The 72,089-nt window shown below is 47.2% G+C and overlaps 1 protein-coding gene across 1 annotated transcript; it reads right to left on the reverse strand.

Annotated features, from left to right (window-relative positions):
* Positions 1–9,577: 9,577 nt before the first annotated feature.
* Positions 9,578–30,311, reverse strand: LOC141027235 (uncharacterized; the record flags this gene model as incomplete). Its single annotated transcript, XM_073504217.1, has 2 exons — positions 9,578–9,746; positions 29,749–30,311. Coding segments are annotated over 2 exons (732 nt in total), but the record flags the coding sequence as incomplete, so codon positions are not given.
* Positions 30,312–72,089: the final 41,778 nt, after the last annotated feature.

The raw sequence follows: 72,089 nt of genomic DNA on the forward strand, positions 1-72,089 counted from the left end.
TCCGCCAGATATAGCCCACCTCCCCATCTGGGATTACATAGCGATGTTGAGTGAGGACGCCCGGAATGCAGTCGACCGTGGAGAGGATTGGGTCGAATCCGCGGCAGATAATTCATGGATTAAGCCTGGGTAAGCATTGTGTCCTCTCGAATTGACGTTCTAAGTCGTATTGTAGGCCGTATTTGACTTCTGTTTGCTTGAATCGTTCGAATTTGTGCTCGATTTTACCCGGCTAACTGAAGCCTTTGTTTCCTTCAACAAAATAGGATTGATCCCCGCTGGCTTTCCGGCTGGCGATTAGAATGGAAACTAGTGTGCTGCGTGGTACTAAACCGCATTTGATTTCATCATTTTTCTATCCCAAAGTGGTAGAAACCAGCATATCTTTCAAAGATTTGTGAGCTGAGCTCTGAAACACCTATCCCTGGAGTGATGCCGATGCTGTTGAACTGAATTACTTCAGCAGTGACGAGCAAAGATTTCTCCCACTAACTTGCGACGATCATATGCCGTTGCTTTTTGCTGGGATTGCTGGCTGCCGATTCGGTAAACTCCAAATCGATGTGCTTCAGCCACGCGCAGAACGGGCGAAGGGGAAGGGAGTTCAGACATCAGCTGTCTGTGCTAATAGCCAGCACCCCGGCACTCCTTGTAGGTCTACACCAAGTAAAGCAAGTGGTTCATGGAGCCACAACATGCCTGCTGCCAATTCTGGTTCCGATTCAGCTGCTGCTTCTCGTGTACCTTCTGCAGTTGGTGTAGAAGAAGATGCAGAACCTGACGAGGCTGTGCCTACAAATGATGATGAAGACGAGATGATGTTTCCTGAACTGGTCGATGTAGCAGTCAGCAAGCAGTGGATGACGAATATATGGAGGATCCCATCAGCCAAGCTAGGTTTGATGACACTGACGATGAAGAGAAGGTGGAGAACATGGACAGCTTAATCGAGGATGAATACGATGGTGATGACATGCCAACAATTGAGTGGAACAGGGAAAAACCTGAGCTTAGTGTAGGTACCATTTTCCAATCAATGGTGGACTGTCGGAATGCAGTGACAACATGGTGCATTATATCTAAAAAACCTATAAGATTAAAAGGAGTGAGCCAGCAAGGTTCACAGTTTTTTGTCCATATCCTAGGTGTAGGTGGAAGTTGCATGCATCTCGTATGAGAAAGAGCAAATATATTCAGTTAATCCAAGTTCAGTTAGTAATTTAGTTTCAGATTGTTGAGTAAGGTTTCTTAACTGTTTTTTACCCTTTTATTTTGTTTCAGATAAAGAAAAACCCACACAAGCACACTTGTCCACCTGGAGGGGGAGGGGGGAAGGCCAAAACCAAGCTAGCAAAAACTAGGTGGGTGGCAGATGCTATATAGGATTGGCTGAGAGAAGAACCTGGACTTGGTCCAACAGCACTCCATGGGAATCTTTTTGAGAAGTACAAGATAGAAATTCCTTACATGAGAATTTTCAATGCTAGGGAAAAGGCTCTTGACAGAATTAATGGTCAATGGAATGACAGTTTTCAGCTGCTTTACACTTTCAAAGCTGAAGTGGAGATGGCAAGTCCAGGGAGTGTTGTAGAGATTGACAAGCATAGAGTTCCATTCAAAATAAAAGGGAATTCATTTCAGAAGGAGTGCTTCAAAAGGGCTTTTGTTTGTTTCAAGGCTTGCTGGCAGGGGTTTCTAGATGGTTGCAGGCCCTATTTGGTTGTAGATGCTACACATTTGACTGGAAGATGGAGAGGGCAGCTAGTAGCAGCTTCTGCAGTTGATGGACACAACTGGCTATTCCCAGTTGCATTTGGTGTGGTGGAGGCAGAGTCTGAGGAAAGTTGGGTCTGGTTTCTGCAGCAGTTGCGCAACATTATAGGCACACCCCCAGGTTTAGCTATACACACAGATGCTTGCAAAGGTTTAGAGAGTGCAGTGGAATTGTATTCCCTGGAGTGGAGCATAGGGAATGTATGCGACACCTAGCGCATAATTTCAAAATGAAGTTCGAAGGTAAAGTTTATGATGAGAACTTATGGCCAGCATCATACACATGCAGCAAAAGGAAGCATGAACACCATTTGAGAGTGTTGTATGCTCAAAATCCTCTTGTGAAGGAGTACATGGATGCACATCATGGTAAGGTGTGGTCAAGAAGCAAATTCAATGAAATCTGCAAAGTAGATTATGTGACCAGTAACCTTGCAGAATGCTTCAATTCAAAGTTCAAGTCGGTGAAAGGGCTCTTGTTGTGGCAAGCATTTGACAAGATGAGGCAAATGATCATGATAAAGATGGCTCTTCGCAAAAGAATTGTAGAAACACAATATGTTGGTCATCAAATGCTCCCATCACTGATTAAGGCATTGCACTTGAAGGCATGAAGACTGAAGATGAAATGTATTCGATCTGGTACATATGAGGGAGAGGTTACCTATACTGACACTAAAAATAGGGTATGGAGGTATCCTGTGAACCTAAGTACTATGGGAAGCCATGCATACATGCCCTACATCTGATGACCGTTATTGGGGGTGGAGATGGTGAAGTTGATCAATATTGCTCTGAGTATTTCTCTGTTGCCAAATTTATGGCTGCTTATGCTGACAATGTGCCTGCACTATTGGGGAAAGATCAATGGAACATAGTAGATCCAGGGTTCAAACTCCACGCTCCTGTCATTACTAGACCACCAGGAAGACCAAGGAACCATAGGATTAGAGCAGGTGAGGAGGGTCGTCTACCAAAGAAGCGTGCTTGCAGAAAATGTGGAGTTCTGGGGCATATTGCTAGGCTTTGTACCAATGCAGTGGATGCATCATTTGGAGAGGAGGAAAGATGGACTGCAGCCAATGCTGAGGAGAATGCAGTAGCAATGGAGACTGATGATGCAGTGGAGAATGCAGCAGCAAATGAAGCAGTGGAGAATGCAGCAGCAAATGAAGCATCTTGGTATGTGTTTGCACCCTTTGTAGAATGCAGCTACCCTTTTGTTTGCATTTGTTCGCTTTTTTGCCTATGGCTTATAATTTTATTTACCAGCTCTAGGGAGAAAAGGCCAAGAGATGAAGAAGCAGAAGATTTTGAAACCATGGCCTTTGATGGTTTTGAAGCTATAAGAGAGGAAGAGGAGGGGGTAATTTTTCCAATTGTGCCTTTAAAGATTACTGAACCCATAGATGACCGTTAAATGGTCGTGAAGTGCTCGGCGAGTGGAACTACTCCATCAGCACCTCCATGGGGAAAACCCCAAGTAAAGCCCAAGATCAAAAGGAACAAGAGTCTGAAAGAAAAGAGCATCTCAACTAGGGAAACCAGGAGTAAGACGGTGAAGCCAGCTGCAAACACAAGGAGCAAGTCGAAAATTTGAATTAAGTTGTTGGGAAATGTTTGTGTTGTCAATCTGAGGGCGAGTCGATCGCTTAAAACTTGGTAGATTTATATTAAGATGTTGGCATCTTAAAACTTGGTAGATTTGAGCTACTATGAAAACTTATGAGTTGTAATAATGTTGCTTCTACTTTGGTTTCTTATTTGAGTCAGAATTCAAATTTCGATCAAAATTTGAATTTAAATCAATATTTGAATTTGGGCCAAAATTTGGATTCGAGCCAAAGTTGAAGTTGAACATTGGAGGTTCATTGCTCTGTGCGGTGTATTTGATCGAGCATTTGAAGTCCAATATTCGTAGGTGAACAGTCCGAATGAGAAATGTGCTAGAAACGAGCTCGAAAGCTAGGGTAAAAAGCCCTATTTGAAATCAAGTTTTTTTGACCTTGCCTAAATGAGGCTTATATATTTTTTTAACACTTGTTCCATATATATAGGGTAAAAACGAAGTCTCGCTATTTATTGATTAATATTCATATTACTACTTTTTTTTTGAAAAAATATGCTTTTAATTCAAAACCGTCAAATAACACGTTTTAGATATGAAAATGAAAAAGTAAGTTCAGATCCTTCTTATTCACTCCAAAATGAAGCTATGGAGATTTTTCTGATTTTTTTGAATTATTTGATTTTTTTTCAAACCCTAAACCCTCTCTCCCTATTCTACGAACTCTGAACATGTTCATAGGTGATAGCTCATTTGTGTGAAGCCTTTTTTCATGAAAATGACCTACACCAAGTTTATATATTTTTCTCATAACCTTGTCACATATGACGGCTATGTGCGCAAGAATTACAACATTTTGATTTTTTTTTGAATTTTTTAAAAACATTTGAACTAGATTTCGACAGATCACTTCAAAAAATGATTTTTCAAAAAAACGCCCCTATACCGAGTTTATTTTTTATGGTAACTAGGTCTCATAAACAGACGAACTACGTTTGTTTTATATTTTTGCGATTTTTTTCTAATTTAGTTAGGGCCATTTGAAATCTGGTCAAACCCTAATAACCCCGTTGACTCGCTCATAACCCCGCAGAAATGCTCCAAACCCTAGCGTCGAACGTCCGCCGTCGGATCCTACCAAGCGCCAAGCACCACCCGTCAGATGTGGGGCAGGCATGCGCGATCCGCGTGATGCATCCTGATTGGCTACTGCACTGTCCTTCTCGGGTTTTTACGATCTGCCCCACTTTACATATGAAATTGTATTTTTCGCACATGACCGCCACATGTCAGTGTTAAGAGTTGGTTCAAATATTCAAACTGCGAAATACAATGTGGCAAATCGTCAATATAGCTTCCCCTTCTCCTCTTCTCCATCTGACAGACAAAGGCATCGAGCAGATCGAGCAATTCCTCTGTTTCTTTCCCCATCTTCTCGTTCTTCTTCCTCTCGAGCAATTCCTCTGTTTCTTCCTCTCGGGCGATATGTCGACCTCCTCATCAGCCCCCCGTTCCACGTGGCCGGTGTATGGTCCAGTGCCGATGACTCGATGCACTGACTACCCACGGACTGCGCCACTGAATCGGTTGACTTCGAAGGAGGAGAAGAATGGGAACTTTGGGCGCGAGTTCGTCAAATGTGAGAGCAAGCCGGAGGGGCAGGTTAGATCTAAGTTTTCCTCGCATCCTTTATCTCTAATTTCTCAAAAAATCTGTCAGATTTGGATTTAGGTTACATGATTTCATTTTCAGATCATGAAGAAATGCCACCATTTCGAGTGGATGGATGATTACATCCAGAGGCTTCAAGGGTTGGACTTGCTGGATTCGAGGGGGAATGCAATCCGCGAGTTCAATCTGCCCCATGACAGTGCCGCTCCGGCAGCAGCAGCGCGTCTGGAATACCCGACGGTGGTAGATGTCGAACTGAAGACGGAATTGAAGAAGATGAACAAGAACTTCAAGCAGATAATTGAGTTGAAGAAGCAATCCAAGAGAAGTGGGAGGCGCAGATGGATCTGTAGAAGAAGAGGCAATGAAGGGCAGTTTAACTAGCCGGGGGAGACGAAGTGGGTACACGCGCAAACGGCATAGATCGTGACTCAGTGCGTGCGTGAACCGATGCGATCGTCAATGTGTGAACGTGAATCGATGTGAGCGTGCTTTGCGTGCTCTGCGTTGGCGGCTGCCTGCCTCCCCCTTCTACGTGCTCTGCGTTGGCGGCTGCCTGCCTCCCACAACTGAATCGAGCGGCAGCCGTGCGGCGTGAACCGATGCCTTGACATATGGACGCGAGCGTGCGTGCAGCCTGCCCCTTCTGCCACCGGCACGTATGCCTGCGATGCGTTAAACGACGCTATGGAGCGACTGAATCCACCGGCAACCGTGCGGCACGGATCGATGTGTGCGTGTCAGCGTGCATGCATGCGTTTAGGTCTAGGTCACTAGATGCATGCATGGCGGTGTTCGCATGCATAGCAGGCTACATCGATGCCAAAGCCGGACATGCATAGCAGGCTGCATCCATCGATAGCAGGCTTTTTTAATTTATTACCAACAAACTAACGGGCCCGTCCTATGAACACGAACACGGCCCAACCAACAAAGCCACATCCATAGTCAACAGAGTCCAACGTGCCCCCACAAGTCAGTTAACGGCCAAGACGGCAAACGTCTGTTATGAACATTTGTGAGAGTTTCAGCTAAGGGAGTGGGGAAAAGTGAGCAAAAGTTTGAAGCGTGGGGAAAACTGAGCACAACTAAGGAATTGGGGGAACAGATGGAATAAGCCCATAAAAGTAAGACCGACAAGTGTATGTATTTATCCATAGGGATATTTCGGTGGTAGGGAATTGCAAAAGCAATGGGCACAAAGTCTCAAAAGAGTATCGGAGAGTAACTTTGAAATCTTCTGGTGCAGCCGGCGATCATCTGGACTGAAGGGGCTCTCCGGGAGAAAGTGTTTTGCGAATAGAAGAGAGATTAGAATCCCAGAGTATAGACGAGGAATAAAGGATCCTAATAACACCCAATGGCGACGTGGGCCCATGGGCCGCACAGCCATGTTAGTAAAAGTTTTGTAAAGTCTAGACTCGACTTCGGCCAAGGAGTGTGGAAGGGGGATTCCTACAGGCAGTCGGCTCTGATACCAACTTGTGACGCCCCCGATTCAATCGTACACTAATCACGCACGCAAACGTGTACGATCAAGATCAGGGACTCACGAGAAGATATCACAACACAACTCTAAAACATAAATAAGTCATACAAGCATCATAATACAAGCCAGGGGCCTCGAGGGCTCGAATACAAGTGCTCGATCATAGACGAGTCAGCGGAAGCAACAATATCTGAGTACAGACATAAGTTAAACAAGTTTGCCTTAATAAGGCTAGCACAAACTGGGATACAGATTGAAAGAGGCGCAAGCCTCCTGCCTGGGATCCTCCTAAACTACTCCTGGTTGTTGTCAGCGGCCTGCACATAGTAGTAGGCACCTCCAGTGTAGTAGGAGTCGTCGTCGACGGTGGCGTCTGGCTCCTGGGCTCCGGCATCTGGTTGCGACAACCAGGTAGAAGGGAAAGGGGGAAAAGAGGGAGAAAAGCAACCGTGAGTACTCATCCAAAGTACTCGCAAGGAAGGAGCTACACTACATATGCATGGGTATATGTGTAAAGGGCCATATCGGTGGAATGAACTGTAGAATGCCAGAATAAGAGGGATAGCTAATCCTGGCGAAGACTACGCTTCAGGCCACCTTCATCTTGCAGCATGTAGAAGAGAGTAGATGGTAAGTTCACCAAGTAGCATCGCATAGCATAAACCTACCCGGCGATCCCCTCCTCCTTGCCCTGTTAGAGAGCGATCACCGGGATATATCTGGCACTTGGAAGGGTGTGGTTTATTAAGTATCCGATTCTAGTTGTCATAAGGTCAAGGTACAACTCCAAGTCGTCCTGTTACCGAAGATCACGGCTATTCGAATAGGTAAACTTCCCTGCAGGGGTGCACCACATAACCCAACACGCTCGATCCCATTTGGCCGGACACACTTTCCTGGGTCATGCCCGACCTCGGAAGATCAACACGTCGCAGCCCCACCTAGGCACAACAAAGAGGTCAACACGCCGGTCTAAATCCTATGGCACAGGGGTCTGGGCCCATCGCCCATTGCACACCTGCACGTTGCGAGGGCGGCCAGAAGCAGACCCAGCCTAGCAGGCGTTCCAGTCCAATCCGGTGCGCGCCGCTCAGTCCCTGACGTCATGAAGGCTTCGGCTGATACCACGACGCCGAGTGCCCATAACTGTTCCCGCGTAGTTGGTTAGTGCGTATAGGCTAGTGGCCAGACTCAGATCAAATACCAAGAACTCGTTAAACGTGTTATTTTAAAGTAACCGCGAACGCCGACCAGGTCCAGGCCCACCTCTCTCCTAGGTGGTCTCAACCTGCCCTGTCGCTCCGCCACAAAGTAACAGTCGGGGGCCGTCGGGAACCCAGGCCCACCTCTACCGGGATGGAGCCACCTGCCCCTTCAGCCCCCATCTCCGAACAATATCATAAGTAATGTAACAGTATAAAGTATATAGCATATGCCCGTGATCACCTCCCGAAGTGATCGGCCCAGTAGTATAGCATGACAGACGGCAGGAGTGTAGGGCCACTGATGGAACACTAGCTCCTATACTAAGCATTAGGATAGCAGGTAGGGGTAACAATTGTAGCAACAATGACAGGCTATGCAGCAGAATAAGATTAAACGAAAGCAGTAACATGCTACACTACTATAATGCAAGCAGAAGAGAGAAGGAATAGGCGATATCTGGTGATCAAGGGGGGGCTTGCCTGGTTGCTCTGGCAAGGAGGGGTCGTCAACACAGTAGTCGATCTGGGTAGCAGCAGCGGCGGTCTCGAGGTCTACCGAAGAAGAAGACGGGGGAAGAAACAGTAAATACGGAGCACACAAGGCATCACAACCGGGAAAGTATCCCCGGTGTTTCGCGTTTTCGCACAGATGAACCCGAGGCGGAAAGTTGCATGTTCGCTATGCTAGGGATGTGTGGCGGACGAACGGGCTACGTATTCGGATTCGTCTCGTCGTTTTGAGCAACTTTCATGTACAAAGTTTTTTTATCCGAGTTACAGTTTATTTTACATGATTTTCTAAAGTTTAATGTTTTCTTGGATTTATTATTAATTCGAATAAAAAACAGAATATACTTTTCTTTACACCTAGCAGCAGCTAGCCACAGAGGATGACATGTGGGGTCATGCTCAAAGTCAACAATTCAGTCAGCAGTTCACTGGGTCAAGGTTGACTTGTCAAACTGGCTTGTGGGACCCAGCTGTCATGGACACATGTAAATTAACAGTTTAATTAATTTACAGATTAGGTGGGGCCACAAATCATTGAGGTTTACTGGGGGTTTAGTGTTATTTAATTAGACCGGGGGGGTTAGTGTAAAGTGGTGTTTTAACCCCCCCCCCCACTAATTAGTAGGGCCGGCCAGGCAGAGAGCCTATGGCCTCGCCGGCTGGGTACGGGACAGGGAGGAGCTAGCGTCCTGGCCGGAGGCAGGCTCCGGCGGGCCGGTCGGCAGCGGGCGGTGCAGCGCAGCGGCGGCGGCCGGAGGCGGACGCGAGGCCAGGCGGGGCGTGGGTGAAAGGAGCGCTCGCGCTGCGGGCAGAGGCAACAGAGGGGAGGCTCTGTCTGGTGCGGGGAGGAAGGTAATGACGGGGGGGGAGGACGCGACCAGCGAGCGAGGACGAGGCTCGGCGGGCGGTGGCGGGCGCGGGTGGGCGATGCAAGCGGCGCGTGACGGCCACGGGTCGGAGCCGGCGAGCGAGCTGTGGTCAGCGGGCAGCGCGGGAGGGACGACCATGCACGGGCGGGCGGTACGCGGCACGCACGCAGGTCGCCAGGTCCGGCGGGGGAGCGCGGCGGAGCGACTAGGGGGTAACTGGAGCTTGCGGGCGCGCGCGGGGGAGCTCGGGTGAGCGGGCGGAGCGTGGCAGTGACCGAGCTCGACCGAGCTAGGGGTCATGGCCGTAGGGCATGGAGCAGAGGTTCGAGGAAACGAATGGCATCACCGCGAGATCCTAGGCACGCCCACGTGCTTGGCCAGCCAGGAGGAGGCGACGACAGCAAGTGCATCGGCGGCGACGAACAACGGTGGCGATGGTAGCGATAGTAGGAGACGGAGGACGAGTTCAGGGGAGGGGGAAACGAGTGGAAGCTCACTGCGGAGGCACACGGTGGCCCGATGAAAGCTTAGTAGCAGCAGAACGACGACAATCGTCGATGGCGTGACGGTGGCCGAAGGTAGAAGACGTCGTCGATCCCTGCATTGAGGCGATCTCCTGCTCGAGCTGCTCCTCGGAGTCGTTGTAGACGGAGCGCAAGCAGCTACTGGAGAGGTCTCAGCCGATGAGGTGGACGATGGACACGAGGACGACGATGGACATGGCGGGCGGAGCTCGGGCGTGTGCGGGAGAGGAAGAAAACGACGCTGGGGAAAGGGGGTGGACGATTAGGGTTCGTCGAGGGCGTCGGGATGGTCTTATAGACGGCGGGGAGGTAGCCGATGGACGGCGCGTGCACCCTGCCGGCTATGGAGCCGGTGGATGGCCGCCACGCCCTCTGTCTGTACAGGGGAAGGGGATGAGTGGGGAAAGGTGGGTTGGGCCTTTCCCAGCCCACATGGGCCTAGTGTACTGTATATTAGGTCATTTACTTTTCCTCTACTATTTTTCTTATTTCTGCTACTATTTTGTATTATTTTGGGATACTAAAAGAGTTTTGTTTATTATAATACTTGCCACCTAAAACATGCACAATAGTGTGTTGTTGCACAAAAAGTTCCAGAGCATTTGGTAGTGTTTAAATATTATTAGAAATTTAAAAGGTTATTTAAATTACTGCGGTTCCACTGTTTTGGTTGCTAGGGTAAATTTTGGGAAATCACTAATGTTGGTTTTATTTTTATAATAGCTTTGGGAATTTTTGCAATATTCTAGACACTTTTGTTTTGCTGTTTGGACAATTAATGTTTTGAATTTATATAAAAAATGAAATTGGGGTTGAAATATTTCTTAATTGTTTTTCTTAGGGCATAATGATGGTGACCTGGCATCATTAGTAGAGGGTTATTGTAGTTTAATTATCTGGGCGTCACAGACGACAACCTTCCGATCTATGCCGGGAGGACCGGCGGTGTACTGGTGGTCGATGCCGACTACCTTGTCCTTGTCTCGTGCAAGCAACTGCTCAACGATGTTGATGTAGTCGTCCACCACGGCCGGGTCGATGGTGTACACCACCGAGAGATCCGTCTCCCTCGCGTGAGTCTCCACTCTATGCTCGCCGAACTCCATTGGAGCGCCGCTGGACATCCCCTCTCTATGTGTCATCGTGGGTGTGCTTGTTGTGTTATGGGGCACGATCGAAAGGTTGAAGAGACTAAGGTTATAATGCCGTAGGAATTAAAGGGGAAGCCGGACGGCCAGGAATATCGGCAGGTCCTGATGGCAGTTCAAATTTGCAGCGCGTAACTCCGTCGTGCCGCATGTAACTGCATCGCGTGGCAACGTGTGCGGCACAACCGCATGCATATGGGGCCCCGGACCTGATTGTGCGCAAGCCCAACCGCTGGCAGAGCGTGCACGGAGGGACGCGAGAAGAGCGCTCCGCGGTCGCCTCAACGGCGAGCAACCATATATATATATATAGCAGTTGAACGCGCAAGGAAAAGCTGTCCACAAGCCGAGCGCGCGGACGGACGCGAGCAGAGCACGCCGCGGCGCCTAACGGCGAGCACAGCGCGCTACGGCGCCTAACGGCAAGCAGAGCTTGCCGAGGGACGCGACCAAAGGCCGGCACAGTGATACGTGGCAAATAAGACGAACTGTGCGAGCGATGTCAGAGACATCAAGCACGAATCAGATTAGAGTTGCGGGTGCGATATGTGGCATACAGTTGATCCATCCGAGCTGTTTGTGATGGAATAAGCCGTGTGTGTTGCGGGCAAACGCTTGTTGGTATATCACCTTAAATTTAACCAAAAAAGTGTTAATGCATGTTACAAAAATTGTATAGCTGGAAACTATGTTCAAACACGACTCCAACGATATAATCTTTGGCGACATGCATTCATATTTTATTAGTTAAATCCTACTTATAAACCAGGACGGGGGTATAGTAGGTAATCAAATCACTAACAGTTTTTTTTGTATTAACCGTATATGTACGTGTCCTTTCTTCCTCCTCTCGCACGTCTTGTCACCCCCTTGCCGCAGACGGCTTACAACGCAAGCTTGCGCAGCACGCGGTGGCGTTCTTTTGGCCAAACGGTGGCTCGTAGTGGCGCCAATGAATCGTCGGTCAGCCCGTTCCCGCGCAACCTTGCAGGTTCCCGCACAAGCTTCCCGCCCGACTCGGTGAAATCCCCCAAAATCCCAATGCTTACCGGCCTGCTATAAAAACCCTCACGGCCGGCGAGTCCTGCATCGCATTTTCCCCTCCCTCCCTGTAGCTTATCTCGTCTGCTTCTCCCACAATTGCCAATGGCACTGGTCAGTCGTCGTCGCTCAGCCACTCCGCCGTCATCAGAGGACAGCTCCAGTTGGGAGGCTACACCTTGGCGGTGGCGCAGCCCCCGGCGTAGTGTAGTGCGCGTGGCGTCCCTTTTGGGTGTGCGCGGAACACCCACCACACGCTCCGCCGCTGTTGCCCGTCGGCAGCTGGTGCCGGCCGCCATTGCCGCCGCACCACCGTCGTAAGCCAGGGCCATCTCCCACTCCGCCGCCGCGGCCCGAAGGTGGGAGGTGGCCGTTGTGGCCGCCACCCCACTGCCGGCCACCGTGGCCATCACCCGCTCCGCCGCCGCGGCCTGAAGGCGGGAGGTGGCCGTCGTGGCCGCCACTCCACTGCTGGCCATCGTGGCCATCACCCGCTCCGCCACCTCTGTGCGAAGGAGGGAGGTGGTGGTCGTGGCCTCCACCCCATCGTCGGCCGCCGTGGCCGCCAGCCCACCGTCGACCGCCGGGATCATCACCCGCTCCGCCACCACCGCCCAAAGGAGGGAGGCGGAGCTGGAGGCCCACACATGCGTCAGCGACCTTGCACGCTACATCGAGTTCCTGTGGGAGGAGGAGGAGCGCCTCGTCGAGCACGCAAAGAGCCTTGCCGCAGCCGTGGCTGCAGCACACACCGACGCAGAGGCAAGGATTCAGGAGATCTACGAGCAGTTCGGCCGCTTCGAGAGGGATCGTCTGGAGCGGCAGTGGGCGTTCGAGCTGGTGAGCGTCGTTGAACGTGCAGCAGCGGCAGGTACCATATTGCATTTCTCCAGCTCGTCGGTAGGCTCCTCCTCCTCTGCTGCCTCTTACTGAGCACACTCGGCAGAGGAGAGGCTGCCGGAAGTAGCACAAAGCCCCTCCGTGGTAGTAGTAGCATTTAGGGGCTATTTTGTTCAGTTCGTCTGACTATAGATGTGTGGTCGAACTGTACAACGTACTTAAAATTGGCTAGTATATATAGTTGAACTAGCTATTTCAGTACGTGGTTGGCAACAATTGGGGAAAAGTTTGGTCGGTTCAGCTATCGAGTTGAACAGTTTGTATAAATTAAGAACGACTGCTTAATCTATGAATGAAATCTATGCTTAATTACTGAATTTTAGTTGCAAAAATTAGATAGTGCTAGTGATTTCTAGCTGCATATTTGGACAAGTGGCAGTGTTACAAGGATTGACAAATGGCAACGTAGATCAACAAATGTAAATCTTCCCAGTTTGACAAATGGCAACATACCCAATATGACAGATGCAAATCTTACCAAATTGTTTTTACGTGGTTGCACATGGGTCATCCAAAACAACCGTTTGCGTTGAAGGGATGCACAAACCTGCGCTGTGGATTTTCCCTCGACTTAAGGGGGGAGAATATAGCTCTCACTGTGCATACGGGGGTTCTATCTAAAACGTTTCCGATCAAGAGCTGCATAAATCCTGCTTGGCAAATTTTCTCTTGGCTTCCTGGGGAAGCTGTCGTTTGCGAAGAGTGTTTTATATTTAAAAACCATATTAAGCTGCGGCTTGGGCGCCATTAATGTAGAGGATGCGAGCAAGGAGGGCAGCCATGGAAGTTAAAGGGATCGCTTCCCGGTGAGCCTGCGCGGGGTACAGCTCGCACGCTTCCCGTTGAGCCTCCGCATTCTAGTACAGCTCGCATGCCTTCCGTTTAGTAAAGCACTCAAGCACCTGTCCACACGGCACCTCCTAGCCATTAAAAGAGTGAGGCGTGGCGTCACGTGAATGGTTAACAAAACACACACAATTTAAATTATGCAAAACGTTTGAGATGTTACAGTGGCAGCTATTTGTTTCAAAATGCCTTTGTTGGCTGTTATTCGAGTGCACCTTCTCTCAAAATGGACACGAAAAATACCACAAACATGTCGGGTGCCATTCCATTATAGCATGCCAAGTTTCATGAATTTCAGACGAGTTTTGGATTTCTAGAATTTAAAAACAAAGTATCTCAATGTTTTGCCGGCAATCAACAATGCCCTGGTGTTTGAAATTCATTGCCATTTCTTGCATGGGACCTAAGCATTCCCCGAAGGACATAGCTTTGCTTTTTCAACCAATTTATATGTACTAGAGCTTGTGCATGTAGTTCAAATTTGAATTATGCACATGAAATGCCTAGAAAACCCAGTTAATGTATAAAAATGTCCAAACGAACCCCGAAAAATTCCAAAAGTAAACACAACACTCCTGTTGTTCTATGTTGACACTAGAAAAAATTTGAAAGCAATAAGAGGCAAGGATATCGTTTCATCCCCAGAGGTGGCACGTTCCCTACCGAAACCATCACGCTTGTTGTGAGAAGCTAAGGTTTGTGAGAAGCTTATACCCAAACCTGCCCCAAATGGGACAAAAATTTTACCACGGCATGTTGATGCTGCTCCATGATAGCATGCCAAGTTTCAAGGTTTCAGACAAGTTTTGGATTTACTAGAATTTAAAAGCCAGGTATCTCAATGTTTCGGCCGAGTGACGGTGGCAGGGTGTTAGAAATTCATTCCCATTTATTGCATGGGACCTAAGCATGCAACCAAGCACACATATTTGTTTTTTCAACCAGTTTTTATGCACTGGAGAATGTGCATGTAGTTCAAATTTAAATTATGCACATAAAATGCCTGGAAAACCCAGCTAATGAATAAAAATGTCCAAGCGAACCCCAAAAATTCAAAATTGAACACAACGCTCATGTTGTTCTATGTTGACACTCGATTTTTTTTGAAAGCAATAAGAGGCAATGGATATCGTTTCGTCCCCAAAGGTGGCACGTTCACTACCGAAACCATCACGCTTGTTGTGAGAAGCTCTAGTTTGTGAGAAGCTTATAGCCAAACCTGCCCCAAATGGGAAAAAATTTACCACGGCATGTTGATGCCGCTCCATGATAGCATGCCAAGTTTCATGAATTGTAGCCGAGTTTTGGATTTACTAGAATTTAAAAACCAGGTATCTCAATGTTTGCGGCCGAGTGACGGTGGCAGGGTGTTTGAAATTCATTCCCATTTCTTGCATGGGACCTAAGCATGCAACCAAGGACACTTATTTGATTTTTCAACCAGTTTATATGCACTGGAAAATGTGCATGTAGTTCAAATTTGAATTATGCACATAAAATGCCTCGAAAACCCAGTTAATGAATAAAAATGTCCAAACGAACCCCGAAAAATTCAAAATTCAACACAACGCTCCTGTTGTTCTATGTTGACACTCGAAATTTTTTGAAAGCAATAAGAGGCAACGGATATCGTTTCGTCCCCGAAGGTGGCACGTTCCCTACCGAAACCATCATGCTTGTTGTGAGAAGCTCTGGTTTGTGAGAAGCTTATAGCCAAACCTGCCCCAAATGGGACAAAAATTTTACCACGACATGTTGATGCCGCTCCATGATAGCATGCCAAGTTTCATGAATTTGAAACGAGTTATGGATTTACTAGAATTTAAAAACCAGGTATCTCAATGTTTGCGGCCGAGTGACGGTGGCAGGGTGTTTGAAATTCATTCCCATTTCTTGCATGGGACCTAAGCATGCAACCAAGGACACATATTTGATTTTTCAACTAGTTTATATGCACTGGAGCATGTGCATGTAGTTCAAATTTGAATTATGCGCATAAAATACCTGGGAAACTCAGTTAATGTATAAAAATGTCCAAATGAACCCCGAAAAATTCCAAAACTGAACACAACACTCCTGTTGTTCTATGTCGACACTCGAATTTTTTTGAAAGCAATGTCCCCAAAGGTGGCACGTAAGCTGTGGTTTGTGAGAAGCTCTAGTTTTACTACAAAAAATACACTTCCGTGATGATACGTGTTTGTCAAGTAGGTCACGTTTTCTGTAATGCATGTACATCCATGACAAATTTATGACAGAATCAAGATTGCCATACCTGTGCTGTCGTAGAAGTGTTCCATGACATTACCAAAATTATCATCACGGAAGTGTCCACTTCCATGACGATAAATCGCACGTCGCAGAAGTGCTTTCGTCAAGGGTGACCGACACGTGGCATCCACCGTAACGGAACACCGTTAAGCTATCGGGTCCGGTTTTTGATCCGATAACCCGTTAACAGCCGGGACCAATGGGAAAATTCCACGTGTAAAATTCTGATTGGCTGGAGGGTACACCTGTCAGCTCGTCAGTGGGCCAGATGTCGCCCGTCCATTGGAGGAAACATGCCTACGATACGTCGACATGTGGCTAGGCCCAACAGAGGCCCATATAGGTTAAAAAGGCCGGCCCAGTCAAAGGCCCATAGTACTTACTCAGGTACTAGTGGGCCAGCCCAATAAGGGCCTGCTTAATAAAGGCCCATTTACGGCCCGAAGCCATATCTGGACCGTTAATTGTTCGCCGAATATTTGGGCCCATTTACGGCCCGAAGCCAGATCTGGCCCGTTAATTGTTCGCTGAATATTTGGGCCCAATTACAGCCTAATGACTTTCGGCCTGTTAGAGGCCTGATGTAGACATGGGCCCATTTCAGCCCGGTGTGACTTTCGGCCTGGGAATGGCCCGTGCTGCCCATGGGCCATATATGGTCCGACGGGACATCGGGCCCACTAGCGGCCCGTGATAAAGGTGGCAACAGTTAAGCCCAACGTGACATTGGGCCTGTTAAAGGCCTGTCGCATAATTTGGCCCGTTGATGTTTGTACTAAGCTTTCGGCCTCTTAAAGGCCCGTGATATCAGTGGGCCAACTAAGGCCTGAGATATGTTTCGGCCTGGTAACTGCCCGTGATATAACTGTGCCCAAAAAGGCCCGGTCTACATTTCAGCTTGCTGAAGGCCCGTCGACGACTAGTGAAAATTGAGGCCCAACATGCATTTCGGCCTGCTAAAGGCCCATGGTTTCATCTAGGCCGTAATAGGCCAGTACAATATTCAGCCTGTTAATGGCCCAACGCTACCTGGGCCAAACTAAGCTAGGTCCACAAAAGGCCCAACTAAAATATAGGCCGGTGTAAGTTGTGGGCCTCGCTCAAAGTGTGAAGGCCCCAATCATTCGGGCAAAAGAAAGATGGAGGCCAGCCCAATTGTGGCCCGCTAAACACCAGGCCTGTTAGAGGCGAATGTTTCGGCCCGATCGACTACATCTGATTTTTTTTTCAGATAGCGAATGATGGCAGTAACTAGAAGGAATTAAGAACAAACCTACTCTATACAATAAAGAAATTACGGCATGGTAACTAAGAATAAACCTACACTATACAATAAAGGATTTATGGTATATTACATCCACTCGGCATCGAAGTTCGCCACTAGTGATCATAAAGCGCAACGAAGAAGCAGATTACAAAAACTGGGCACCATTGCAGCGTAACAAAATAATACTGAACCGAGACCACTTCCAAGACAGTTTAAGAAAGGTTAGCCTTGCGCGGGAACTGCTGCGCAAGCTCCTGAGCAAGGCTGTGAGACCGGCCTAGCATGTTGGTCATAGCTTCCAGGTGTAGCTGTTTAGCGATGAGGTTCTCATTGGTGTTCTCCGCAATCTTTCTTAGAGATAGGGCTTCAAGTCGAAGTTGAGTTGCAGAATGCCTTTCTGCTAGAACTTGGGACTGAAGAAGTCGAACTGATTCAGACAACGAATTCTAGGAGCTTGTCTGACTGCTAGTCTCAAGTAACTTGAACACTACATCAAGACAAGACTTTGGGGTTGTCTCGCTATCTTCAAGATGTTTTGCCTTCTTTGCTGCAATATATGTTGGGTTTGTCTCAGAGCCTTCAGCAGACTTGTGCATGCCATCAGGCATATCACCCTGAAACAAAGCAGAGAGATGACAGGTTTTGCACGTGTATAAACAAAGGTCATAACTGTGCTGTCAATTCCATCCAACTTCAAATTAGAAAATAAAGAGTAAGTTCAAAATATCAATAGCATAATTTGGCATTGTTCATAATGCGGGGAGCTTCACCACACTACTGGGTTACCATGTCAACATAACAAGCATAGATGAAGGGCAAAGAAAATCATTGTATCTATTTTGGTTAATGTGCATGGCATGTTGTTCATATCATCAGCCACATCAGTAAGATAAAACAGGAGATGACAAGGTGCAAACGTGGGCTGCTTCACCACACACTGGATTATAGATCCACAAAAACAAGCATACATATAGGGAGTATTGAGTAAAGTGCATGTTATAAATAAGGAATTTGGTTTTACAAGTAAAACTTAGAACTTACGGTTCTTGCGAACATGCATTTTGGTAGAAACAGCAAACTAAACAGCAGAAAACGATAGGGGGTATGAGCAAATTAAACAACAATTGAGGATAAAGGCTTTAGAAGGACTGACTTACATTAACAGTTAACACCGGCTTTATAATGCCCTTCTCCATGTCAAGGGAAGGATAACTCAAGAATTTCAGCACAGAATCTTCTTCATAAGCATTGCATGTACTCTACATTTTGTAGAGAGTAACTATAGATATGATAATACTGGAAGGGATAAAGGATAATGAAGATAAGATGCAGATTGATGCTACATAATCAACTACCAATCCCTGGAAGTACAAGCGTTACAGGACAAAATGTACTGACAAGAGCAATGGGCTACACTTCTGCACTAGCATTGTCTGTGTATTCTACTTTTTGGTAAGATTAAATATAGATCTGATCTTTTTTAGTAAATGGTGGGCGAGGGAGATATGATGCAGAATGCTACACAATGAACCAATCCCTCTTCCCATAATACAAGAGTGTTTTGAACACTGGTGTACTGTACAAAACGTTCTTATATTATGGGACATCGGGAGTAGCTGTTAATCTAAGTACAGTGATAGACGACGTTCAGTCCTTACAAGAGGACTACAGAGCTAAACCTCTTCAAAAGCATTGGGTTGATTCTAAATTTATGTAAGAGTCCATACAGATCTTATAAAGTCCACCAAATGGACGATAATGAGGCTAACATGTGCAGTGATGCTACATAATCAAACATCTATGAAAGTAAGTATGGTCATACAGGGCAAGAGGTACTCACAAGAGCAATGTAGTGTGCAGTATAGTTGCGAGATTCTGTGATCCCTTGAGAATGAATGTTCTTCTGCTAACAGTTTTCGTACAAGTGATACGTTAAGGCAAATGCAGATATGTAGTTCAAATTGTGATGTGATATCATAGACAGTACCTTACGCTGCAGCCGTGACCAATGTGTAAAAAGATTATTCCAGTCACCGTCGGATAAATGTAGCACCGGAGACTTTACAGAAATTTCGTTTAGAGGCTTGCCATTGAAGTGCGCTTGCCTCAGGTAGGAACGATACTTCATCAACGAGTGCTTGAAAAGCGCAACCAACCCTTGTTCGTCTTCACAATCCAGTTTAGTCCTCGCCTATTTAAAAGAATGAAATCTTGTGTCTTCTGTCAGCAGAAACATATGCAGTAATGACCATGAATAAGATTAGTACATTACTTACGCGTAAGTTGCGGAGGAAGGCTGGAATTGTTCTGTGTCTGCGGTATAATCTTTCCATGAAGGAAAGATGCGCACAAAGTTCCCGACAACAATATAAGCTTTGTCTTCTAAACTGGGAAGAAATGGAACAGGGGTCCTATTTGCTGCAATTGGGGCTCTCTCTGGTTCGAAAAGGGATTTGGCAACTGGATTTGGTGTACTATTTGCTGGAATGGGGGTTTTGCGTCGTAGAGCTGGTGCTATGTCAACTGGCATAATCATAATGTTTGCTGCAGTTGGGGTCTGCTGAGTTGGGGCATCAGAAATGACCACTGTAGTAGGGCTAGAGTCTGCTAGAGTTGGGGTGTTTTGTGGGTCAGGTGATATTGCAACTACACCTAATGGGCTATTTGATTTATCAGGTGCCACTACCTTTTCCAAATACTTTGCTTGTGCTCCTCCACGATCAGCAATCGCCCTCTTCCTTTTGAACGTCTGATACACAAGAACATCATTTGAATGGATAAATATGGTATGATGACACAGGTGTCAGCTCCGTGTTGGCACAGGTGTCACTCATCCAATGGGCGAGATGCGCCTATGATATGTTAACACGTGGACCGGCCGAAAAGTGGCCCATAAAGTTTAAATGGGCCGGCCCAACTAAAGGCCCACAAGATTTTGCGAACCATAATGGGCCGGCCCAGCTAAAGGCCCACAAGATTTTGCGAGCCATAATGGGCTGGCCCAGGTAAAGGCCCACAAGATTTTTGCGGGCCATAATGGGCCGGCCCAGGTGAAGGCTCACAAGATTTTTGTGGACCATAATGGGCCGGCCCAGCTAAAGGCCCACAAGATTTCGCCGACATTAATGGGCCGGCCCAGCTGTAGGCCCACAAGAGTTTGAGGACCCTAGTAGGCCGGCCCGTTAACTGGCTGCCATGTTCTGGGCCAAATGCCGGCCCATATTTGATCCGGTCCATTAATGGCCTGCCACGTTCCGGGCCTAATAATGGCCCATATGAGATCCGGCCCGTTAAAAGCCTACCACGTTCTGGGCCAAATTACGGCCCAGATCAGGTCCGACCCTTTAAGAGGATTGGGCTAAATTATGGCCCATATCAGATTCGGCCCGTCAACTGGACGCTATGCTTTTGGGCCCACTTGCTAAAGGCCCATTTAGTAATTCGGCCTGATATTAGTTTCGGCCTGTTAAGGGCCCGTTTAACATTTCGGCCCTATATTAATTTTGGCCTGTTAAAAGCCCGTCATATAGTTGGGCCTAATTACGGCCTGGTTTGCATCCGGCCTGCTCGCAGCCGATAATCTGATTGGGCCAAACAAGGACCGAGACAATTTTGGCCTGTTATAAGCCCATGATTTGATTGGCACGTTCATGGGCCGGGGCCTATTTCGGCCTGCTGCTGGCCCATGAGCTGTTCGGCACGTTTCAGGCCCAACCTACTTTTCAGCGTCCTAAAGGTCCATTGAGTTTTCTTGGGAAAATAGGGCCGGCAGTTTACTCAGCCTATTAAAGGCCCGAATCTACTAGTGGGCCAGTTTACATTTAGGCCTGTTAACGTACCAAGATGACGGGGCCCATGATGCGGATCATACATGGTGATTTGCATGACGGCCCGATTATGTACCGTAATTTTACGGTTTGTCCGGTTTACTGCACCGACATGATATATATACAGTAAAATAACTGCAGCATCATGAATAAGAAAAAAACCTAGACTATACAATAAAAAATTTATGGCATATTACATCCACTGGGCATCAAAGTTCGCCACTATGACAATAAAGCACAAGCAGACAGCAGATTACATACACTGGGCATCAAAGATCGCCACCAGTGCAACTAAACATGCCGACAAAATAATATACAAAGCCAACAGCACTTCAATAGAGTTCAAGAAAGGTTAGCCCTGCTCGGGAGCTGCAGCGGAAGCAGCTGAGCAAGCTGGTGAGACTGCACTTGTTTGACACTTATATCCTCCTCACTCTGAAAGATAAACAAGCAGACAGATGACATGTTTTGCACATATAAGTATCAGTGCTGACAATTCATCACATTTCTTACAGACGAATAAAGTGACACAGTTTAAAATAGCATTAACACAATATGGTACTGTTCAGGTCAAGACATGGCAGGAAATGACATTGTGAAGGAGTTGGCAGCTTCACGACACCACTGGATTACAGATCAAGAACTCATAAGTATCAATGGTTAGTGTGCTGTCAATTTATCCCATTTTAGATTGGCAAAAGAAGATCACTTGCTCTGTATAGTTTAATTTACATGGTATGAAGAAGGAACTTGGTTGTACATCTGAAAACTTAAATTGAGAAGGACAAACTTTTGTTTATGAACTACATAATAAACTTTAAACATGCAATTTAATGCAAACACCAAAAATAAACAGTTGTTGCAGTCATGCCTAACCAAATATACACAACAAAGTTTGAAGTCTTGAGAAGGACAAACCTACATTATTGGTGAAGGCAGGCTCTATAAAGTCCTTGTCCATGCCGACGGGGGGGGGGGGCAATTCAATAAGTTTAGCACATAATCTTCTTCATAAGCATTGCCTTTATTCTACATTTTGTTAAGAGTAAATATAGATGTGACAATATAAGAAAAAATGGAGAATATTTAAGATAAGATGAAGAGTGATGCTACATAACCGAGTAGCTATAAATGTAAGTACAGTGATACAGGCAGAAGGTACAACCAAGAGCAATGCAGAGCTAAACTTCTTCAGTACCATCGGTGTTATCCAACCTTATGGTAAGAGTAAATATAGATCTTATGTGTAGAAAATGGAGGGCAAAGGAAAATAAGCTGCAGAGTGATGGTAGATGAACAACTACCTGTCAATATAAGTACATTGATAAAGGACAGCAGGTACTTACAAGAACAATGCAGAGCTAAAAAATTTCATTGGCATTGGATATATTCTACACTAATGTAACCATTCATACAGATTAGATAATTTGGAGCGAACAATTGATAAGCAAGCTATCATGCATACTGCTGTCACATAATGAACCAGGTATGTATGCAAGTACAGTGATACAGGGCAACTGGTACTAACAAGAGCAAAGCAGCGGGCAGCATATTTGCGATATCCTATCGTTCTTTTCAAACCGGAATTCTTTTTTGAGCAGATTTCCTGCAAAAAAGATCCGTAAGGCACATGCGGAAAAGTAGAAGTTCAAATTGTCATGTGATATCATCCTCAGAACGAGACCAGTGCATAACAAGGTTTTTCCATTCAATGTCTTCTAAATTTAGCACAGGAGACTTCACCAGAAATTCGTTTATAGAGTTGCCATCAAAGTGTGATTTCCTCAGGTAACACCAATACTGCTGCAATGCTTCCTTGAAAAGCGCAAGCAAGCTTTGCTCGTCATGACTATCCAGATTGACCCTCGCCTACTTACAACAATGTAATGTAAATCATTGATGTGTTCAATCAGCAGAAAACAGGAAAATAATCACCATGAATAATAGCACTTACACGTAAGTGGGACAAGAAGATTTGAAAATGGTGTTTGTCTTCACTGTAATCTTCCCATGATGGGAATATATGCACGTAGTCCCTAACAACATTGAAAGCATTGTCTTTTAAACTGGGAATAACTGGAATGGGGTTCCAATATGCAGGAATTGGCTGTCTCTGCAGTTGGGATAGGTCTTCGGCCGGTGGACTTGCTGTACTTTTTGCTGGAGTGGGATTTTTCGGTGGTACGGCTGGTGCTATGGTAACTGAAATCGGCATACGTTTTGCTGGAGTGCAGGTCCTGTGTGGTGTGGCTAGTGGTGTGGCCAGTGAAGTATGGGTACAGTCTGCTGGAGTTGGTCCTACGTTTTGTGTCACTGGTTGTACAACCAATGTAAGTGGGGTGTTGTCTGATTTCTCCGGCACAACCACGTTTTTCAAGGACTTTGCTGGTGCTCCTTCAGGTTCGGCAATCACCCTCTTCCTTTTTGATGTCTGATGCACAAGAACAGCATTTGAGTGAGAAAACATGGTATGATGACAGATGGAATATGTATTGATAATGGATGGGCATGGCATCTCGACATATATGATGAGTAAACTAAGCAGATGGCGGTGCAACAAAGTAGAAGAAATGCAAGACAACATATGCAAGACACGTGCAATCAATAAAACCTTGCCAAATTAGAACAGGCACCTTGATGAATGAACAGGACAGGCCATCTGCCTTTGACTCCTCGAGGTTAGAATAGTCATTAGGATCATATTTTGAACAAGAATCAACAGGTGGGGAGCGTATGAGTTTCATTGCATCCAGAATGGCACTCAATGCCTTGGTGCCAATTTTGTAAGTCATTGCGGTGTTTAGCTTTAAGAGTGGACTGCTGCTAGTGCGACACAAAGCAGCTACACAGATCATAGTGTAGATATAACGGGAAAACTGTAAGCATCAGAGTAAAATTAGCAAAGTGGAACTTGCTGGAATATATGTGCTAGTATTGCCGGTATGGCTAGAAAGGCTTCGGATACCAGCTCTCTTCAACTGAAGGTGTGGTACTGTTAATATCAGTGTAACTCTCAAAGGCGACACAGCTCCCCGCATTTCCTTGCTATTCTTATAGGATTCAAGTGGGCAGGCCACTACAAATCCTATTCCCATGTTTACAAAATCCTACGAATCAAAGAGGCTCGAAGAGTTCAAAGTGTCCATACCAACCGACCGTATAGACCTCTACACTGCAAATGTCCCTGCTCATCTTCACTACAAGGAACATAATGTACTACTATCATACTCCCTCCGTTCCAAAATATAAGTCTTGGTAGAGATTTCCACTATGGATCACATACAGATGTATCCAGATACATTTTAGAGTGTAGATTCACTCATTTTGCTCCATATGTAGTCCATGGTGGAATCTATACAAAGACTTGTATTTAGGAACGGAGAGAGTACTTATTAAAGAAGAACGAAAGAGGAACATGCTAAAGAAGAGCAAGCAGATTTTGGATAATAAAATGTTCGTTGCGCAATGCCCACACATGATGAACCAGAGCGCATTAAGAAAGCAACTCCCTGCTGTCTCTTTATATGTGGTGCACGTGCTTTTTCGAAAGTAAAGTTGGAACATTAGCTGACCAATTAAATGTTATCTGTTTTAGTATATCAGCATCATATCAGATTCGTACTTGATGGATTCAGGAGCGGTGCTAAGCAGGTATGATGATGGTACTGAATATAAAGGCATGTCTGCATGCAAGTCGCGTGACTTTTGTCATTTGGGTCAGTCGACCATTTCAGGCGGTTGGATGAAGATCCGACGTCTCCTAACCCTTCTTCGTCCTCGTCTCTGATTCTTCCCATACAGAACACCGCACGGGCCGCCGGCCGGACCACCGGCCCCCACCGCCTGTGTTCCTCCGCCACCCCCACCCCCACCCCCGCCCCCACCCGCGTCGAGTTTTCTTCGTTCGGCGAGGCCCGACCATCGCCCCCCCACAACCAAAGTCCCCACCGGAGCCCCTTCGTTCACACCGGTGAACTCCGGCGAGCTCTGAAAAATCGACTGACCCAATTTTGAAATTTAGTGTACTGTCATTTAACTAGTGTGGAATATAAAAGGGGAAAACCATAAGCATTGGGAGTATAGTGTTGAGCGTGCCATGGCGGATCTGAAGGTGCAAACCGGACAAAGGCAACTTCGCAACCAATGTTTTCTCTCAACTAGCAAGTAAGTGATGGACAAGAAATCAGAGTAAAGCAGTGGCGATCTATTTTCTTGCTGCGATAAATAAGTTGAGCAGATACGAAAGAGTACCGCCTCTGGTGCGGCGCCGTGTATGCATCTGCTGAGAATTTGACGTTGCTGCGGTAGCGATGGCTGTCGGCAGCGTGGAAGGAGATCTAGGAGGGTAGACGGTGGCGGCAGGGCGCGGTGGATGAGACGGTCATTGGAGCGGCGCCGGCAAGGTGGACGACGGCGGGGATGAAGCGAGAGGACGGGATGCAAGGATCCCGGTCCGAAGCCGTGGATGAGAGAGGTCGATTTCTTGTAATGGACGGCGGCGCCAGGGTATCAGCTCCGGCATGGTGGAGGAGGACGGCGGTGGATGGGGTGGCGGACGGAGGAGGCTGGGGTGGAGAGGGTGTTTTGGCGCCCACGGAGTACGAATGGGGAAATGGAAGTGGGGAGGAAGGGGGGAACCATGTCTTCAGGGCGCGCTTGTCTCCAATGCAAGGAAATTTACAAACTTAGCCCCTGTTTCAAATTTCCTACATCACAGCAATATTAGTCGGTTGGGGATAGGACGGTAATCTTGCATACACCGAATATTTGCCGACGAGAGTTTGTTTTTGGCGCCCACCGTGTATGAATCGGGGAGGCAGTTGATTTCGGCCGAGGACACACTGTGTTTTGGCGCCCACCATGTATACAACATTTTTTATATATACTTTCAAAAGCACAACAAATAATTCTGCTCCTTTATATGTATAATATGATTTACAAATACAATGATCTCAAAATCATAAGGTTGAATTCAAAAAATTAAACCAAATTATGTTCTACTAAAATGTATGGATCAGTAATATCTACATATTAAATAACATAGATGCACGTGAATTCATATGAGTATGCATGTTTGATAGATCAATTTTGGTTCGAGCATGGATTACATGTATCATCATCTCGAATTCAAATATTTGAATCCCTTTTATTTTCACTCCTTTCATGCCCATCTCTCTCGCATGCATGCTCCTTCATGTAGCTATCACTCTCTTTTCTCCAGCTCACCCGCACACTCACTTCATGTTTCTCCTATCCTCGCAAACATGGTCTCTCGACGTCTCCCTTGAGAAGTGTCACACTCTCGCTATCATTATACATTACACAGTTTTCATTATCTCTCACGTCTCTACCGTTCTCTCGTATCACTAGGTACCTAAGCTTTCTTTTTCACCGCCACACACACAGTCTCCACTCGTGTTTCACTTTGTCTTTCTCTCTATGGGATTCTCTCACACACCCTATATGTCTCTAGATATGAATCATACCACTAAAATTACTCTCTCTCTCTCTCTCTTGTAGACACAACATTTGTTCCGGTCTCCTTTTCGTCTCCATCCCAGACATACATTATTCATTTGTTTACCGATCAGACAAACTCCCCCCCTCTCTCACACACACACATCCCGACTACCGTCTCTCTCTCACACACACAAAACTCTCGCTTTCGCACCCCCGGCTCGTATTTCTCTCACAAACATTTATCGACTAGCCTCTAGATAGGTTTATACACCCGCACACTCGTGCTTCCACTATCGCATACATGTCTCTCTCCCGCTCCTTGTATCTATGTAGATTTTTCTTCCCTTCTTGAGACACGCCCTCTCGATCATGCACACACACACACTATCCCCTCATTTTAAGCTGATACCTCTCGCACACACACTCTTTGTGTCTTTGTCACACATGCACTCCGTCCTCCTCCTCTCCCCCCTCTCTCTCACACACATGGGCTTTTTGCAACAACTAGCAAGATGCCCATGCGTTGCACGGAACATCAAGATGCATTTGTATGAGTAGTTTATCTTGTGGGAGAAAAGGATTAACAAGGGAAGACCTTATTTGCAAGTGTGGAGAGGGGTGTGGGTATCTTTTTGCAAAATTGCCATAGTTTCCTTCTTATCCGTCAGATATAGATCGGACGGCCTATATTGCAGGATGGCAGGCACACGATCATCACCGACTATGCTTTTTATAAGAGTAGGGATAAAAACATAGTTGGTGATGATGGTGGGCCTGCCATCCTGCAATATGGGTTGTCCAATTTATATCTGACGGATAGGAATGAAACTATGGCAATTTACCCGCACTCCTCTCCACATTTGCAGATAAGGCCTTCCCTCGTTCATCCTTTTCTCCCACAAGATCTTGATGTTCCGTGCAACACACATGCATCTTGCTAGTATACATATTTCAAAACTAGACTTTTTTCTATCAAATCGGTGAATATGTATTAATCTACTCAGATCGTGTGGCAACGCATTGGCACATTGCTAGTAGTTATTATAATTTTTTGGACACCAGACAAATGGTGGAGTACATATACGAAGAGAAGAGGCGCACGCACGCAGTCGGCCTCTCACTCTCTCGCACACATGAGTGTTACGTAAAGGCAACGTTAACAAATAAACCCTAAAACCCGAGGTGCACGATTGCTGCATTCGTGGGTACCGGGTACGTGGTGGAGCGCACCTTTGTAGGAATAGTCAGCTCGCATGATAATTTGATCCATAGGAGTTGATGGTCGGGACCACAGGTGAACGACTTGGAGGCGGTGGCTCGCCAGCTGCCATAGATCGAGTAGCCACGTTTAAAATATCATTTTTTAGCGGGGTTAAGAGTTCCGATTTTCAATGGCGCGTTATAAGTACTAAGTAGTTTTTAGAACGATTGGTATGGTGCGAAAATGGAATTCATAGTACTACGTACCTCCTTGGCGTATGGTTGTATAGGTTTATGTTGCGAGATGTTGAACCTGGTAGTTCTAGGGCAAATAATATGTTTAGATTTAGATGTTGGTTTTCAGTAATGAAAATCGGAAGGGGGAAACCCTTCTTTGATTAAAAAAACTACTACCTCCGTTCTGGTTTACTAGTCCCCATCGTATTTTGGGTCAAAGTTTGTCCACGAATTTTACTTGTAAAATGTGAATGGAAAACGAGATTTTGTTATACACAAACAAAAAAGGACTGGAGGGAGTGATTGCTCTGACACGGACGCGACCTCTCATAGCGCAGGCATTGAACCTGCGCGCGGGCCAAGAGGGCCCCACTCGCTGCAGGCTCGGCTGAACACGCCTCCTCGCTGCATGCAACCGGCTTCAGACTGCCCCACCTGCCTTCATTGAATCCACGCGTGTGCCGGCAACACGTCCTTCCGCGAGCCGGTCGGCATTTTAGAACACAAAAAATGACCAAAATATAATTAATTACGCATGGTCTTGCCTTGTTGTGCTTGCACTGGTAGCAGGAATTAGAGGTTTTTCTTTATTCAAAACTCTCCTCAATTTTTTTTGGCTTTGAAGTGAATCATGGTTGTGGACATTATGTATGAATGTGGAGATATCTGTGAACATGAGTTTGATGTGGAAGTTGAACTTGGAATGTCGGGCTTGCGCGTGAACTATACCATGTCCAATGCTTCATTTGTTATTGTTTGGAAAGTAATTGCTGTTATTACATGACCCAAAAAAAATATTTTGTGCCACATCAGTAGATGCATGGACATCACAACAGGCATGCTGACTGGATAAACATTTGAACCTAGCTACTATGAAGGAAATTTTGTATTGACAACAGTTTTAGATAGCAGGAGACGCCTAGCCTGCTCTGCCTCTGCTAGCTTATTTCTGGCTTCTTCCATCTCTTCTTTGGCATGGGTGAAGAGAGCATCTGATTGCTCTTTTCGCTTCTTCAGGAACTCAGCTACATTCTCAAGGGCTGCTGCATGCTTTCTTTCAACCTTTACTAGAGCCACGAGGACACGGACAGCTGATGACTCCACCTGGCTTGTGTGTAATCCAGCATCATCTGGGAATTTGCACCTTGTGTCTAATCCAGCATCATTAGGGAACTGGCACCTTCTGTGTAATCCAGCCTCATTCTGGAAACATGATCTCGAGGTTGACCATACTTCCCTCCTCGCAGGAACTGCATCCTGACATGAAGTTACTTCTCTTTTAGATAATTACTCAAAGCAACCCAGATCCATTAGGTAGAAGCCAGATAAATAGAACTGGGAGAAGTGAATTCAAAAGGAAAAAATATAAAAACAGACTACAAGGTGAGAACACCCACTTCCTACATCAAGCTAAAAATGAAAGCATTAGGACGATTAAGACTCTTCTTATGACACATCGAAGAACACGAGGCTTAAGAGAAACAGAAGCTACAACATATACACATCAAAGAACATGAGGCTAAACGAAAGTAATTGAAAGGGTGTTACTTACCAAAGCTCATTTTACAGGTTCGGTGCAACTCCTCTTTAACTTGCCATGCTCCTTGAAGATGTCCCCAATATCCCGTGTTTGGTCTTCATTGCTCCTCTGCATGTTCGCACTCGTGGTTTTAAAATCTCAACATGGCAAGAAAAATATACTACTAGTAATACTCGCGCATCTTGTGGGCAACATTAAAGCACTCGTCTGCCATGTTAGACCATCTCCAACAGAATTGCAATGCGCGGCGCTTTAAAAAAGCGTTTACAGTGCTGAGATCGAGAAGTAGAGATAGAGAGTAGAGGATAGTTCTCAGCATAGATAGATAAAAAATAGATTATTCAACTACTCCTCGTCGTTCGACTCCTCCTCGGTGATGTCCTCCTCCGACGCCTGACTATACGCTTGAAGATCCCGATCGTCGTCGGATTCCCAGGGCGACGCTGCTCCTAGCCTCATGTTGAATTGAGCGTCCGCTTTTCGCCGACGCTTGTCCTCGCGATAGGCGGCTCGCTCCGCCCTCCTCTTATCCCTCTCCACCCTCCTTTGCTCGTAGAAATCGCGCTCGTTGATGATGTCCTGCGGGAAGCGTTGGCGCCATAGCGCCATGGCATCCTCATCCATCTCGGCGATGCCGAGACAGTGCTCCCGCCTCCGGTTGTCGCGACGATCCTCGTCGGTGATAAGCCGCGGCAGAGGCGCGAGCTCCTGTGCCCGCTCCCGCGTCGGCACGTTGGGGAAGTTCAATGTTCTATGAGGCCACCGGAGGCGCCACGCCGCCGCGTCATACGCACGGGCGGCCTCGTTGGCGGTGTCGAAATTGCCGAGGCCGAGGCGCATCCCGCGGAACCGGATCTTGGTGGAGAAGCCGCCGGAGGGGCGCGCGCGGACGCCGCGGTATCCCCAAGTTTCCCGGTGACGTGGCGGCGAGGCGAGAAAGAGCGGGGAGAGAGCGGTGGCGAGGCACAGAGTGGGGAGAGAGCGGTGGCAAGGCACAAAGCGGTGGGAGGGCGTTGGATTTTATAAAGCGCGCCGGACGCCGCGCGCCAAAACTAGCACACGCCCGGCCGCTTTTTCCCGCGCGTGCGCAATCCTTTCCCGACGTCTCTGCTATCTCTACTCTCTTCTCTACTGTTATATTTAATATTTATCTCTACTTCTCTACTCTCTATTTATTCTCTCTACTTTTTCCCTACTCTTATAAAAAACAGAGTTGGTGATGATGGTGTTCCTGCCATCCTGCAATATAGGCCATCCGATTTATATCCGACGGATAGGAAGGAAATTGTGGCAATTTTGCAAAAAGATACCCACACATCTCTCCGCATTTGCAAATAAGGCATTCCTTCGTTCATCCTTTTCTCCCACAAGTTAAACTACTCATACAAATGCATCTTGATGCGTGCAACGCATGGGCATCTTGCCACTTCTAAAAAACTATCCATCATTTGCCACACTACTGGTTGCAGATGAAATACCTACCTAAGCATAGCACGATACATGAGCGACGCACAATTACAAGCTGATATTCTGTTGGACAATGGAGGCTATAACCAATTACTTTTGCGGGAACAATAGCACCCAGGAAATTTGAAGGGTAGGTATGAATAAAATTGGAACTATACATGTACTGCTAAGTGATTCAATACACACATCACCAATCGAGGAGGAGAACGATGGTCGCGGCGGCCTCTGTGAGTCATGGTCGGCAACAGGGGTCAGTTCATTGTCCACGACAGTGGTGCTTCTGTGCTTGGCGTCGGCTTCCGGGAAGCAAATCCGAGACCGTGGAAGACAGTGCCGGGGAAGAGGCTCCATGTACGACAATGACGGTGGACCGGCTCCAGTGCGGCATACGAGGTCGTCGATCAGGCAGATGCGCTGCGGTGGACGAGTGCGCCGATGTAGAAGGGGAGGAGCACGAAGGCTGCGGTGCCGCGGAGAAGTCTATTTTGCTGTGGGGATAGAAAATGGGGAGCATTCAGGTATACTACTCTGGGTGCCGGGGTGGGGTTGGTTGGGTAGGGTGAACCTGAAGTTACGAAAACAGCCCCCTACCAACCGTCACCCGTAGGCCTGTTCTGAAGGCTATGATGGTAACTTCCCACTGCTCGAATCAGGGTCGCGGGAGATTTTCCCGCCGACCTCAAAATTTTGTGACACTGAACTCCCTGTGTGGCGTGTTGGGTGATTCGGCTAAGCAACTAGCGAGTAGTAGTAGTAAACTCTGCATATTAGGTTTGACCGAAGTCAAACTTCCTTATGTTTGACCAAGTTTATAGAAAAATATAAACATTTACCATAACAGATATGTATGATGTGAAAGTACATTCAATAATGAATCTAATGGTATTTATTTGTTATTGTATATGTTAATATTTTTTATTATAAACTTTCTGAGAGTTTACAAAACTTGACTTTGACCAATGCTAATACGCAGACTTAAATAAAAACGGAGGGTGTACACATTTGTTTTCTTAGTATGTAGTGAATTAATCATTTGTTGAAATTGTGAAATAAGTATATTAGGCTACTCACTTCGAATGTAATGGTCTATACAATTCAATAGTTACAATCATTGTCGAATTCCAAGATGTATACGAGGTCTATAGTACTTCACAACATGCTCAAACTCGCATAATCCCAGTCAAATGACAATCAAAATGCATTTCATAGTTATTACTTTGTAGGATGCAACAAAACCAACAATAACTCTACATCAGCCATTATAAAAGCAACATTTTGAACATATCCCAATGTGTGAATGAAACGTGCAGAGAGAGCTTGCGAAGATGGAGCAGATAGGGCGGGAAAGATTGTATGTATGTGGACGAGAGAGTAGGAGACAAACCTAACAAAACAGAGAGAGGGAGATAGAGAGAAAGAGAGAGGAAGAAGTTAGGTCTGTGAGAAAGATGGAGACATGTAATATACGTGAGATGCGTGTGCATCCGGATTCTATACACTTGGAAGGAGAAGAGACAACAGGTTTGATGAGAGAGCTGGAAAGACATGGACGAGAGGGGAAGGATCTCGTGGGTTGAGGGATTGATAAATTTGTGCGGGGGAGAGAGGGATTGGTAATTTTATGCGAGAGAGAGGGGTGGGGGAGGAGTCAGTCAACCGTCATCACATCATCCTGCTTCCAAATGGCCCCGCATTCTCTAGCGCAGTGTGGTTGCCGTCTTCGATCTCCTCGATGCCCTCTTTGAAGATTGAGGTGTTGTGCATGCTGGGGCGCAGAGAAGCACAAGCGAGAGTGGTCGCCATATAACCTTGGATGGGGATGAATTGTGTGCTCGGGGGAGGGGGTGTGTGTGTGCTGTGTGTGTGTGTGTGTGTCAGATATTGAGAGAAAACAAACCTAAGGAGAGAAATGTGTGTGTATGTGACGGAAAGCTACTTGCTAAACAGGGTATTCATGAAGAGATTGTGCGTGCGAGATAGAGAGCGATGTGCGGGCCTTGAGGTGGGCAGGGGCCGGGTGAGGTGTCAAAATGTGCGCGTTGATGCATGTGTTACATGCAATCGTGCGAGGGACGGACGAATCGAGAGAGATGGTTGTTGTGTTACGGATGCTCCTCTCTCTCTCTCTCACACACACACGCAAGTAAAATGGAAGACCATTCTCTCATGTATACACAACGTATCGGCATCTGTCTATGTCTCACTCATGCATGATCATTTGCACATTCACACCTCTCTATGTCTCTATCACACGCACACCGTCTCCACATTGCCCTTCCACCACAACACACATATGGACACATACACACGTTCTCTCTCACTCACACACACAAAATCAGTATTAAAAAAACTAGGGCGCACCTAAAACGTCCAAATCCAAATAAACACGAACTGGAGATAAATTCAAATATATGGAAATATTGTAGCGTCAAGAACTTTTCCCCGAAAAAAAGTTGAGTAATATTCGGGGATTGTTTTCACACACACAAAAAGCTTCGGTGGATGTCCTTCGAGCGCGACACGGTGACACACCGTTCGATCGACCGCGCGGCCGCGGTTCACGCGCTTGCACATGATTCTGTATCGTGGCTGTGGTAACTAATAAAAGCGCTGCCTAAGTCTAATGTTTACGTGTACTAGTACGGTTTTCTTTTAAGTTTGACCAACCCTATATAAAACTAAACTAAGCTCCCATACGCGCACTCATCAATATGCTGCCGCCGCCGTTGCGTATGCCGGCGCCCGCCTGCTCCGGCCAACAATTTCTCGCCCATCACCGCCGTGTCGCCGCCAAGCCGAAGGCTCGCCCGCTCACGTCGTCTGCAGTCCCTTCTCGCGATGCCGCCGCGCTGCCAAGCACGCGAGCAGCTGGTGGAGCCGCGTCTATGCACGCAGCGTACAAAGAGGAGGACGAGCGCGTACTCCAGAACGCCGGTGAGGAGGAACTAGCGTGTCATTGTCGTCTCCGCCCGCGCGGAGGAGGCGCGCATGGTGGCTGTCACGGCGGAAGCCGGTCGCGCGCGCGCCGAGCCCGCAAACCGGGTGCGGACGCGGAATCTACCTTCGAGACCTTGAATGCCACGTGGATCCTGCAATCTGAAGGAGCAATTTGGGTCAGTCGACTCTTGTGAGCCGCTTGATGCAACATGGATGGCTAGAAGGGCTTCGTCAACCTCCGAAATAGATGCACGGTTCATCTTCTCAGCCCGCCACACGCCCGACCGCCTGCCGCCGCCGCCGCGCCCTCACCTGAACCGCCTGCCACCGCCATGCTCCCCCATGCCCGCCATCCGTTTAACCCCGGGCACGATCCATTTTTTTCCGGCGAACTGCATTCCACACCCAACACTCATAAGATAGATCATGCGCACCCTGCCGTCTTCTTCCTTCACTCCGTCGAACTTCTTTCACAAACCGACTGACCCAAATTATACTACTAGTACGAACGTATTAACTACCGTAGGAACACGAAGATACGAGCAGTAGTACGAACTGCAAGAAGAACAGTAGTAAGACATGGTACGAGTACTACTGTACGTATTAAAGAGTTCAAATAACGAGAAAGAACATAAACATAGTACTGCTGGGGCCTCAGCACAACACACCCTTGAAAATAAACTAAGCAACTAGTCCGCTTGACACTGCAGTAGAACCAGCATGAGCGACGGCACTGCCACCTACTCGGAGTCCGAGTCCACGTCCTCGACTTCGTCCTCGTCCCTCTTCCTCTTCCTCTTCGCCGACGCTTCTTTGCTTGAACCGGACACTGGGCTCTGCTTCTTCATCCAACCCTTGTAGATATTTAAACAAAGGTAGGCATCCATTGCTGCGTACAGGATGTGATCTTCATCTAATGTCTTCGACTCCCATGCACGATGAAACTCGTGGTGAGGTTTCTTCAGTTTAGCGTACGAACGATCAATCATGGCTGCTGCCAGAGTCAGCATTGAAGGCTGAGAGGAGGACACCAAGCTTGCCTTCTGGAGATCGAAGGGCTGGCCTACAATGAGGCCTATCCGACCAAGGATTTCCTTGTCGTTCCTAAAGTCTACAGTAACGAATTTGACTCGGCCGCGCTTGAGGAACTTCTTAAATTCCTCGCACTCAACGTCGGCATGGCATATGTGGTAGACCAAGCATAAGTCATGCACACAAACCTGGATCACGGCGGGCTTCTTCTTCTCTGCCTCCTTTAGTTTCTTCTCGCTTCCCAGGACTATGGTGTACTCAACATCTAGCCCAGCGACCCACTCATCATTTGAGTTTTTGAACATGCGTTTGAAGCGAGCAAGGCATTCTTTCACCGTTGCGGAAGAACGGGCGTAGATGACGTCGAACTCATCGCCGGTGATGGTTCTAACCTTGTACTCACCGCCGATCATGGAGATTTGGGACGCCATGGATTTGGGAGGAGGGTTAGGATTAGTGGAACTGCTGTAATGTGAAAGGACGGGACGACTGGGAGCGAACTGTTGTAAGGTACTGTACTAGTAGAAGACGGGGACGAGTAGGGCGTGCGAACGGCGTGGGGTTGCTGGCTTGCCCGGTGGATAAACGGCTACAAGCCCCCAAAGAGTTCTCGAGAACTATGCGGGACCCACTAGATGTCATGTCTACTAGACCCATATCGTAGGCCTGACGGTATAGCTTTTGCCTGTACGCACGCCATGTCGGCTTGTGTGTAACTTCAATTAATTCCGTCAACCATCGCGCCTCCCACGACCTTCGGCCTGTTCGCACGCCATGCCGGCTTGTTTGCTATTCCCGTGTGCATGATACCAGCTAAGATACCACCATTATGGCCAGCCTTAACCATCGCATGCAATAAGTTAGTGCACCTTGAAATATGAACATGTGAGGGGCGTGTATGTTTTTAATGACCTGAGACTATACCTAGCCCGGCATGCAAGATGAGACTTTATGCACCATTCCCCATACCTGCAGGAAGCCCGTTCGTCTCCAAATCGTTTCCTCTCCATGTGTGGAAACAATATGCCTGCCAGAAACTCCTTCTCCCTCCGACGGTCCCACCACTCCACCCCGTGTGGAAAAAATCAGCATGCATGACTCTCCTCCCCCCGCGCTCGTCCAATCCGTTGTGACCAGCAATATTTCCACCCCTTCCCTCCCCCGTAATTTACTCCAACAAATATGCCCACATAGCTGTTACTCCCTCCTTTCCGGTTTATAGGGCTTATCTCAAAATTTTAGTTTTTCCATTTTATAAGGCTCAATTTGGTTGTTCCCCATCACATGTTCAGATTCCAAGGTGCATTAAATCTTTGCATGCAAGTATTAAGAGAAAATTGACCAATGCATGTATTTTATGCATGCATGCAGTCGTAAACATAATTTTTTTAGGAAAATAAGAGCATTAATTGGGTACTTTTGCAAACTACAAAAAAAGTATTCCACCACTCACCATCTACATTGGTTGGTGAGATTTTTGAATTGAGCCCTATAAGCCGGAAAGGAGAGACTACTACGTTAATCACGCAACATATCTTCCGGGACGCTGCTTCAGTTACTTAACTTCAGGTGCATTGGGTAACTGACATATGGGCCCAACAGGGGTCTGGCCCACATGTCAGTGACGCAACTGGACCTGCATTTAAGTCAGTGCAGCTCAGTCCATATCTTACGTAGGTGTGCCATTGCTCGCTATAAATACTGCGCCTCCCACGACATTCGGAAGAACGCTCACGTTCATCGCTATCTCCTCCCCATCCCTCTCATGTCGACCACCATAGCATCGGCCCTCCCAAGCCCTAGGCGCCGCTCGCTGCACCGCGCCGACGGTCACGCGTCGCCGTTCCGTTCCTCGCCGCCACTAGTCGAGGAGGACGCGTTGGCGTTTCGCTCCTCGCCGTGACGCGTCGAGTGGACGCGTCGGTGTTCCGCTCCTCGCCGCCACTAGTCGAGGAGGACGCGTCGGCGTTCCGCTCCTCGCCACGACGCGTCGAGGTGGATGCGTCGGTGTTCCCAATCTCGCCAGCACACGCGTCGGAGGACGCGTCGGCTCCCCGCTACGAGGAGAACACCGCGCCGCCCGCCGAGCCCCCCCCCCCCCAGTCTTGAGGAGCTTTGGAAAGAAATGGATGTCGCCTTGTGGGAGGCTTTGCCACCAGCAGAGCGCGCCAAAATAGAGGCGGAGAAGACGGCCAAGGAAGAGAAGCGCACCGCGGGACAAGCTGCCTGGCAGGCCTATGTCGCGTCCGAGAGAGTCAGGCAATTGGCTCTTTGGCAGAAGGCTCGTGCGAGGGACGTGAGGGTGGCGGAGGATGCCCGTGCCAAAGCCCTGAGTGTAGTCGGGCCCAAGCGCCTCATCTACGCTTGGTGGTACGTGGACCGGGTGCACGCTTCCAGCGAGAAGGAGTACCTGTTGGCGCCAGATCACCACCCCGGTGAGATTGCGCTCGCCCGCCGGCAAGCCACCAATCAGCACCTCGCGAGTTGCGAGGCCGAGGAACAGGCGTTGTGTCGGCGTGCTGGGAAACAGCCGCGCACCAGGGCACTTGTGGTGCGCCGCAAGCGCTCCTGCGAGCGCCGTGGATTTTAGTAGGAGTATAATTTTTGTTTCGTAAGGCGATCTCATTAGTTATGGGACGCAAATGATAAATCCCGAACGTTCAGGAATTATTAGCGTCCTTAATTAAGTATGTAAAAGGGAAAGTTTGGAAACCTTGTGTATTCGTACACATTTTGTAAGTACGTGCATATAGCACAAACTTTACTATATACTATCGCACTACACGTCTCTCTCTATATATGCTTGCAGACTGTGCTACTCCCTCCGTCCAGGTCAATAAGTCATCTTTGGTTGTGCACCGTGACCAAGAAAGAGGGAAGACTTATACACCTAGATGGAGGGAGTACTACTATTACTTATGTACGTGCAAATGCACGTTTTAACACTACGATGCGGTTTTCGTAAAAGTAGAAAAACAACACTAGTCAAGCTTGTGAAACGATTCAATGCAAAACAAATGCAAAAATGCTCGTTTGATTGTTTACTTTTAGGTTCCTTCTCTGAGGTTATTTCTCTGTCGTACTTTGTACGGAGTATCTCACTGGTCGGAAAGGCATGCAAATTCCCAAACCGCTTCCTACACCCTGTATCGAATTTTTTGCCTAATAAGTTGTGCCGTGCAATTGGAATTCCAACTTGAGTACTACTACTAGTAGGAGTACCAGGGGCCAGTTCTTTTAGGCTTCTACGTAGATTAGTAATCCCATAACTACTACCTCCGTCCTGTTTTATTGGTCCCCATTGTAATCTGTGTCAAATTTTGATCATAAATTTAACTAATGAAATGTTAGTGCATGTCACATGCACTAACATTTTATCAGTTAAATCTTTGGTCAAAATTTAGCACAAATTACAATGGTGAGGAATAAACCAGGACCGAGGTACTACTAGTAGTTGTTTAGAAGCCCAAATAAATGAGTGAGGCGCCTTAATGTTACCCTCCACTGTGACTAGTCTTATGGGAAAAGTTGGGGAAGCCGCCAAACGAACAGGCCCTAGGAGTAGTAGCTAGGGATACTAGGAGTAGTAGCTTGGGATCGAGTGTGCGAGATGAACCAGAGAAAGTAAATGCAGAGAGATGAAATGCAAAAAAGATGGAGGGATGTGATGGTTGCTTGTCCGTTTATTTTACCAGGCCACTTATTACTGGGAGTGGTTGGGTTTTGTGATATGACAGCTTTACTGCTGCGCCATGAGCGGGGTGAGACTCCCGTGCGGCGCCGCCCTCTACACTAGTACTACTACATCGGTCGTGGTTTATCCCCCATTGAATTTGACTGAAGATTTAACTGAAAAAATGTTAGTGCATGTCAACAAAAACAATATCGTTGGATTCGTATTTGAACATAGTTTTCAATGATATAATTTTAGGTGACATGCATCATCATTTATCGTACTATATATAATGTTAGTTCAATTTTTGGTCGTACTAATCTATAGTAAGGTGCCCGTGCGTTGCACGGAAGAGTGAAATGCATTGATCGGGGAGTTGTTTATTTTGACAAAGGATGTGGGGGTCATCTCATGTGTAAAGGTATCGATAGGTTTGTTCGGATATTATTTCATCTCTAGAGCTCACAAACATCCGGGTGAAATAGATAAAAAAGTATCTTTTGCAAACAAAAGCGGTCAATTGTTCAACCTGCATCCAAAACTTGTGAAGAAATAACTCTTATTGTGCTTTGCAGGAAATGATCTTCAAGAATTAGTTTTTGAGTATCCATTGTTATACATGTTGGCTACAGATGACATGGCACTTTCTTATAGTCAATAGTTGGCTATACTATTTAAGTATAAACCATGCCCTTATACACCTAGACGGAGGGATTAAATCAGGATGACTTGGATGGGGCAGAGGATATGTAAGAAATGGTTCATCATAAGTCTTTCACCAGTACTGTAGTAAAAATTCATACATGGAAGATTCTAGGCTAAACCATAAATGGATACACTTTTATTCACGCGCGATACTGCAATAGAGCAAGATCATGCATGGAAGTCTCCACATGCTTAGACAGCGGATTACATTGAGCGAAGACTAATGATCAACATTTAACTTGATAATGCAGATGTCCAGGTGAACCTCCTTGGAGTCCCCGTGCACATTGTTGGGGGTCAAATAATACCATGCGTCTTCCATGTCCACATCGGTGGGAAGGTCCCAGCTCGGCAGAGTCCAAGTCAGCTTGGCGTAGCCAGTGTCGCTGCCCACGTATCTCCGAGGGGTAGTAATAGTGAGCACGCACCCGTACATCGGGCTCGTGTCAGTGTCAGCGTCAGCGGTGTCGCCCCTGACGCACGCTACAGAGATGTGGCGGCGGCCTGCGCGGGCCTCGCTGGTGGCTACGATCTAGAGGAAGACACTGCCGTCCTCCTCCAAGACTAGCAGGCGGCGCTGATCCTCCAGCGACTCCGGCATGGTGAACGGGTAGCACGTCTCGTACTTGATGTTCTTCGCCAAGGGCCAGTAGTGATTGCCGCACGCCTGCGTCAGGTGATGCACGATGTTCGCCAGCGAGCCCCAAAACGGCACCGGGCACTCATAGCAGTAGACGAAGGGCTCCTTGGAGGCATCGACCAGGCCGTCCATGAAACGGGAGTGGCTGTAGGGGATGCTCCGCCAGTTGAATATATGAGCAAGTTACTACGAGATTTAGTCCGAATAAGGACAAAAAAAATCATGACGGCTATAACAGAGATTAAACTAATCATGCGGACTAGCATAGTAGATGAACAGATCGAATCTAGGACACAGACTAGAAACATGAATTCTACCACGATTTCGAACAGGAAGGACAGAGACACATACGGTGCAACGGGAGCAGCACCATTGGCGTTGAGGTTGTCGCCCATGTCGTTGAGGCAGAGGTTGCCGAGGTCGGGGAAGAAGTCATCGTCAGTGAAGTCGTCGCTGCTAGCAGTCGTGAGAGTGCGCTCCCCAAATTTCAACAGCGCCCGCCGAATGGAGCGCGGGAGGGAGTGGCTGTAGGGGACGTTGCGGCCCCCGAATGGAGCGCATGAGTAGCCCACGAAGCAGTAGATGGTGCTCCTCCCTAGTCTCTATTCTTATCTCTATCTCTACTACTCTTCTTTGTTTTTTATAATATACTAGTTGTAGTTGTCAAATCGAATAGTACTGCGCCGTCCACTGCACGCCCGGCTAAACACGCCTCCTCGCCTCCATCAAACCCCTCTGTTAAACCCGCATGCAAACCGAGAAACCTAGTCCGGCCCGCGGGAGGAAATTTTCCGGTTGCCATTGGAGAATAATAGAGTCACGTCCAATCCATTTGAGTTAATTGCATGTATGATTCTCCCTCTATAAAAAGTTAATTGCATCCTTAATCTTGTATTCTAAGTACTCTGTGGGTTCCACTGTTAGTACAGTGTACATGACTTGCAGGCTGGCTACAGATTTGTACAGAAAGTTAAAAAGAAACAAATCCATGACTTGCAGGATTGGAGTTAGCACCAATGGCGGTTCGTAGTCGTTCCACGCTCGAGCATTGAAGTTTGTAACTATTTTAGATTAGAACATACTACTCCTCCGGTGCTAGTAGTAGAGCAGAGTCCTACTCCACTACTACTCTACTCAAGCAAGTTAGGGCATAGTAGCAAGTACTGTAGGGAGTACCAGTACTGTGATCACTCAAGCAAGTTGTCTGACTTCGATATGACCCTACGCTGCTGGTATGTGTCTCGTAAGTCAAGCAGCGTGCTGTAGTCATCATCACCTGTCCACTTCCTGCAGCACATATTCGCTTCTCCATCTTTGTCCGCTCTTCCATCCCCGCTAAGGTGCCTCCCCCCTTGTCCAATCTTCCATCCCCTCTAAGGAGCCTCCCCCTCGTCAGAAACCCAAGAACTAACAATGGCAGAACCGAGCAGCGTCCGCCGAAAGAGTGGCTGGAATTCGCTCCCCACAGAGGTAATCAAGCTCATTGTTTCGCGTGTGGACAATCTCAGTACCATGCCGCTCGCCGCGTGCTCGTCGGGGCTGTACCGTTTACTCAAAGCCCTCAGGCCAGAGCTTTTTAAGCCAGCTCCTTGCTTGCTGATGCCGCCTGATCTTCAGAAACGGTGTGTCACGCAGCATAACGATCGTAGGGTGGCAAGCATCAACCCCCTTGACTGCGATCCGATCCCCATCACCCTCAACTACATTAACGGTATGTATTGGGTCGGCATGAACACATCTTGGATGGTGCTCGTCGACGGTCGCGGCAATTGGATGCTCATGGAGGTCTACACCCGGTGATTGATCCCCCTTCCTTCGATTAACACTGCACTGCTTTGGCACCGCGGCCCAGAATACTCGGAATCTTACAGTAGCCAACATGATACCAAGTTTGATTTGCTCAAGGTTGTAATCTGCCAAGTGCCCGCAAGATCTGCGAATTATAAAGACTTCAGGCTAATTGCATTCTTCAACCGCGGTCTCGCCTATCTGACAGGTCACTGCGGTAAGTGGATAAATCTGCACGTTCATCGCAGGATCATACATCCTCCACGGTTCTCTGATGCCATTGAACACAAGGGCTTCATTTACGCTGTCGACTCCTTCTATGGCTGGACGTATTGCTGGCCTACTACAGTCATCGCTACAAACGGCTGTTACAGCAGTATGTTACTTTGCTATGATATCATGATGGCTTGCTTATATTACTGTCAACATTTACTGAAAAAATATTCATGCTCATAACATGTTGTTCTTAAGATTGACTACATCAAGAGCCCTTTTTTATTTGACTCCAACTTTTTTTTGAGGGTTATTTGACTCCAACTTGATATGATGTTGTAGGCCGCCTGGTGTCCCTACCCTTCCTAATCACAGAACATTTCAAAGAAAAGCGGCATGGCAGTTGCAGGTGGTTCCTAGCTTGATCAGACGACGGCGAACAATTGATGATCGTTCGCACGTACCGGACGTGTTGTTTCGCGGAATACAATCACAGTCACTGCAAGGTCTTTGAGCAGGATCCCAGCTTCTCTGGGCCTTCAGGAATTTTTTGACTGGAGGTTGGTAAGTAGCCTTGGTACAGGCTCTCTGTTTGTCGGGCTGAATTATCCGATTAACCAGGAGATAACCGACGGCAAGGATCATGATGGCAGCGCGGTTTCGTTCATCAGGCAAAATTGTGTGTACACAGCGTACCATGCGTCTCTGCATGCACCATACCCTGATATGTGCCGCCACGCTTTGCAGCACAAAGTAGGAGAGAGGGTCGCAAGTATCAGACTTCGACCTGCTGGCTGGAGTTTCCCCCGTCAGGCACCCATCTGGTTCAAGCCGTCAGCCAATCTCCACAGCTTAATAAATAGCAACGTCTAACTGAGTCAGTTAGTTAGATGCGTACACTTGTGTAGTAGGATCTTTATTTAGTTTGATGCATATACTTGTTCTTTTTGGTAGAATTTTGTAATGATGGCTGATGTTTGGTTTGGAAGAGAGAGCTGCGTCTTCACTCTTCTGGCCTGCTTACTGCTTCTGTTGCACCCCCAGCCCTGGTTGTTGGTGCTGCTGTTTTCAATGTACAATCAGTAGTATATTTCGTCTGTTGGTTGAATAAATGTGTTGTTAGAACGACAAACACAATGTTTTGGAAGTCGTTGCACGGTTCGATCCTTTAGTGCCCCGTACCGTACGTAGCGCATAATATTTTTCGTACGGAACACATTTTGCACTTGTTGATAACATGCAGCCCACTGATGAAGGCCCAATAGAGAAGCTCATAATTATCTGGAAGGGAGGCTCTCACATGAATCTGGCCCAGGTACATGCTCATGGTCCCCTAAACATAAATAAGTAAATAAATAAATAAAGCTAAATGCTCATGCACCAGTTCTTTAAATTCACGATTTAATAGGAGGATATTATTTCCTATGATAGTGTCGTTACATTCAGTCGATATTATTCTTCGGCAAAGATAACGACCAGTCTTCTTTCTCCCAGCATTTTCTTCCTGCAACCAGCGGACCCATGCAAATCGTAGTCAACGTCGTAAATAGATCCGGTCCATTTTATTTTTCAATAAGAATGTCCAACCCAGCCCAGCACATTGGTGACAACACTTTATCCTCCGCCTTGGTGCGCTTGCCGCGGCGCCGCCGTCCGGCCCTGTCAACATAGTTTTTTTCGAAACGGTCCCTGTCAACATAGTGAATCGGGAGAGGACTGTAGTTGTGAGTATGACAGTATGGACCCACCAGGTCCACTGCCGAACACAGGCAAGCGCCTCTTTTACTACTCAGATGAACCGCTCGTTTTTTACTCTAATCCACCCTGCTGATATCTGGGACCCACATCATTTTCAATGTATAGTCAATTAACGACATAATTGCACAACATTTTTTAGTAGTAATTCAGTGGAGCAGGCTATAAACTGGGTTGTGTGGTCTCTGTGGCCCGTCTAACAACATGACCAGCCCAGCAGTTTTTTCTTTGGGAAAATAGGTAGCCCAGTATTTCTTTTTGAAGAATACCCAAGCTAGGCCTATTTGTTTTCTCCGACTTACTGGGCTGCAAATCTTTCAAGACGAGGAGGGATGCATTCCGGCCTGGCCAAAGAGTATGGTTAGTGTGTGTTAAAATTAATATCAAAAGGGGTTGAAAAATCCAAAAAAATTATAGCAAATGGGATATTAGTTTCTTTTTTGTTTTTGTTCTTCACTGATATCTTATACGTATTTCATTGGATTTAACATGACATAGTACTAATTTATTTTTAAATTTGTTTTAGTATGGCTACTAATTTTTGGATTAAGAATATTTTGTTCCCCAGCAAAATTTTGCGAATTTTCAAAATTTCCCACATATTTAGTTAATTTTTTTAACCCTGGTGCTGACCAAAAAATGGGCAGCAATTCTAAAAATGGAAAACGGGCTGCAATAAATTCCATATGAATTAGAAAATGAGTAAAAATTATAAAAATAATAGCCAATGGGCTGTAGACGCCACAGATTTCGAGGCTGACTTGTTTACGCAAGGCTTTGTCAATCAACACACGATTCTAGTAGCAGTGACTGTTGGATGTCCATCCAACGGCCGACGTGCTTCTTCAATCTCTGATCTTCCTACTCCAGCCGCCTAAACTAGCGCTGGCGGGACTGCCTGCTCCCTCCTCTTGTGGCCCGCTGTGATGCCGCGCAGGCTTCCCCGGCCCACCCTACTCCCTCCGCTGGCCTGGCCGCATGCAATCAACTGCCTCCTTATTACGCGAAAAAATGATTCCTCCCACTAACATCTGGGGCGCACCGTTGGGAGGCTGACCTGTGGGCCTACTAAGTTGATGCGTACGCAGGGCTTGTCAACTTAGTCAACAAACGATTCTAGCAGAAGTAGCCGTTAGATTTGAATCAAACGGTCTTGCTGCTTCTTCAATCGTTGCTCTTCTTGCACTAGCCGCCAAAACCAGTGCCGGTGAGACCGCCTGCTCCTGCCTCCAGTGGCCGGTTGTGCTGCCGTTGAGACCTCATCACCCCCTACTACTCCCACCGCTAGCCAGGCCCTGCGGCGACGGCAGCCTCACACCGCAGCCGAACCAGTGAACCCTCATACCCCTCTCCGCGTGGGCATCCACTGCCGCGTCTTCCCCGGCTCTGCGTCATACCCTTTCTAGGCCTCGCCGTCGTCTACCGCCTTGGTGCTCTCGGCGCGGCATTGTTAATGTGGTCAACGACCGACTTCCATCGGAAGAGTACTGTACGTGGAGAGGCTAACAGCTGGGTCCACGGCCACGGCCCAGTTTTTTTGTGATTTGCCAAGTAAGTCGCTTTTTAGGCCTGTTGGGCTGCAAATCTTTCAAGACGAGGAGAGCTTTCATTCGGCTGGCCGAGAAAATGGCCTATCAGAAAAGAGAAATGGGTTGTACATTTTTAAAACACATCAAACCGGCAATTCGTTTCAAATTTCTTTTTTTATTTCGAGATTTTAAATTGCATTGATTTTTATGCGTGGACAATTTGTTGGATTTTACATTGATATATATTTATTTTTAAAATCAGTATGAACGTGACTCGAAATTTCGGGATTAAAAACAGTTCGGACCGCACCAAAATATGCAAAATTTCGTATAATTTTTTAACCATGGCCACAATATGGGCTGTAATGCTAAGAAAAAGAATATGGGCTCCAAAAAAACCCTTAAGAATTAGCAAATGGGTTGTAAATTATTAGAAATAATGGCAGATGGGCTGTATGATGTTTTCCACAGATTTGAGGCTTTCCTAAAAAAAGGTTGACGCACAAGCAGTGACTGTTGGATGTCCATCCAACGGCCGTCATGCTTCTTCAATCTCTGATCTTCCTGCTCCAGCCGCTCAAACAAGCGCCGGTGGGACTACCTGCTCTCTCCTCCCCACGGCCGGCTGTGCTGCCGCGCAGGCCTCACCGCCCCACCGTACTCCCATCGCTGGCCTAGCCATCCCTCTACTCACCCACACCTGCTGTTATTCTCCGGCGACGGCAGACGAACCAGTAAACCCTCGTACAGTCGTACTCCCCTCCGCGTGGGAAACAACTTCCGAGTCTTCCCTGGCTCCGTGTCATTCCCTTCCTAGGCCTCGCCGTCATCCACCGCCCTGGTGCTCTCGGCGCGCCCTGGTCAACGTGGTCAACTACCGACATGCATCTGAAGTGGACTGTATGTGGATAGGCTGACAGCTGGGTCCACGGCCGCACGCAAGTAAATGCCTCCTTATTACGCGCAAAATAATGATTCCTCCACCTGACATCTGGGACCCAACGAAAGGGCCTCTGTGGTGAAAAAAAGTTACCGCCGCTGACAGCTCGGACCCACCAGCTATATCTTTGCACGCAAGGAAGTGCCTCCTTATTACGCACAAAAAAATGAATACTCCCCCTGCTAGCTGGGACCTAGTATAGTGGGAGGCTGACTTGTGGGCCTACTAAGTTGACGGGGACAGAGGGCTTTGTCAACTTAGTCAATATGCACGATTATAGTTCCAGTGACCGTACGATGTCCATCCAACGGCTGTAGTGCTTCTTCAACCTCTGGTCTTCTTGCTCCAGCCGCCCAAACTAGCGCCAGTCGTGCCTCGTGCTCCTGCCTCCTGTGGCTGGCTGCGATGCCGCGGAGGCCTCACCGCCCCTACTACTCCCACCGCTGGCCAGGCCATCCCTCTACTCACCCACACCCCCTGTTATTCTGTGGCGACGGCAGCCTCACACCGCAGCCGAACCAGTGAACCCTCGTAGTCCTCTCCGTGTGGGCATCCACTCCCGCGACGTCCCCGGATCCGCGTAGTCCCCTTCCTAGGCCTCGCCGTCATCCACCGCCTTGGTGCCCTCGGCGCGGCGTGGTCAATGTGGTCAATGACCGACTTCCATTGGAAGAGTACTGTACGTGGAGAGGCTGACAGCTGGGTCCACGACCGCAGCAAGGAAGTGCCTCCTTATTATGCGCAAAATAATTATTCCTCCACCTGACAGCGGGGACCCACCGGACAAGCCACCGTATTTCGCGAAAAAAAACGTTTCCCCCTGACTGCTGGGACCCACCAGCTACATCTTCGCACGCAAGGAAGTGCGTCCAGGCAAAAAAAATTGATTCGCCCCCTGACTGCTGGGACCCACCAGCTACATCTTCGCAGGCAAGGAAGTGCTTGACAGTCGGGACCCACCTGGTCGAAGCGTATGTAGCGTTGTCATTCTGGTCGCGAATGTGTACGTACATACTGGTCGATGTAGAGGCGCGCACGTGTCGTAGTAGAGGCGCACACGTAGCATGTACACGTACGTACAACGGCCAGGGTGCAAGAAAGTAAATACGGCAATGTACGTACATACGGGCGGGGTCTCGAACGCCTACTCGCACGACGTACAGCCAGGGCTCATGTACATGGCTGGGTTGGAACAGAGAAACAGCATCGTCGTCGTGTTCATGGGGAGCTAACCGGCTGGGTCGCAACGGAATGCGTCGTCGTGTTCATCGGGAGGGCTTGGACAGAACAGCCGATGGAAACGAGGCCTGGCGTACCGCAGAACGGAGGAAACGGCCTTGTGTTCGACAGGCCACGTTCAAAACGGGATCCTGTTCATCGAGAGGGGTCTGGCGTACCGCAAAACGGAGGAAATGGACCTCCTACAGTCGAAACGGGGGTCCTGTTGATCGGGGGGGCTGTGGCGTACCGCAAAACAGAGGAAACGGACTTGTGTTGGAGCACTACGGTCGAAACGGGGGTCCTGTTCATCGGGAGGGGTGTGGCGTACCGCAAAACGGGACTCCACGGGATACTGTTCATCTCCACCGTCGACCCCCTCCAGCCTCCATGGGCTACTGTTCATCCACCGTCGACCTCCTCCAGCCTCCACCTGCGACTGTTCATCCACGGGCTCCTGTTCATCCAGCCTTCACCGCGCGCTACTCCACCGGCTACTGTTCAACCAGCCCTCTCCACGAGCTCCTGTTCAACCACCCCTCCACGGGCTACTGTTCATCCAGCCCTCCACCGTCTACTGTTCATCCAGCCCTCCACGGGGTGGTCCTGTTCATCCTGCCCTCCACGGGGTCCTGTTCATCCAGCCCCAACCGACTCGATCGATCGGGGTCCTGTTCATCCAGAGGCAACACCACGGGCTCCTGTTCATCCACCCCCACCGGGAACTGTTCATCCAAACCCCCCCAGCAACGCTCACTGTTCATCCAGAGGCAGCATCGATCGGCTTCAGTTAGCAGCAGTAGCGAAGGAATCCCTTGATCGGGTTCAGTTAACAGCCATCGATCGATCGCTCGGGTTCAGTAACGCGTAGCCTGCAGTGCAGTCGCTCGGGTTCAGTCAGAGCCCAACGCCTCGCTCGGGTTTAGTTAGAGCCCAACGCCTCACACCCATGCACGTGCGTGTATGAGAGAAACGCACATCGCTCGGCCCCGACCACCCACCGTAACCGGGGACACCCCGATATTTTCCTCGCCCTCGCTTCTACCATGGTTTTTTTCCGTCATGGACGGCCCAAAGAATGTCATGCAGCCGGGTCTCCGGCCCACCCAGGACGAAAAGCCCATTTTCTGTCATGATTTTTTTGTCATAGAAGTAGGACCCCACCACATCTATGATGATACCGTGTTTTGTCACAATTATTGTCATAGAAGTGTCATAAGTATGACAGAAAAAAAAATTCGTTCGGCCCAAATGTCACGGATGTGTCTTTTTTTGTAGTGGAACCTTGATGGGTGAATAAGATAGGGCATCTTTCTCTGACTCCTCCACTAGGGAGCTACATTGACTTAGGTCTCCCTCTAGCTCAGAATCACTGTTAGGATCATATTCTAAGCATGAATCTGTAGGTGTAGAGCGTTTACATTGCATTGCATACAGACTTGATTTCAGTCCCTTAATGCCAAGTTTGACAGCCATGGCATTGTTCTGCTTTGTTCTTTTCATGCGCGCAAGCTCATAATCATTATGATGCTGTTCAGAATCTGAGATTCATGAAAACATAAAAAGTAGTCGGATTATCTATGGAATGCATTGCGGATTCAACTCGAAGAGTGTCTCCCTATAAACCCCTGCATATGCAAAGTTCACCCCCAACCGTGCTGACCAGACCACACACAGAAATACAAACCCCTTATGTCTCTATTACAGGCAGACACACAATTCAAAACTGAAGTAGGAACATTAGAATCATATGAAATTCATATTTGAACAAATAAACTAAGGAATTATGAGTGGCATAATGTTTAGCTTCAAGGGTGGAGTGTTGGTAGTGCGACACAAAGCAAGTAGGCAGATTGTATTCCATGTAAAAGATCGAAGCCTATGTAAAAGCTGGAAATGACACTTTCTTTCTATACAATGCAGTGTTTGTTGCCCACACATGATGGAAGAGATCGCATAGAGAAATGCTATTCACTCATGTCTACGGTTGTAGTATTCAGAAACAGGGTGGTCCACCCTAAAAGAATATTGACAACAAATATGACAAGGCAAGCATAGATGTAGTGAATCAATCATTTACTTGTGATCTTACTAGCACAAGTATGCAGAATTGTAACTGCAGTAAGAGACCGTCCAAAATCTGAATCAAGCAGTTTGTCTAGCACTTATTGTTTGCAACTAATCGACGTGAATAATTGGATATTATATCGAATGAGTAAGAAAGACAAGTAAAATTGTCAACAAACCTAGCTTGCAGTAGTAATCTGGGTCAATGTCATGATGTCTACTACGCAACCTTCTTCTTGTAGACGTTGTTGGGCCTCCAAGTGTAGAATTTTGTAGGACAGTAGCAAATTTCCCTCAAGTGGATGACCTAAGGTTTATCAATCCGTGGGAGGCGTAGGATGAAGATGGTCTCTCTCAAGCAACCTTGCAACCAAATAAGAAAGAGTCTCTTGTGTCCCCAACACACCCAATACAATGGTAAATTGTATAGGTGCACTAGTTCGGCGAAGAGATGGTGATACAAGTGCAATATGGATGGTAGATATAGGTTTTTGTAATCTGAAAATATAAAAACAGCAAGGTAACTAATGATAAAAGTGAGTGTAAACGGTATTGCAATGCTAGGAAATAAGGCCTAGGGTTCATACTTTCACTAGTGCAAGTTCTCTCAACAATAATAACATAATCAGATCATATAACTATCCCACAACATGCAACAAAGAGTCACTCTAAAGTCACTAATAACGGAGAACAAACGAAGAGATTATTGTAGGGTACGAAACCACCTCAAAGTTATTCTTTCGGATCGATCTATCATAGAGTTCGTACTAGAATAACACCTTAAGACACAAATCAATCAAAACCCTAATGTCACCTAGATACTCCAATGTCACCTCAAGTATCCGTGGGTATGATTATACGATATGTATCAAACAATCTCAGATTCATCTATTCAACCAACACAAAGAACTTCAAAGAGTGTCCCAAAGTTTCTACCGGAGAGTCAAGACGAAAACATGTGCCAACCCCTATGCATAAGTTCACAAGGTCACTGAACCCGCAAGTTGATCACCAAAACATACATCAAGTAGATCACGTGAATATCCCATTGTCACCACAGATAAGCACATGCAAGACATACATCAAGTGTTCTCAAATCCTTAAAGACTCAATCTGATAAGATAACTTCAATGGGAAAACTCAATCCATTACAAGAGAGTAGAGGGGGAGAAACATCATAAGATCCAACTATAATAGCAAAGCTCGCGATACATCAAGATCGTGCCGAATCAAGAACACGAGAGAGAGAGAGATCAAACACATAGCTATTGGTACATACCCTCAGCCCCGAGGGTGAACTACTCCCTCCTCATCATGGAGAGCGCCGGGATGATGAAGATGGCCACCGGAGAGGGATTCCCCCTCCGACAGGGTGCTGGAACAGGGTCCCGATTGGTTTTTGGTGGCTACAGAGGCTTGCGGCGGCGGAACTCCCGATCTATTGTGCTCTCCGATGTTTTTAGGGTATATGGACATATATAGGTGAAAGAAGTCGGTCAGGGGAGCCACGAGGGGCCCACGAGGGTGGGGGCACGCCCAGGGGGGCAGGCGCGCCTCCCTGCCTCGTGGCCACTGTCGGTGTCAAAACCGGCGGATCTCGGGTAGGGGGTCCCGAACTGTGCGTCTAAGGCTAATGGTAACAGGAGGCTGGGGACACAATGTTTACCCAGGTTCGGGTCCTCTCGATGGAGGTAATACCCTACTTCCTGCTTGATTGATCTTGATGATATGAGTATTACAAGAGTTGATCTACCACGAGATCGTAGAGGCTAAACCCTAGAAGCTAGCCGATGATTATGAGTGTTGTCGTCCTACGGACTAAACCCTCCGGTTTATATAGACATCGGAGGGGGCTAGGGTTACAAAGAGTCAGTTACAAGGGAGGAGATCTACATATCCGAATTGCCAAGCTTGCCTTCCACGCCAGGGAGAGTCCCACCCGTACATGGGACGAAGTCTTCAATCTTGTATCTTCATAGTCCAACAGTCCGACCAAAGTATATAGTCCAGCTGTCCGAGGACCCCCTAATCCAGGACTCCCTCAGTAGCCCCTGAACCAGGCTTCAATGACGATGAGTCCGGCGCGCAGATTGTCTTCAGCATTGCAAGGCGGGTTCCTTCTCCAAATACTCCATAGAAGATTTTGAACACAAGGATCATGTCCGGCTCTGCAAAACAAATTCCACATACCACCGTAGAGAGTGCAATATTCCACAAATCCAACCAGCTGACAACTTTTAATAATGTGACATCACGCCACGACCCGGTTTTTATTCGAACCGTTTTCCTCAACCAGCTGCTGCACATGTTGCGAGGCGGTTTCCTTGGCACGTCTTGTCCAAGCAGAGATCGTGTCCCCTTATCACGGGATTCTCATCAATACGGGTATGGGTAACCCAACTGTGCCATCAATCGCGGCGCTTGGGGAATAAGCGATTTTACGGGGCAAGTGGGGAGGCGCACAGTTTCTACCGCCTTTATAAAGGGACAAGGCCTCCTCTTTTTCACCCACGCCCTCTTCTTCCCCTGCCCATCCATTCTCGCGCACTCGAGCTCCAGTGCCCAAGTTCTTATCTTCTCCGCAAAGCCATTCCAAACATGTCTGGAGCGGGAGGCAAGTGGATGGTCTCCTCCATTACGAAGGAGGACATTACGAAGCTCTGGGAAGCCGGATACCTGGCCGCAGACCTCGCGCACCGGCTCCCAGACGCGGGGCAGATCGTCCCTACTCCAGAACCCCATGAGAGGGTTGTATTCCTCACCCACTTCGTCCGCGGACTGGGATTTCCCCTCCACCCATTTGTCCGCGGGCTCATGTTCTACTGTGGGCTGGACTTCCATGATCTGGCCCCCAATTTCAACCTCAACATCTCGACGTTTATCGTCGTGTGCGAGGCCTTCCTCTGCATCAAGCCCCACTTCGGCCTATGCCTGAAGACCTTCAACGTGAAACCGAAGGTGGTGGTCGGCCAGCAAGCGGAGTGCGGAGGCGCCATGGTGGGAAAAATGCCCAACATCACCTGGCTCGAAGGCTCCTATGTGGAGACCGTGAAGGGGTGGCAATCGGGGTGGTTTTACATCACCGAGCCGCGCGACACCAACTGGGTGGGGGCCCCAGAATTTTGATCCGGCATCCCCATGCGGCTCACCTCCTGGAAAGAGAAGGGCCTATCCTGGGGTTCATCGGTGGAGCTGACCGGACTCCAGAACTGTGTCAAAAATATGATAAGCAAGAAAATCAAGCGTGTCAACGTGGTCCAGGTCATGCTCTTCCGCCGAATCCTTTCGTGTCAAAGACAGGCATTCAATATGTGGGAGTTCGACCCGGCCAAGCACCAGACGCTGCGAGAGCTTTTCGACACGAGACACAAAGACGTCTGGAAGGTGCTGTTCAAGGCCGCCGAGGTACCTCCTCCCCTTATCGAGTATCGCAGACTCAGCGCAAAGCGCCCTGCCAATCCGGTAAGCCATTTATATCTCACAAGATGTTCCTTTCCCTAGTATAATCGCGTGAGGGATCTGAGCCTCCATGCAATTTTAACAGGACTGGGTAGCGACAACGGAGCGGATCGATTGTCCCACTACCCGAAGATCTAGCAAAGGCTCTCTTAACGAAGATGCTGGTTCCGGCGCCCTATGAGGCGCCGGAGATGAAGGCCGCAGGGACCAGGAAAGGTCTCCGGCGCAAGGTTGTATCGGACTCATCATCCAAAAGCACCGAGGCGCACTCCTCCCACGAAAACGAGGAGGAGGAAGAGGAAAGTTCTCCCCCCCCCCAACCGGGGGGGGGGACAAGAAAAGGAAGGCCGCCCCATCTAGGGAGGCCGAAGGGTCCAAGAAGGGAAGGACCCTCCTTCCGGACCACTCCACAATAGCCGCTTACAGCGACGAGGAGTGGTTGCCCAGGGACAAGCCCCTGGCGAAGTCGTAAGTATCCGGATACTATAATAGTTCTGGTATGTTCTGTATTATTGCTTCTTATCATGTCAAACATGATCGTGCAGTCCGTCCAAAGCCCACATCGACATATCCTCTTCGGATGGGTCTTTGGGCCAGTCGGCGATGAACAGTGATTCACTCCCGACAGCCACCTCCCCCCAGCCCACGGATGACATCGAGGTGTTGTCTCAGAGGATACCGGACCAAGGAGAGATAATTCTGGAGGCGCCCCGAGGCGACATCCCAGACACCGGGTGCATGGGGGGTAAGACTCCCATGGGTTCTGATGACGGGGGCTGCAGCAAGTTTGGCCCCCAGCCGGATACTGCGCCGGAACCCCCAGTGGTTCCGGATTCTGACAGGCGACCCCTCGCTAAGGGGGGCAGGTCGTCTATGCCGATGGCCTTTGTCCATCCAGAGGCATCGGACAACTTGCTGGAAGCGCTTCGCGGCGCTTCCATTGACGAAGAGCACCGCACCATCATGAGTGCGGTGGTCGAGAAGATTCGGTCCGCCAAAAGCGGATTGACCGAAGCTTGTGCCAGCCTCCTAACAGGCTTTGAGGTAAGCAATCAAATTATGAGAAAATTTCACAGCATAGACCGTAGCCCCTGATGCTCTATTTGGTGTTCGGAAAGAAAGGCCGAACAGAGGATCAAATAACAATCACAGGAGTCTAATCAGAATATGTCTATGTGAATAAGCAGGCTTCGCTGATGGCCGCTGCCGCTCGTACTGCGGAGGTCTCCGGACTGAAGCGGGACCTTGAGCGGTCCGAGGAAGAGCTCGGCCTTACCAAGAGGCAGCTCGAAGAGAACAGAGGTAAGTGATACCCCGTCTGTATATTGATAAAGAAAAAGTGGTTTTTAGATCATAGGATCATCATGAATTTTGATAGGGGCCATGACCGAAGTGGTGGCCCTGAAGAAGGCGCTGTCCAAGGCCGAAGACAGAGCGGCCAAGGAGCGCATCGAGCGCGAGAAGCAAGAGGCCCGAGTTGGCGAGGTTCAGCAAGAGCTGCAGAATTTCGTCAAGAAATACGAGTCCTTGGAGCGTGACTCTAAGACACACGGGTCCGAGCTTGCAAAGGCCCTCGAGAACGCACAAAATGCCAAGGCCGAAGCCCAAAAGGCCCTCCATGAGATTCAGGCGGTCAAGAAGATAGCGGTGGGTAAGGCATTCATTATGCAAAGCAAGCATGTGAAGGAGACTTTCCTTTTACTTACCCGAATTCGGAGCTCTCCAGGAGCGTTCGCAGATCTACCGTGCAGCGTATCGGATGCCGCGGAGTTCTACCGGGCCAAGGAAGGGGGCTCAACAGAAAAGTTGTTCTGGTCTCAATATGCTGGGACCGAACATCCGATGCCCTTGAGCGACTAGCTGAAGCAACTGGTCGAGCTTCACAAGGCGGCCGAACTGGCCATGAAGGGTCTCATAGTCCGGATGTGGCCTGGCGAGCCCCTGCCCGGCAGCTACTTCGGCCTGGTAAAGCGGCTTGTGAATGCCTGCCCATGGCTTGAAGTCATAAAGCGGTCCGTCTGCATTGAAAGTGCGCGCAGGGCCTTTGCCCGTGCGAAAGTGCACTGGGCGAAGATGGATGCCGAAAAGCTGGTGAAGGAGGGGCCACCGGAGGGCAAGGAGCATCGCCACCCCGAAAAGTATTATGACAGTGTCCTGAAGGGTGCCCGCCTTGTGGCAGAGGAATGTGCTAAGGATGTAATATTTGAGTGAATGTACTCATGTGATCCTGTAATATGAAAACGAGTTCATGTGCGCTATATAACGCTTGTCGATTTAAAATATTACCTTCTATGCGGCCGTTTATAAAATCTGAGAGTTGGCCAGTCGTCGAATTCTGCCCCCATGTAACTAGTACTGAGGTGCTCGGGATAAATCTTAAACACTCTTTATCCAAAAAAAAATTGGTCCTTTAAGGAGGTGTTTAGCGCAGCGAACAAGGCAATCGGACTATACAGCTTTATCACTCCCACATAGCCATAGAAGTCTACAATTTTAAATTTTGGCGAAGCCCCTAGTATTCGGAAGGCCGAACTTGGGGCGCTATATACGCCTAAATCGGACAAGGCCAATTCCTCGCCCGAAGCAGAAAAAATCTTTAAGGATTTGAGACCTCTCGAACAGCGACCAGCTCTCGCCGCATCATGACAGTCAGTTTTCGGATTTCTCTACTGAGCTGCTCGTCCGGAAGAACCGGGACACAATCGCAGTAGTTCTCCCAGTGCTACCTTAGCCAATATAGCGGAACGTAAGGTACCAAAAGATGGGAGCCGGGCAAACCCAACTATCGACCCAAGACATGATTCGAAGCTGATGCATATAATGCTATAAGTTTGGGGTGCCGCACTGTCGAAAGTGTTTGGACTATTCTTACCATGTTATGGGGTACACTGAAGCCCCTGGCGCACTAGGCGTACCAGAATGTACGGGTGCAATTTGTCGTAAATAAGCAGACAGGGAAAAAAGATGAAGAAATGCAATAATAGGCTAACGCTGTACATTGTTATTTAAATGATACGTGAAAGCGTATGTATATAAGTAGTGCAATAAGCAAAAATAGGACTATTTGACATGTCCTATCCAAGGGCAATTTGCGTGTGGGTATGTAAAACAGGTATAGCGATCGTTATCAGAGACCACCTGGGGATTCCCTTGTACGTCAAAGCTTCTTGCTTCCTTGGTGTTTCCTTCCCGTGATGGGTCCGATAATCAGGCTATCGGAAAGGGCTTCCATAGAATAGGGTCCTGAAAGGAAGAAAATGGTAAAGATATACGGGTCCTGAGGCGGTTGAGCCGCATTGTGGGTCATGCCATAGCCGTGCCTCCGCCTATGCCCATGGTATCTTGAGTGTGTAATTATGTACGCGCGGCACAAATTTCGCCGCTTGACTGGGACTAGGACAGAGGCTGAATTGCTAGGCGAGCTCTGGACGGGCCTGGTGATCCTGTTGCAGGGTACTCCGGACTCGCTTGAAGGTGTCCGGGGGCTTTATCACCGAATTGGCGGTTTGCCTTAGAAGGCTGCTTTATACTTCTGCTGCGAGGGCCGCAGTGTGCTCCTCCGTACGAAGCAAGCGCTCTGTGTTTCCATTAACTGTTATAACCCCGCGAGGTCCTGGCATTTTGAGCTTGAGGTATGCATAATGCAGTACCGCATTGAATCTGGCAAATGCGGTTCGTCCGAGCAGTGCGTGATAGCCACTACAGAAGGGGACGATATCGAAGATTAACTCCTCGCTTCGGAAGTTGTCCGGAGATCTGAACACCACTTCCAGTGGGATTGAGCCCGTGCAACAGGCCTCTACACCTGGTATGACACCTTTAAAGGTGGTTTTTGTGGGTTTGATCCTCGAGGGGTCGATACCCATTTTGCGCACTGTATCCTGATAGAGCAGGTTCAGGCTGCTGCCACCGTCCATAAGGACTCGAGTGAGGTGAAATCCGTCAATGATGGGGTCAAGGACCAATGCGGCAGAACCGCCATGACAGATACTGGTAGGGTGGTCCCTGCGATCGAAAGTGATCGGACAAGAAGACCATGGGTTGAATTTTGGGGCGACTGGCTCCATCGCATAGACGTCCCTTAGTGCACACATCAGTTCCGCTTGGGAATATGGGTTGGGTATATCATGTTCACCGTTTTCACTTGGGGAGGAAATTTATTCTGTCCTCCTGTGTTCGGCGGCCGGGGCTCCTCCTCGTCATCGCTATGCAGCCCCTTTTCCTTGTTTTCGGCATTCAACTTGCCGGCCTATTTGAACACCCAGCATTCTCTGTTGGTGTGGTTGGCTGGTTTATCGGGGGTGCCGTGAATTTGACACGAGCGATCGAGTATGCGGTCCAAACTGGACGGGCCTGGATTGCTTCTTTTGAACGGCTTTTTCCGCTGACCGGACTTAGAGCCACTGAATCCGGCATTGACTGCCGTGTCTTCGGCGTTGTCGCCGTTGTTGCGACGCTTGTGTTTGTTGCGACGTGGCTTGCCGTTGCTATCTCTGGCATCTGAATTGCCAGGATTTCTTGATGTGTTGTTGCTGCGAGCCAGCCAGCTATCCTCGCCCGCACAAAAGCGGGTCATGAGTGTCGTGAGGGCTGCCATGGACTTCGGCTTCTCTTGGCCGAGGTGTCGGGCGAGCCACTCGTCGCGGATGTTCTACTTAAATGCTGCTAAGGCCTCGGCATCCGGACAGTCGACAATATGGTTCTTTTTAGTTAGGAACCGAGTCCAGAATTTCCTGGCTGACTCCCCGGGCTATTGGGTTATGTGACTCAAGTCATCAGCATCCGGTGGTCGCACATAAATGCCCTGGAAGTTGTCAAGGAATGCGTCTTCCAAGTTCTCCCAACTGCCAATGGAGTTTGTCGGCAGGCTATTCAGCCAATGCCGAGCTGACCCTTTGAGTTTTAGTGGGAGGTACGTGATGGCATGTAGGTCGTCACCGCGGGCCATGTGGATGTGGAGGAGGAAACCTTCAATCCATACCGCGGGGTCTGTTGTACCATCATATGATTCAATGTTCACGGGTTTAAACCCTTCTGGGAATTCGTGATCCATTACTTCGTCAGTGAAGCATAGGGGGTGTGCGGCGCCTCTATGCCGGGCTATATCACGACGCAGTTCATACGAGTCTTGTCTGCTGTATTCGGCCCGGCCGGATTTGCTTTTAGTATATCCGGCGTGACAGTCGTCGTCACGCGTTGGGGTGCGCCCCCATGATCCGTAGATCAATCTTGTATGTCCTGTTTTGTTTTCCAATACGTCTTGCAGGTCCTGCGTGTAGCCCCAGGCCTTAGTGTTTTTGTTTGACTGGCAACGGGATGCGGGCTGGACTTCGGGCTGATACACCGCTTTGTCTTGGCCATGAGGTGGCCGGTCAGCCGCATCATACGCTGTTAATGTAGGCTTCAATGCTTCCTCCTCGAGTTGGAGTAGCAACCTGCGCTTTGGGTAACTTTTGGTTGGGCACTCGAGTTCGTATTCCTCGGCTGCCAGCACCTTGGTCCATCTATCCGCTAGCAGATCTTCATCAGCTTGAAGCTGCTGCTGCTTTTTCTTCAGGCTTTTTGTTGTGGCTATAAGCCGGCGCTTGAAGCGCTCCTGCTCGACGGGATCCTCAGGCACGATGAATTCTTCGTCGCCGAGGCTCACCTCGTCTTCGGAGAGGGGCATGTAACTGTCATCCTCAGATTCTCCGTCTGTCGCCTGTTCTTTAGGCCTAGCTTGCCCATCCTCCCGCTCGAAGCCTGGCTGGGGGGATTGTCTTCGTCTTCAGCACTATCCGTAGCGTTATTGTCTCTTGTGCCGGTATCGCTGATTTTGCTGTGGCGGGGCTTAGAGCGGCGCCAATGACGCCGGTGCTTAGATTGCTTGTCGAGGGGATTATCTTCCGTTGCCATATTGCCATCGCTTTCTTTGGGGGAGTCCACCATATATATATCATATGATGAGGCGGCTGTCCAGCGTCGTGTGGGCGGTGGTTCCTGTTCTCCTGCATTGTCGTCCATACCGTCGATGTCTTCGGAGCCGAAATCAAGCAGGTCGGTTAAGTCGTCGACAGTGGCTATTAAGTGGGTGGTGGGTGGGGAACGAATTTCTTCGTTGTCCGCTTCCCACGCAAGCCAGACATAGTTCGGCCAAGGGTCTCCTGACAAGGAGAGAGATCTCAATGAATTTAGCATGTCGCCCAAGGGCGAGTGCTGAAAGATATCCGCGGAGGTAAACTCCATGATCGGTGCCCAATCAGGTTCGATAGGCACGGACGCAAGCGGTTCGGAACCTGTGGCCGGGGATGAATCCAAGGGTCCGATGACACATGTCTCATAGGAGGTGAAGTCAGTATTCGGCTCTATCGCCGTTGAGTGTGCGGCCTCCGTGGCGGGGTCCATCCACCCGTCCTCGGATGGCACGATCTGCTCCGGATTGAGGGCCAGAGTAGCCGCAGGTGTGACCTCCGGAACACCGTCCTAGAGCTGAGCCAAGTCATGCTCATCGTGACTATGCGGCGCACCTGACATGGGCTCGAATCCGTCGAAGATCAAGTCTCCGCGGATGTCGGCAGTATAGTTCAAGCTTCCAAACCTGACCTGATGGCCAGGGGCGTAGCTATCGATCTGCTCCAGATGGCCAAGCGAGTTGGCCCGCAGTACGAAGCCACCGAATACGAAGATCTGTCCGGGGAGAAAAACCTCACCCTGGATCACATCGTTGCCAATGATTGAAGGAGCCATCAAGCCTTTATCGTGACGGCACAGTGGAACTCTCAATGAAAGCACCAATGTCGGTGTCAAAACCGGCGGATCTCGGGTAGGGGGTCCCGAACTATGCGTCTAAGGCTAATGGTAACAGGAGGCGGGGGACACAATGTTTACCCAGGTTCGGGCCCTCTCGATGGAGGTAATACCCTACTTCTTGCTTGATTGATATTGATGATATGAGTATTACAAGAGTTGATCTACCACGAGATCGTAGAGGCTAAACCCTAGAAGCTAGCCTATGATTATGAGTGTTGTCGTCCTACGGACTAAACCCTCCGGTTTATATAGACACTGGAGGGGGCTAGGGTTGCACAGAGTCGGTTACAAGGGAGGAGATCTACATATCTGAATTGCCAAGCTTGCCTTCCACGCAAGGGAGAGTCCCACCCGGACACGGGACGAAGTCTTCAATCTCGTATCTTCATAGTCCAACAGTCCGGCCAAAGTATATAGTCCGGCTGTCCGAGGACCCCCTAATCCAGGACTCCCTCAGCCACCTCGAAGCTTCCCTGACGTCTACTCCAAGTCTCCTGGATTCCTTCCGTTCCAAAAATAACTCTCCCGAAGGTTTCATTCCGTTTGGACTCCGTTTGATATTCCTTTTCTTCAAAACACTGAAATAGGCAAGAAAACAGCAATTTAGGATGGGCCTCCGGTTAATAGGTTAGTCCCAGAAATAATATAAAAGTGTTTAGTAAAGCCCATAAACATCCAAAACAGATAATATAATAGCATGAATACTTCATAAATTATATATACGTTGGAGACGTATCAGCATCCCCAAGCTTAATTCCTGCTTGTCCTCGAGTAGGTAAATGATAAAAGAAATAATTTATGAAGTGTGAATGCTAGCAGGTGCACAAGTTTGATCAATGATAATTTCAATCACCTTTTCTAGCATCATTATATATCATAACAGTAGCTCATCTCATAAAGCTTCTCATGATCAAGTAACAAGCTATTCACATGTTTGAAGTATAGATCATAAATTTTCTTGAAAACTAACAAACCGTGTTATTAGTCATCAAACAATTACAATTCATCTTATTTTCAGGAAGAGTATATGTCAGAGCTTTGATTTAGCAAACTCCACATACTCAACTATCATTTAGTCTTCCATGATTGCTACCACTCAAAGCATATTTTTAGAACAAATAGCATCCATCGAACACAGAGAAAGATAGGGGCTTAATGTTTCGCCTCCCAACTTATTTATCATATAGATAATTGTCAACAATAATAATTCATGATCAAATATATTTGAATGGCCATATATGCTTAGATCTTTCTCCACCACATGATGCTTGCCAACTAAAAAGTAGGTTGGAATGAGAAGGAATACTACTGACTCTTGCATAAAAGTAAAAGATAGACCCTTCACAGAGGGAAGCAGGGATTTGCAGAGGTGCCAGAGCTCGAAGCTAAAACAGAGATGAAAATAATTTTGAGAGGTATGCTTTCATTGTCAACATAACGACCAAGAGTTCCCAATATCTTCCATACTAGATACATTATAGGCGGTTCCCAAACAGAAAGGTAAAGATTTTACTCCCCCTCCACCAACAATCACACTCCACGGCTTGTCCGAAACAACGGGTGCCGTCCAACTTTCAACAATCCTGGGGAGTTTGTTTAAATTATTTGCGAATTTGTTTTTGATCATTTGATCATAGGACTGGGCATCCCAGTTACCAGCCATTTTCTCGTGAATGATGAGCGGAGTCCACTCATCGTGAGAATAACCCACCTAGCATGGAAGATACTGACAACCCCTAGTCACTACATGAGCGATTCGGGCATACAAAACAGATTATTATTTGAAGGTTTAGAGTTTGGCACATGCAAATTTACTTGGAACGGCAGGTAAATACCGCATATAGGTAGATATGGTGGACACTCATGGAAGAAACTTGGTTCAAGGAATTTGGATGCACAAGCAGTATTCCCGCTCAGTGCAGATATTTTGGCTAGCAAAGGATTCTAAATAGCAAGCACCACACGTTAGTGGATCCATAACAATATAACTTCTATACAAATATACCCAAGCATAACTCATTATGTTGTCTTCCTTGTCCAACTTCAACTAATTTGCTCAGGTTTGAAAATAATTAATGGGGCTCACAATCATAGAAGATGTCCAAGATAGTATATTTATATGTGAAATCTCTCTTCCTTCAATATTGTTTCATGAATTGTTCAAGTGACCAATACAGTGTTTGCTAACCTTCAATAAATTTACCACCTCTACTTCTTATATGTGAAGTCATTACTCCCCATCGGATAAGCATATGAAACATATATAATTTCAGATTTATGATATTCAAATCATTCAACTATTTACTCATAGGATATAAGTGAAGCACACGAGTAAATGAAACTACTCCAAAAAGACATAAGTGAAGATCAATGAGTAGTTAAATAATTATGTAGCTATGTGTAGACTCTCTCTCATTTAAGAATTTCAGATCTTGGGATATTATTAAAACAACAAGCAAAACAAAACAAAATGACATTTCAAGGATAACACTCATCATGTGAAGAAGCAAAAACTTAGGCTCAACCGATACTAACCGATAATTGTTGAAGAAGAAAGGTGGGATGCCTACCGGGGCATCCCCAAGCTTAGATGCTTGAGACTTCTTTAAATATTATCTTGGGGTGCCTTGGGCATCCCCAAGCTTGAGCTTTTGTGTCTCCTTAATTCCTCTCATATCACGGTCTCCCTAAATCTCAAAAGCGATGAACGAATAGAAAAGAGGGGATGCACTTATGATGAAGGTAAGTTTATGATGAGAACTTATGGCCAGCATCATACACATGCAGCAAAAGGAAGCATGAACACCATTTGAGAGTGTTGTATGCTCAAAATCCTCTTGTGAAGGAGTACATGGATGCACATCATGGTAAGGTGTGGTCAAGATGCAAATTCAACGAAATCTGCAAAGTAGATTATGTGACCACTAACCTTGCAGAATGCTTCAATTCAAAGTTCAAGTCAGTGAAAGGGCTCTTGTTGTGGCAAGCATTTGACAAGATGAGGCAAATGATCATGATAAAGATGGCTCTTCGCAAAAGAATTGCAGAAACACAATATGTTGGTCATCAAATGCTCCCATCACTGATTAAGGCATTGCACTTGAAGGCAAGAGGACCGAAGATGAAATGTATTCGATCTGGTACATATGAGGGAGAGGTTACCTATACTGACACTAAAAATAGGGTATGGAGGTATCCTGTGAACCTAAGTACTAGAGAATGTACTTGTAGGCAATGGCAGATCAGTGGGAAGCCATGCATACATGCCCTACATCAGATGACCGTTATCGGGGGTGCAGATGGTGAAGTTGATCAATATTGCTCTGAGTATTTCTCTGTTGCCAAATTTATGGCTGCTTATGCTGACAATGTGCCTGCACTATTGGGGAAAGATCAATGGAACATAGTAGATCCAGGGTTCAAACTCCACGCTCCTGTCATTACTAGACCACCAGGAAGACCAAGGAACCAGAGGATTAGAGCAGGTAAGGAGGGTCGTCTACCAAAGAAGCGTGCTTGCAGAAAATGTGGAGTTCTGGGGCATATTGCTAGGCTTTGTACCAATGCAGTGGATGCATCATTTGGAGAGGAGGAAAGATGGACAACATCCAATGCCGAGGAGAATGCAGCAGCAATGGAGACTGAAGATGCAGTGGAGAATGCAGCAGCAAATGAAGCATCTTGGTATGTGTTTGCACCCTTTGTAGAATGCAGCTACCCTTTTGTTTGCATTTGCTCTCTTTTTTGCCTATGGCTTATAATTTTATTTACCAGCTCTAGGGAGAAAAGGCCAAGAGATGAAGAAGCAGAAGATTTTGAAACCATGGCCTTTGATGGTTTTGAAGCTATAAGAGAGGAAGAGGAGGGGGTAATTTTTCCAATTGTGCCTTTAAAGATTACTGAACCCATAGATGGCCGTCAAATGGTCGTCAAGTGCTCGGCGAGTGGAACTACTCCATCAGCACCTCCACGGGGAAAACCCCAAGTAAAGCCCAAGATCAAAAGGAACAAGAGTCTGAAAGAAAAGAGCATCTCAACTAGGGAAACCAGGAGCAAGACGGTGAAGCCAGCTGCAAACACAAGGAGCAAGTCGAAAATTTGAATTAAGTTGTTGGGAAATGTTTGTGTTGTCAATTTGAGGGCGAGTCGATCGCTTAATACTTGGTAGATTTGTATTAAGATGTTGGCATCTTAAAACTTGGTAGATTTGAGCTACTGTGAAAACTTATCAGTTGTAATAATGTTGCTTCTACTTTGGTTTCTTATTTGAGTCAGAATTCAAATTTCCATCAAAATTTGAATTTAAATCAATATTTGAATTTGGGCCAAAATTTGGATTCGAGCCAAAGTTGAAGTTGAACATTGGAGGTTCATTGCTCTGTGCGGTGTATTTGATCGAGCATTTGAAGTCCAATATTCGTAGGTGAACAGTCCGAATGAGAAATGTGCTAGAAACGAGCTCGAAAGCTAGGGTAAACAGCCCTATTTGAAATCAAGTTTTTTTACCTTGCCTAAATGAGGCATATATATTTTTATTAACACTTGTTCCATATATATAGGGTAAAAACAAAGTCTCACTATTTATTGATTAATATTCATATTACTACATTTTTTTTGAAAAATTATGCTTTTAATTCAAAACCGTCAAATAACACGTTTTAGATATGAAAATGAAAAAGTAAGTTCAGATCCTTCTTATTCACTCCAAAATGAAGCTATGGAGATTTTTCTGATTTTTTTTAATTATTTTGATTTTTTTCAAACCCTAAACCCTCTCTCCCTATTCTACGAACTCTGAACATGTTCATAGGTGATAGCTCATTTGTGTGAAGCCTTTTTTCATGAAAATGACCTACACCAAGTTTATATTTTTTCTCATAACCTTGTCACATATGACGGCTATGTGCGCAAGAATTACAACATTTTGAATTTTTTGAATTTTTTAAAAACATTTGAACTTGATTTCGATAGATCACTTCAAAAAATGATTTGTCAAAAAAACGCCCCTATACCGAGTTTATATTTTTTTATGGTAACTAGGTCTCATAAACGGACGAACTACGTTTGTTTTATATTTTTGCGATTTTTTCTAATTTAGTTATGGCCATTTGAAATCTGGTCAAACCCTAATAACCCCGTTGACTCGCTCATAACCCCGCAGAAATGCTCCAAACCCTAGCATCGAACGTCCGCCATCGGATCCTACCAAGCGCCAAACACCACCCGTCAGATGTGGGGCAGGCATGCGCGATCCGCGTGATGCATCCTGATTGGCTACTGCACTGTTCTTCTCGGGTTTTTACGATCTGCCCCACTTTACATATGAAATTGTATTTTTCGCACATGACCGCCACATGTCAGTGTTAAGAGTTGGTTCAAATATTCAAACTGCGAAATACAATGTGGCAAATCATCAATATAGCTTCCCCTTCTCCTCTTCTCCATCTGACAGACAAAGGCATCGAGCAGATCGAGCAATTCCTCTGTTTCTTTCCCCATCTTCTCGTTCTTCTTCCTCTCGAGCAATTCCTCTGTTTCTTCCTCTCGGGCGATATGTCGACCTCCTCGTCAGCCCCCCGTTCCACGTGGCCGGTGTATGGTCCAGTGCCGATGACTCGATGCACTGACTGCCCACGGACTGCACCACTAAAGCGGTTGACTTCGAAGGAGGAGAAGAATGGGAAGTTTGGGCGCGAGTTCGTCAAATGCGAGAGCAAGCCGGAGGGGCAGGTTAGATCTGAGTTTTCCTCGCATCCTTTATCTCTAATTTCTCAAAAAATCTGTCAGATTTGGATTTAGGTTACATGATTTCGTTTTCAGATCGTGAAGAAATGCCACCATTTCGAGTGGATGGATGATTACATCCAGAGGCTTCAAGGGTTGGGCTTGCTGGATTCGAGGGGGAATGCAATCCGCGAGTTCAATCTGCCCCATGACAGTGCCGCTCCGGCAGCAGTAGCGCGTCCGGAATACCCGACGGTGGTAGATGTTGAACTGAAGACGGAATTGAAGAAGATGAACAAGAACTTCAAGCAGCTGATTAAGTTGAAGAAGCAATCCAATCTGATAGCTTTAGGAATACTTGCTCTAGGAATTTTTTACTTGATGGCCATCTCCCGTTAGAGATGTTTGTCTACTGTTGTTGCCACTGTTTAGCAATCCAAGTCTGTTTATCTCAAATGCAACTTTGTTTAGTGCAACTGTCGATCTCTGAATGTATGCAGTTTACTGTTAAGTTTCGACACTTTCAGTTTCGGCACAAGACAACTACCAGTTCAGTGATAGGATTATTTTGTTAGCTAATAACCTCGAGTGTTGGATCATACCCTAGCTCGTCAGATGACAGTAAGCAGTACTTGAGCAGCACAAGGGATATACATCAAGTTCATCTCTTCTCTCTCGCACTTGCCAAACTTTTGTCCTCGAGTTCTTCAGTTCTGCTAGAAAAAAAACCTAGTTCGCGGGCCCAAAGAGAATCAAGCTGCAATAGGCCCACAAAGGATAAATGAGGCCCAGAAACAAGCGATGTTTCTTTTTTTGTTTAGGAACGATTGCTTTGTTCTTTTTTGTTTCTGATTGCTTTTTTCATTAATTTGATTGCCCAATCTCTTCTGTCTCATTGAGGAATTTTTTTGGCTTTCCTTTATGGGTCCCTTCATTTTTTAGAATCAAAGTATTTGCAAACCGCAGTATTATTATGCCTAGCGAACCAATACTTCATGATTGGAAAAAGAGGTCCAACCCTCTTTTTTATATACTTCAAACATAGTGTAGTTTTCTACATATTAAAGTATATAAAACTACACTTTTGACTAAAGCCAAACATCTCAAAGTATTTGATACTTCAATATTTCTGAAAACCAAAGTATTCTTGGAATACCTAAAAAATACAGAGCTCTCAAACCAAAGCCGTGTACAAATGTACAATATGTTCTTATTTTTAGAAGGCATCTATAAACACATCATTTTTAGTTAGTTTGGTTAATTTTTCCCACGCCAATTAGCCGTGTCTAAACTTGGGACAAACAAAATACAAACATAACAAAGCATTAATATAACACACATAACTTAACTTAGATAGGGTTGCTAGGGCAACATAAGTTCTTACATATAACACGACACCGATAGATAATAATAATTAACCTTACATGCATAGATAGGGTAGCTAGGTCGGGAAACACACACACCAAACTCACAGTACATAGTAGATAGGGTAGCTAGGGCAACACCGCCATGTCTTCACCATCGTCTTCACCTTAACCGCCGGCTTCACCGTCTTCTTCGCCGCCGGCTTCAGTATTGCTCCTCCTTAAGGCCGTTGTCACCGAGGTAGTACGGGAGGTTGTGCATGCGGTTGCGAGCGGGGAAGACGCTCTCGAAGTCGGTGAAGATGTTATAGGTGGTGAATGCGATGAACTCGCACCCACACCAATACACCTTGCCGAGCAGGTAGTAGGCATCGAACCTGTTGGTGAAGTGGACGACGAGCCCTACCACTGGAGCGTTGGCGTGGGGACGCTGCTCCACGAGAGGTTGAACATGGGTGGCGATCCCGCCGGGAGGTGGTGGAAGCCCGCACGGAGGAACCCCCGTGCAAGCTCAGTGCTACCCCCCCCCCCCCCAGCGTGAGAACGCCCACACGCGGAGCGATGCCTCGACGACGACATTGGCGGGGTACCGCCATTCCGGCACGGTGGGCGGCTCTTGGAACGTCGGCCCGTTGTACTGCATCTTGAACACTTCGCTGAGTGGAACGGCTTTGGCTTTAGGGGGAAGAAGAGAAGTGGAAGGCGCAGATGGATCTGTAGAAGAAGAGGCAATGAAGGGCAGTTTAAATAGCCGGGGGGAGACGAAGTGGGTACACGCGCAAATGGCGTAGATCCTGACTCAGTGCATGCGTGAACCGATGCGATCATCAATGTGTGAACGTGAATCGATGCGAGCGTGCTTTGCGTGCTCTGCGTTGGCGGCTGCCTGCCTCCCCCTTCTGCGTGCTCTGCGTTGGCGGCTGCCTGCCTCCCACAACTGAATCGAGCGGCAGCCGTGCGGCATGAACCGATGCCTCGACATATGGACGTGAGCGTGCGTGCATCCTGCCCCTTCTTCCACCGGCACATATGCCTGCGACGCGTGAAACGATGCTGCGGAGCGACTGAATCCACCGGCAACCGTGCGGCACGGATCGATGCGTGCGTGTCGGCGTGCATGCATGCGTTTAGGTCTAGGTCACTAGATGCGTGCGTGGCGGTGTTCGCATGCATAGCAGGCTACATCGATGCCAAAGCCGGGCATGCATAGCAGGCTGCATCCATCGATAGCAGGCTTTTTTACTTTATTACCAACAAACTAACGGGCCCGTCCTATGAACACAAACACGGCCCAACCAGCGAAGCCACAGCCACAGTCAACAAAGTCCAACATGGCCCCACAAGTCAGTTAACGGCCAAGACGGCAAACGTCTGTTATGAACATTTGTGAGAGTTTCAGCTAAGGGAGTGGGGAAAAGTGAGCAAAAGTTTGAAGCGTGGGGAAAACTGAGCACAACTAAGGAATTGGGGGCACAGATGGAATAAGCCCATGTTATATTGTGCAATGTGGTGCTCAGTTAATGTTTGGTTCATTTGTTGTGGCGTTTAGCTAACTGCTTGGTTCAATTCTACACTGCGATGTCCAATTGTCATGGGTAGAATTTTGTATTGTTGTGCATATGAGGAATAAATTGAATTTGGCTGCACTTAATACATGAGAAACATATACAAGTGCTACATTTCCTAGTTCTTAATCATGCTTGGTTTGGATAAATGGGTTTTCCATGTGGCTTGAATTAATCTGATGAATCTGCAATGTGCTTATTTTTCATCAACATATTTTACTGATAGCATGCGAACCCTTACTTAACCTGATGACTAACTACCTTATATGTGTTGCAGGGAAACAATGGGAAGCACTAAGGTTTACAATCAAGGTTAGCACGTGCATGGTCCATTGTCTAATAGCACATTATTGTGCAATTGCAGGAACCATTATAATATTTAGGTTTTTAACAATTTGGTCTTGCACATGTAGGTCCTGCTGTTAGAGGTTTTGAACCACTGTTCGGCCATTTTTGCATATCGGGAAATGAGTTGTGCATGAATATCAGTCAAGTCAAGAAACTCAAAAAGATTGTTAGGATAAAGAAATTAGCGACAATAAACAACAAGATCTTTGTCTCCACAATGAACAAGACATCAGTTCACTACAGGATGGTACTAACTATTATACCTTGCCTTTTTTATTCCTTTGTCCCATTTCCAATATAGAGAAGATATTTATGCACATCCTTGTTTTCAGGCCTTTCCAAAGCAGTTCACTGATGATTACCTCTCAAACCACCTGTATGGTCAGGAGGCGAGGAAGGTATTCATACAATACCCACGGTTCAATATTGAAGTGTTCCTGAAGAGGACGAAGGATGGATGGTCAATCATCCACAGGCACTGGCCTAAAGTTACAAAGACCTTCAACATCAATGAAGGCTCAATATTCGCCTTCTGCTTCAGCAGTTTTCCAGATGAGATACATCTGTCTATGTACCGTTTATGATGCTAATTTCGAAAAGTTATAGATGTTGCATGTGAAACTTGGTCCTGGTGTAGTTGTGTAATGGGGTAGCTGAGTGCTGAAGCTATATGATGTTGTACTCTGATGTATTTCAATTATGAAAATGAAATATATTGTGTGCTTAATATGAAATGTCAATTAGATTAATGAATGGATTATGAATAATCGGATAATTAGCCTGCTAATTGGGTTTTTCTATTGCAAATGGTTATTGAGAAAACACCGTGTGCGATGCATTCAATAACGCACACAGTTTTTAGGAATAAACCGTGTTAGATTAATGAACAATCACACACGACATCCTCATGAAAACTGTTTGCGTTAGGCCACCTGGCGCAAACGTTTACCACATAAAAACTGTGTGTGATGGACATCCCTTGACACAAAGTTTCTTGTAGGCACGTGTGTGATGAATTCAATAACGCAAACGATAAAATTGTTAATACTGTGTGCAATCGAAACGCTATCATAAAAAATTTAACCGGGAAAATTGTGTGTGATGTACTTGCGAACAGAAATGTTTTCCTTGGAGCGACTATGTGGGATGTATATACGAACGAAAACGTTTGGCGCTGGCTAACTGTGTGGGATGTACTTACGACCGGAAATGATTTCGCCTGTATAATTGTATTTTTTTAGCACTACTGTATGTATTCCTGTATTTGAGAGCTCGACGGTCGCACACGACCTCATTTTGTCAAGCATGTGTGCCAGGAGGGCGTATCCTCGACGGTTTCTGGGTCGTGTGGGAAACACCTCCCTATCGCCCACACTCACTTGGCGGCGGTTCCAAATGTCGTCGCGGAAAGGGGTTAAAAACCGTTTGTTTAGCACTTCGCTGTACTAGTGGCACGACAGGTCCATGATACAACATTCCAGGTACAAGAATATTCATCAAATACATGTATGCAGGATTACATCATTAATGAATACAATCATCTGGCATAGCCCTAAGGCTATCTAAAGGGCGGCGGGAGTCTTGGTTTGGCAGCACGTCGACTCTGGCTGGGCTCCACAACTCACAGGACTGGCAAGGTTACGGCCTAGCGCGACCAAACAAGCAAACAATCCAGGCACGACCTACAAACCGGCATGACACGCCAGGTCAGTACATTGAATGTACTTGCAAGACAACCAAATACATAGCATCCAAACATGCAGTTGACAAAGCAAGAACCAAACGCATGAAACAACCTACCTCATATCAATTACTAAGCACGGGCATGATATTAACTAGAGACATAAATGAAACTAAGCATGAACAACATCATAGCATCTACTAGCATGACAATAACAAGGCATATCAAAACATGCTTCTAACATGGCAATGACATAACAGGGCATAGCATATCATCGCAATCATGGCATAATTTAGCATATCACTCAAAGCATGGCATCATGAAACTATGATAAAAATAAACTACCAGTTACCTCCCGTGAAGACATACTGTTCATCAATCACTTACTTATCCACTACCTCTCTAGGCAACCCCATGACTCACCGAGATCTCATCTCGTGATCGTATCAGAACATCACCGTGACTTCTCACGACTATCTCATAGTCCAACTCACCACATTCTTTTTAGCACACTATTTGTCACATTAGTTATTCTAGGTTTATCCTCCATTTCGACCAAGACCCGATAGTGTGACCTACTACGAACTGTGCCCATGACCAAGGACGCGGCTATTGATAGATTTAACACCCACACTCTGCAGAGGTAGCGCACTTTACCCACACCACAGAACCCATGGCCTCGCACTCCCATTCGGGTGGACCAACGGCGTTCCGACAAAACCGACCTACTGCCATGACACTCTCCCGGCCACTCCGACCAACACCCCTTTTGGGTTCAGTCCTGGGTGGCCCCGTGCCTACCAAAGGCATTAACGACCACCGTCGTGGCAAAACATAAACGGTCCCAAACGGGGACATGAGCTCAAAAACAAACCTATGCACACAAGGCTTATGTCCGACTACCTGATTAGGGTAGCGCGCGCCCATAAACTTCCCTCGTTGGAGGCACCGGTGAGGGGCATGACAATAGATCGCGTTAAGGCCTTCCCATAAAGGCAAATGTGGCCGCACTTGAAGAAGTTCGATTTGGTGGCACTATGACTCGATCCCATCGATGACGGAGGAGGTTTGTTATTATTAAGTCATGTTATTGTCTTCTCCATCATCATGAGCATATTTAACATGAATGCAACAATAAGCATGCAACACACAAATGCATGAACAAAATACCAAGCTTCTCAAGTGAACAGTTATAGCATATGGGACAAATCAAAACAAAGCACTAGCATATCAACGACGTAACAGAATCATCATAACATCAATACTACGGGCATGAAACTAATCCACAATAGAAGCATGATATTATCAATAAGTATATCTAGCATGGCAAAAGGTATAATAAAGGGCAAGCATGACATGGCAAGCAATACAACATATACCACAACTGAAATCACTGCAGACGAAACAGATCGGAAACAACTGCAACTACACACAGACAAGGTGCAGGCAAAGTCAACATGCAAGTTCGGGGCTCATGATAAGAGGTTGGCTTGCCTGGGGGTCGAGGAATACGCCGGGAAGAAGTGTGGAATGATCGCGGAACGATTTGTCGGAAACAGTTCTCTCTCGGAGGGGGTTGTTTACGGGCGAGGGCAAAGTGGTCATTTTCACTGTGTGAAAACATTATGAAAATGGTACCAACGGAAAGAGCTTGACGAACAGAGAACATGAGCGCTGGAATCACCTCAATCGGAGTTATGGTTGAAAAGTTGTGACTGTTCACTTTTTAGGCAGAAAAGGCACTAATGGGTGAACGTTCACAAAATAGCCACTTCAGCGGGCGAGGCTGAAAAAGAGAAAGCGCATTTGAGAAAATACGTTTCCAGAGAATAGAAAGCGTATTTTAGGCA

Source organism: Aegilops tauschii, chromosome 7, assembly GCF_002575655.3.
Source record: "Aegilops tauschii subsp. strangulata cultivar AL8/78 chromosome 7, Aet v6.0, whole genome shotgun sequence".
In the NCBI taxonomy this organism is placed as follows: Eukaryota; Viridiplantae; Streptophyta; class Magnoliopsida; order Poales; family Poaceae; genus Aegilops; species Aegilops tauschii.